At 40.4% G+C, this 72089-nt stretch overlaps 1 protein-coding gene, 1 long non-coding RNA gene and 1 pseudogene across 5 annotated transcripts in view; 1 reads left to right on the top strand and 2 right to left on the bottom strand.

Annotated features, from left to right (window-relative positions):
- The window catches only part of LOC120851418, a 14394-nt gene extending 8983 nt beyond the window's left edge, over nucleotides 1-5411 (top strand). Inside the window, exon 3 of the long non-coding RNA XR_005718321.1 lies at nucleotides 5321-5411. This is a non-coding gene — a long non-coding RNA (uncharacterized LOC120851418). The remainder of the gene's footprint in view (nucleotides 1-5320) is intronic.
- Nucleotides 5412-15548: 10137 nt separating this feature from the next.
- Nucleotides 15549-47830, bottom strand: PAPOLG (poly(A) polymerase gamma). Of its 4 annotated transcripts, XR_005718320.1 has the most exons (24): nucleotides 47571-47807; nucleotides 45454-45615; nucleotides 43943-44009; nucleotides 37712-37793; nucleotides 37370-37479; nucleotides 35230-35283; nucleotides 33272-33383; nucleotides 31040-31129; nucleotides 30299-30437; nucleotides 29687-29759; nucleotides 28859-28979; nucleotides 28433-28517; nucleotides 27972-28025; nucleotides 26092-26211; nucleotides 25402-25511; nucleotides 23602-23723; nucleotides 23188-23363; nucleotides 22690-22778; nucleotides 22392-22609; nucleotides 21763-21828; nucleotides 21533-21589; nucleotides 19785-19879; nucleotides 17303-19615; nucleotides 15549-16747 (listed from the first exon to the last, which is right to left on the bottom strand). XR_005718320.1 is itself a non-coding variant. In XM_040224163.1 (23 exons), the coding sequence occupies exons 1-23, from the start codon at nucleotides 47585-47587 to the stop codon at nucleotides 19381-19383; spliced, it is 2454 nt and encodes an 817-aa protein (XP_040080097.1). In that variant the 5' UTR covers nucleotides 47588-47830; the 3' UTR covers nucleotides 15549-19380. The 4 variants fall into 4 exon arrangements, 3 of the variants coding, with proteins under 3 accessions (XP_040080097.1, XP_040080098.1, XP_040080100.1); XM_040224163.1 differs by having other exon boundaries at nucleotides 15549-19615; nucleotides 47571-47830; XM_040224164.1 differs by having other exon boundaries at nucleotides 15549-19615; nucleotides 43958-44009; nucleotides 47571-47830.
- On the bottom strand, nucleotides 40609-41152 carry LOC120851417 (annotated as a pseudogene).
- Nucleotides 47831-72089: the final 24259 nt, after the last annotated feature.

Genomic DNA, 72089 nt, shown 5'->3' with positions numbered 1-72089 from the left:
TCTCTTTTTAGGTAACTGCATAGGATTGAAATTACTTCAGGCTTAAGGCTTGACTGTGAGAGGCAGATGGGAGTTGATTCATAACTAGGAGCAAGAAGTGCAGCACTGGGGAGGATGTCGGCAATCACCATCGAAAAGGAACAAAGTGCCAGGCTGGGATCTCGGTGGCTGATTCTAGCTCATATATTCTTTTTTCCTTTTTTAAGACTTTTTTTTTTTTTAATGTGGACCATTTTTTAAAGTCTTTATTGAATTTGTTACAATGTATTGCTTCTGTTTTATGTTTTGGTTTCCTGACCATGAGGCATGTGGGATCTTACCTCCCCAACCAGGGCTTGAACCTGCACCCCCTGCATTGGAAGGCGGATTCTTAACCACTGGACTGCCAGGGAAGTCCCCTGCAGCTCATGTATTCTTAACAGGCAATACTGCTCCCAAGGTGTTTCTTAGGTGGAGGGGGGCGAGGGGCAAAGGTATGTGAAAAAAAATCTTATATATTGCAATGGTTCATGCCCTAAGATATGTTGATATACAGTCATATCATGGGAAGAAGAGCAATTAGGAAAAAAATTGCCTGACAGGGTTCTTTAAGAGGAGGTAATGAAAACAGCGTGGGAAACACTAGTCTAGCTGAATGAATACATTCTCCTGGCTCCAACATCTGGATTCTAAGGAGATTATCACTCTTTTTGGTCCAGGAGGGGGATTTGGGAATAAGTAACAGTACCTACAGATGTTCACGGAGTAACACAGCTAAGTTCTTTGTGTGCGTGTCAGGAGGGCCTGGGACTTGTAGGCACAAGGAAGATAACACTCTGAAAGGACAAGTGGAGAACCAGAGTCCATGAAGATCTTGCTGTAATCAACACAGCAGCCAACTGGCCCGTGAGAGGAAAAGTTTATTTTATTAGCTCCTCTGCTGAGGAAGGAAGTGTTGAATGTCTCCACCAGCCTGCTGGGTGTCTTATAAGATCAGATCTTGCCTGGAGGAAGCTCTGGAACCACAATACAGCCACCACAGTTGAGGCTTCCTCAGCAGCCGGCACCCATTGTTCTCCTTTAGCTCATGCGTGATGTTTCCGCCCCAGCAGGCCTTCCCTGGTGAGCAAATGGAAAGAAAATAAAAAATCTGGAAAGAATGAGCGCATCAGAGAGCAAGCAGACACCATGCATCAAGCTGTGATGTTAGCCCCTACAGCAGGCAGGAAGAAGGGGGGTTTGGAGGGAAGGAAGCCCCTGTGCTTCTCCTTAACCCATGTTCTCTTTAGCCGAGGTTTCTCGGGGCGGGGGGTGCCAGTCACCTCAACTTGCTTCTGAGGGGTATGTGGGTAGCTGTGAGGAGTACTCCTGGGGGCACTGTAACTCTTAATCCCAACCCCACTAAACCCCAGCACTGACTTCAGCCCCGAATTACACACAGTGGCTGTGTGATAGGTACAGTGGCTAAACCCACTTGTAACCTGTGCGGCCTTAGTGAGTTTCTTTCCCTAAGTTCTCTGGGCCTCCATCTCCTCGTCTGCAGGATGGAGGTGGCAGTGCTGGCCCCTCCCTCATCGTTATGAGGGCGAGACTAGTGAACATGTGTCAGGAGCTCAGAATAGAGCTCGGCACAGTTTCCTCTATGAGCAGTGGCCTGAGGATAACTCGCAGTCCTATGAATGGCTGCACTGTTACTTATGATAACAGATGCCTGTCCTCAAGCTGCATCCACACTAGGGAGGAGACCACCTTCTAATTTCTTATTCAACTGCAAGACTGACAGGCAAGTGTTATTTTAATAATTTTCCCAACTCCTCTCTAGACTTCAGGCAGGGGTATTGCTGCCCCCTTGGGGCTGTCATTTCTTGATCGACTCCTTTTTCCCTCCCCTCTTTTCTCCCACTCAACAGCCAGGCTCCAGAAGAGGAGGTGAAGATAACCACTGTCCGTGGAGTGGGGACGCTACGTAGCTAAGAGGAAATTATGATGGAGCCTGATGACTCATGACTTGCTGTGGATTTGGCCCACTGGGGTGAGGTCACGGCACAGACAGGGACTCAAGCCGAGGTCTGCTGGTCTAAGAAGTAGAGCTGCTTTCACATGAGAATGAGGTTGCTCCCAGCCGAGGTGGTGGTTGTGGGCCCTGTGCACCACGTCCTCTTCCTTTCCACACTCATCACATGGAATGATGAGCCTGGCTGGTGTAAATGCAGTTGAATGGGTTCATCTGGTTGTTGGCATAGCTTTCAGAGGCCCAGCTTCTTTGTTCTGTGTCCGGTTTCCAAAAGATCCTCTGACTTTTCTGGAACATTGTTCAATGATTTGTTCTGCATATCACAGGCTGAGCTCCCCAGGGAGTAGGCTGTGCAACAGAGGTTTGCTTGCACAAAGTTTCCTGGGGAGTGAACCAACACCTGTAGCGAGAGGCGAAGCCGCAGGATGGATGGAAGGAAAAGCTGAACTTTGATGCTGTCCCAACAGAGGCTTCAGCTGATGTCATGAGGAGCTCTGGAGCTAGGATGGCCCTTTACAGTTGGAACCCAGGCCAGGCTTTATACCCCCACTGACCACTGGATATAGGCTTCTCTAGGAAGGTATGGAGAGGCCTTGGGGGAGGCGGCCCGCTGTAGACCAGGGCCAGCTCTAAGGATCCTACCAACACTTCCCGAAGCTGGGTTAAAGAACCCCTCAACCCAGGGCGAGACCTGGGCAGTGCACCTCAGTGTCCAGCACACTAAGCATGGGTGGTAGACCTTTCTGTCTCTTGTGTGTATGTTAGTTGCTCAGTTGTGTCCAGCTCTTTGCGATCCCATGGAATTCTATGCAGTCCATGGAATTCTCCAGGCCAGAAAACCAGAGTGGGTTGACATTTCTTTCTCCAGGTGATCTTCCTTACCCATTGCAGGCAGATTCTTTACCATCTGAACCACCAGCGAAGCCTACCTCTTGCCACTGTCCAAATGCTTCTCATTTTCTAAGAGCTACAGAGTACAATGACTGAAGGTATAGACTTTAGTGGACTCAAGTTCAAGTCCTGTTTCTACTACTCATTTGGCTGGCAATATTTATAGCGTATATTTCAGGTGCTGTTCAATGCAATATGGGTACAAAAGTAGTAACCCCTTCTCTCTGGAGCTTATTATATTCCATGTGCTGCAGGGAGACACAGGCAATTTTAAAAAGGAATACACATACACACATGTACACTTAATATCAAATATATGTTTGATATACATTGTATAAACTCTATGCATTATATCTAATAATCAGTGACATGGAGAATGTGAGGAGGGTGTGGGGGTGAGGGAATGGGGAGGCTTGGTTTGTGCAGAGGTCAGGAAGGCTTCCTTCCCTGAGGAGGTGACATTTGAGCTGAGACAAGAGGTGTGGCTGTACAGAGATCAGGGAGTGAGGAGTTCAGGTGAAAGGAACAGCTGTGCAAAGGCCCTTTGAAGGGAGTGATCAGGGAGCACCAGGAGGCCAAGGTGTTGGGTGGAGTAGGAGGAGGAAAATGGAAGAGGGGGAGGGAGGAGTTTCAGGAGGAGAGAAATTCAGAAAGGTTTCTAGGCAATATCCACAGAAGGGAAATGTAGAGACAGAAAGCAGGTTGCCTGGGGCTGGAAGAGGGAGGAAGATTAGGGAGTGATGCCTAGGGGCATGCAGTTTCTGTATGAAACGATGGAAATGGTCTAATATCCATTGAGATGGTAACTGCACAACTCTGAGAACGTGCTAAAAGCCACACCGTTGTGCACTGTAAGTAGGCAAACTGTATGGTATGTGAATTATATCTGAAAGAGCTATTTTAAAAATAGAAGCAGCGGATCAGGTATGACCTGACGTGCCATCTGAGGGTCTGAGATGGGGCGCCCCTGGAAGGCTTTAAGCGGGAGGGCAGAATAATAGGATTTACATTTGAAGAGAACCTCTCTGCTCTGCTGCTGCGCTGAGAACAGGCTGAAGGGGGCAGGGAGGGAAGCTGAGAGGTGGCTAGGAAAGGCAATAATCCAGGTGGCAGGTACTAGAAGTGGCATGGGAGGGGAGTGGGTGGTCGAATTTAGACACCTACGGATGGTGTCCATAGAACTGCTGGGAGAAGTTTGTGAAAGAGCAGAGTCGAGTGGCCATTTACTAGAATGAAGGCGGCTGTGGGAAAAACACATTTGGGGTGGAATCATGAGTCTGTGACTATGTGAGTTTCAGAGACCCGTGAGAGATGCTAGAGGTGGTGTGAGTCATGTCTAGAGTCCAGCACGGGTGCCTCTGGGCTGGAGAGGGATTCTGGGAGTTACCAGCATACCGATGGATTTTAGTCTTGATACTGGTTGAGACCTTAGGGAGGAGTAAAAACACAAGTGATGGCCAAGACTGAACCTTTGAGCTTTAGTTTTCCAAACTTGGACGATCTCCCTGGCACAGCTGTTGTGAGTGTTGGCAGGAGCACAATGAGTACAGTGCTCTCTCCTGCGACCTCTTTGATCTCAGAGGTCCTCAGATACACTTCCGTCTGCTTAGTGTCTTCAGCCTTATTTTATTACTTTATCCAGTTCAGTCCTGAGCACTGACTCAGCCTCCCTGCTTGGAACACCAGCTACCTAAATATCCTTGCACTGCCTACCCTCCAAGGATGCACCTTCCAGTGGAGAAAACAGAAAACCCCATCAACATGATAATGTATGGCAAACTCAAGGCAGGCGGTAACAGATGCACCGCCAGACTGGAGCTTCAGTTCAGTCATTCAGTCGTGTCCTACTTTGGAACCCCTTGGACCGCAGCTCCCCTGTGGTGGATGGATGGCCTCCCTGTCCATCACCAACTCCCAGAGTTTGCTCAAACTCATGTCCATCGAGTCGGTGATGCCATCCAACCATCTCATCCTCTGTTATCCCCTTCTCCTCCTGCCTTCAATCTTTCCCAGTATGAGGGTCTTTTCCAATCAGTCAGTTCTTCGCATCAGGTAGCCAAAGTATTGAGGTTTCAGCTTCATTATCAGTCTTTCCAATGAATATTCAGGACTGTTTTCCTTTAGGCTGGAGGTGGGAGGCATTAATTCAGATGGGAGACATTTGTGAGGGTCTCACTAAGGACGCAGAACATGAGCTGGAGCTTAAAAGTTAAAAAGGAAACTATGGGGGAGAGATGGGGGTAGAAAGGAGGGCAACCCAGGTTGACGTGTCAAGAACCGAACCACAGGGGTCTTTTAAACAAAACAAAGCAAAACAATGTCTTTGTTCGGCTGCATCAGTCCTAATTGTGGCACACCGGATCTTTGTGTGTCATGCGGATTCTTTCTTTGCGGTGCGTGGGTTCTCTAGTTGTGGCCTAGGGGTTCAGCGTGCAGTCTCAGTAGTTGCTGTGCACGTGCTTAGTTGTTCCACGGCATGTGGGATCTTAGTTCCCAGACCAGGGATGGAACCCGTGTCCTCTGCATTGCAAGGCAGATTCTCAACCACTGGACCACCAGGGAAGTCCCCACAGGGAGTCTTTCGTGGCCAAAGCACTGCGTTCATGGTGATGGGATGGAGGAGGCTCAGTCTGGCTTGAGCCAAACTGGAGGTGTTGGCAGAAGGCACTCTTTTAATAAACCTGCACCCAAGGGCACACCTTGAATCATTTGGTTACCCAGAACTGCTCCCCTCTGAGCATAGACCTAGGGCGTTGGACTCTTCTCAGTCTTAAACCCATTAACCAGCTCATCAGCTTCATTGAGGCTACCTTCCATTTTCTACCCAGCCAGTTGTGACCTTCTGACCACCACCTGTTTTCCTCCTCTGCTCCATTACTGTAGCCCATCTCTTGCTGGCATTTTCAACTGACTGGCTTCTTTGGTTTTCTACTCCATCATCTTATAAACTCCCTGCTGCTGCTGCTGCTGCTAAGTCACTTCAGTTGTGTCCGATTCTGTGCGACCCCATAGACGGCAGCCCACCAGGCTCCCCCGTCCCTGGGATTCTCCAGGCAAGAACACTGGGGTGGGTTGCCATTTCCTTCTCCAATGCATGAAAGTGAAAATTGAAAGTGAAGTCACTCGGTTGCATCTGACTCCTTGCGACCCCATGGACTGCAGCTTACCAGGCCCCTCTATCCATGTGATTTTCTAGGCAAGTGTACTGGAGTGGGTTGCCATTGCCTTCTCCTATAAACTCCCAATCCTGGTCATTTCAATAACCTCTTTCTCTTCTATTTCAGGGTGTCAGGGACATAGTAAATATATGTCCTATTACAGGTCAAATGTAAATCCTATTATTCTGGACAATAATTCCTTAACTGCATTTTGCAGTAGCTTTAACTTTTTTTTTTTAATCACTCATCTCCATTGGGCTCTTAAGAATAGGGGTCCACTCTTTCATGCATGCTTAGGCAGCTAAATTTCCCATCTTCCACTGTACCCACACCAAAATTTTGTTCTTTTTTTCAACTTGCTCTCAGCACAGAAGATGGGAGGGTTTCAGGCACGTGCTCCTTCAAACGTTTGCCTTCACTGCATGCAAACATATCTACTTCTTGATATTCACTGCCACATTCAAAACTTAGTGGCTTAAATAATAACAAACATTTATTATCATACAGTTTGTGCACTCTGGCTGTGGTTTAGTTGGGTGCCTCTCCTTCAAGGTCTCTCATAAGAGGGCAATCACACTATTGGCTGGTGCTGAAGGACCCTCTTCTGGGGTCCCTAATGTGGGCCTTTACATAGGGCTACCTACACATGGCAGCTGATACCCACTAAGGGGGAGCAATCCAAGAGACAGCAGTTTAAGAGTGCCTAAGATAGAAGCCACAGTCTGTTTATAAAACTGAACATCCTAAGTGGCTTACCATCACTTCTACTGTATTCTGTTAGAACTGAGCCAGTGAGTCTGGCCTGCACTTAAAGGGAGGGGATTACACAAGGGCGTGAGTACCAGGAGGCAGAGATCCCCAGGCACCATCTTAGAAGCCGCCTACTCCCTTCTGCCCTCCTTTCCATATTCCTGCTCCCTACCTGGGCTAGTTCCTCAACACGTGCAGATGTTCCTGACCTCTGGATCCAGCTGTATCAAGTTTCCACAGTTGTCCCATTGCCTCCGTCTCCTCTAACTTGAGGCACTTTCAGGAATCCCTCTTCTTTTCATTCATATTTATTTTTGGCCGCATGTGGGCTTCCTCCAGGTGCGGTGAGTGGGGGCTACTCTTTGTTGCGGGGCGAGGCTTCTCGTCACAGCGGCTTCTGCTGCAGAGCATAGACTGTAGGCTCACAGGTTCAGTAGCGTGGCGCATGTGCCTGGTTGTTCCAAGGCCTGTGGGATTTTGCTGGACCACTGAACCCGTGTCTCCTGAATTGACAGGTGGATTCCTCACCTCTGGGCCACCAGGGAAGTTCCAGAAGTCTCTTAAATTAAAAAGAAACCTCCCCTCCACTTCCATCTATGTGTGACCCCTGATTTCTCCCTCCTTCCTCTGTTGCTATTCTTGAGAATGTGACATTTATTCCTTGCATTCAGGTCCACCTCCACAGCACTGCTCTACTAAGGTCATCCTAAATGCCAGATCATGTGGCTACATTTCAATCCCTGTCTTGGTGGACTTGTGTAGGATTCAATGCTATTAGCTCTGCACTTTAGCATATCTTGCCCTGCTGATTTCACTTTTTCAGCTCCCTCTCTCATGGTGGGTGCTCAGTCATGACTCTTTGCGACCCCATGGACTGCAGCCCTCCAGCCTCCTCCGTCCATGTGATTTTCCGGACAGGAATACTGGAACGGGTTGCCATTTCCTTCTCCAGGGGGTGTTCCCGACCCAGGGATTGAGCCCACATCTCTTGTCTCTCCTCCCTTGGCAGGCAGATTCTTTACCACCATGCCACCTGGGAAGCCCTTCTTTCTCCCCTTACTCCGAGCTCTGAGATTGCCCAGGCTTTTGCCCACACTCCTTGGTTTTACTCCCTCTGGATCCTGTGTTCAGTACCCCCAGCATCTCTGTGTTCTGATAACTGTGGTCAGACCTGTGAATCTTAGTCTTCCAACTCTGAGGTGAAGTAATTAACACGCTTCTTGACTTTGTTTAAATCAACTTCAGTCTCACAGAGAGTCCCCATTCTACTGTGTTGGCAGGAAATTAAGTCTCTGTAAATGTCCCCCCTTCCATCCAGGAGTATGTCAATGTTGGCTCCTCCTGGAAGGGCCCCTCTAGGCAAAGCCATTCATTGGTCTTTGGTTCTGGCTGATAATCTTTGAGATGTTCCCTGGTCTGGGCCTGTGGTTCCTCAAAGCCAGTGACCTGGCTGCTTGGAGCAAGGGAGTGCTGCTGGGCCTGGGGTCCAGCCTTTTCAACTACACTGATTAACTGCCTTCACTGAGGACTTGTCACCTCTCTGGCAAGTTGACTCAGAGCAGCATCCAGACCCCAGTGCTGCGGACCTGCTGACATTTCCCTCTCTTCCCAGTCAGTCAGTTCAGTTGCTCAGTCATGTCCGACTCTTTGTGAGCCCATGGACTGCAGCACGTCAGGCTTCCCTGTCCATCGCCAACTCCAAGAGCTTGTTCAAACTCATGTGCATCAAGTCAATGATGCCAGTCCAGTGTCCAATCTCTTCTCTCTTCCCTTATAGCTCTTCAAGTCCAGGCCACAGTTTGAGGGGTCCTTCTGTGCATTGGTATGCACAGGCTACCAATGATTGCTCTCTCACCCTGCAAAAACATCTCAGGAAAGGAAACCCTAACAGGTCTGACCACCTGCTTGAAATGTAGAGGAGAGAAAAGTACAACAAATAGAACATACACTAGTTGTGTTGAAAGTTTGGAAGTGGTTTCAAAAAATAATACCCTTTCCCTCACGAGTTTGTAGGAGAGAGATGGAGATCAAAGACATTCACTTATTACTGATAACGCTAATGGAAACCATTGCTCTGGGTCTGCCCCAAGGGGCCTGCTGTACAAACCACCCCACTATAGTCTCCAGAGAACCAGTCAGCACGCATGGGGTAGATCTAGAGTGTGGAGCCCCCCCCCCAGGGCTGCCCTGGCTTTGTTCCTTTCCCAACTGACCAATCAGAGAAGTTGTCCTCTCCCCGCATCCCTGCTAGAATCCCTGAGGCTAGTTCCCCACTAACAAAATGTCTGTAGAGTTAACCCTACCAGCTGTGCAGTCTGAACCTGCAGGTAAGGCCTCTCTCCTGGGCTCCAGACTAGGATGGGAACACCTGGGAGATTTGGGGGATTCTATTCCAGACCACTGCAATAAAGTAAGTCCAAACAAGTTCTGTTTTTTTTTTTTAATTTCCCCATGCATATAAAAGGCACGTTTATACTCTAGCCTGTTAAGTGTGCAACAGTATTATGTCTTAAAAAAAGGACATACTTCGATTAAAAAATACTTTATTGCTAAAAACTGCTGACCATCATCTGCACCTTCAATGAGTTGTAATTTTCATGCCGGTGGAGGGTTTGAAATATTGTGAAAATGACCAAAATATAACAGAGACAGGATGTGAGCAAATGCTGTTGGAAAAACGGTGCGGATGAACTTGCTCAAAGCAGCGTTGCCACAAACCTTCAATTTGTTTTTTTCATTTTTTAAAAATAATATCTGCAAAGTATGATAAAATGAGCTATGTCTGTATTTCCCACTGTCTACTGCACATCTCCATGGGGACGGGCTTGAGGCAGAGCAGATTCGACACTGCCAGGTCTGAATTCATGACCCTCTCACCCTTCTCAGAACTGATTAATGACAGAACAATATTTTCCAACCCAAGGGGAAGTAGAAACTATCCTCTACTCTGTCCCTGATCTGGTTTGTCAGCAGAGCCCATCCATTCTACCCCAAAACCCTCTTGAAACCTGTCCCCTCTCTGTGGCTGTGGGTTCCTGCTCTCCCCATTTCTTAGCTAGACCAACAGCAAGAACCTCGCCATCTGCCTGCCCACCCCGCCACCCGACTCTCATCCACAGGTAGTAGGACTGCCAACCTTTCTGACCTCTTCCCACACCTTCCCCCAATTCCTCTAGCACTCCATCCCCACAGCCCTAGTCCACCATCTAATGTCCAGAGCCTCCATCCTTCACACATGTGGTTTCTTCCTCTGCCTTGCTTTTCACCCTCCCAACTCCCCCAGCTGTTTGTCTGCCTGGAAAGCTTCAACTTGTCCTACAACTTTAACCCTAAGGTTATTCTTCCCAGCACCATCCCTGACCAAGGCAGAAGGAAAAGGTCCCTCTGTTGTGTTCCCACACGGCAGTGGAACCAAGATATCAGACAACCTCCTGCCAGTCTGAGGGGTCCTTCTGTGCAGACATGTTTCATCTTTGTTTGTGACCCGGGTGCCTAAGTTAGTGCTGGGGGGAATGTTGGGGGCTCCATAAACTTTCGTGGAATGAATGTCTTTGTGGCTCTTGTCTCCCACTGAGACCATCAACTTAGCCTGACAAGCTGACCTCATCCTTTCTTTCCTCCTTCCCCACCCCTTCACCTGGTGACCTTGGTGCAGCTAATGGGCTCCAGCACACAGGGAATTTAATGGTGCTTTCCCTCTGGGGTTCTCAGCTGGAGGCAGGAAAAGCAGGCGTGCCTGCAGGCGGTGAGTGGGCCCTGCTAGAGGAGTGGCTGCTTTGTACATCCTCAGGGCCTCCTGCGGATCAGGCTCAATCGCCTTCACTTCCTGTGCTCAGGGAGATTAGATACTGCCTAATCAACGCCGATGTTTTCTTTTCTTAATATTTGAAACTAACGAACACCAGTTGCCATCCTAGTGGGTGGCTTTCAGAAATCCCCTCCTTTCTGGTGTTTGACTTCTTATGAGTTTCAAGAAACCAATCTATTTGGAAAGAACCTGCACTTAGCAGTTCTTTGAATTGCCCTGAAGCCCAGGCAGGAAGTGACTTGGGATCTGGGTTAGAAAGTCTTGTCTCAGTCCTGGGAGAGGCAGGTGTAAAGGAGTATGTCTGGGGGTGGCTGTGGCCTTGGATTGTTCCCGTGGCCACCTCTCCATGCGTGGCAGGTTTCCTAGCTGTAGTCTTACCTGAAATCAGAGGATGCTTGTTTAAGCTGGAGTCTGTCTACTGCACATTGGTGGTGTAGCTGCCCTGCTAGGTGCTCCATGAGTCCTTGAGGGCAGAGACCTCTGTCTCCCCAGCAAGACCGAAGGAGTAGGTTGCTACCTCCCCTGCAGTGATGGAGAGATAAGTGGTCCTTGCCCTGCCACCAAGCCCCTCGAAACATACTTTCTGGGAGAGTTATTTGGAGAAGGTAACTGGGGCTTCCCTGGTGGCTCAGACAGTATAAAGAATCTGCCTGCAACGTGAAAGACCCAGGTTGGATCCCTGGGTCGGGAGGATCCCAATAGGGATCAATAGACATTGTCCTCTTAGCCTAACCTTTTGTAACCTTTAAGCAGAAGGAAGAACAAGCCAGTGAAATGCTTTAAGAATTAGTCTCATATGAAAGTGTTAGTCACTCAGTTGTGTCCAACTCTTTGCAGCCCCATGAACTCTAGCCCGCCAGGCTCCTTCGTTCATAGGGATTCTTCAGGCAAGAATACTGGAGTGGGCTGCCATTCCCTTCTCCAGGGGATCCTCCCGACCCAGGGATCCAAGCTGGGTCTTTCACATTGCAGGCAGATTCTTTATACTGTCTGAGATAAGTGGCAAGGACCACTTCTCTCTCCATCACTGCAGGGGAGGTAGCAACCTACTCCTTCGGTCTTGCTGGGGAGACAGAGGTGGCTTCTTCCCTGATTCTTCGGATGTGGTTTAGGAGAAGCAGATGCCCATTCGGGGGGAAGCGCCATGCACGGTGCATGATGCGCTGTTGTGTGTAACCTTTTCACGCCACAGTTACTTCTTGGACCTCGCTATGTCCCAGGAGCTTCTGAATCTTTTAATCCTCTGAGCAGCTCCTTGAGGTAGGTTTTGTTATCATAACCATCATTTTCAGAAGAGAAAACTGAGGCACAGGGAAATAATGTCCACAACTTCTACTGGTTAAGTGGAGCTGCAGTCTGAGTCTAGGTAGTCCGACTGCAGAGTCCCTACACCAGTGGCCCCAACCCCTGGGTCTGCTGCCTGTTAGGACCTGGGCGCACAGCAAGAGGTGAGTGGTGGGTGAATGAAGTTTCACCTGAGGCTCCCCATCGTTCCCCATCACTCGCATTACCACCTGGACCACCACCCCTCACCTGTGCTGTGGAAAAATGGTCTTCCACGAAACTGGTCCCTGATGCATAAAAGGTTGGGGATTGCTGCTCTAAGTCATTTTTTGATGCTGCTCTGGTGACATAGGTATTGACAGTCTCACTTTACACATTAGGACCTGGAACCCAAGGTCCCCCAGGTAGTAGAGGTGGAACCCACGGCTCTCTGTCCCAAAGTAGCACATTCTCTGACTGCATACTCTTCAGGTAGAGGATACACTAGTTTAAAAGGCAACACATTCTACAAGTCTTCTTAAAAAACAAAACATCACTTCCTTTCCTATTCTTCAGGCTTGATTTCTGCTCCCTAGAGCCATTTATTTTCGTCTTTAAGACTTTTCTATTATTTATTCCTAGTTACTATGTATGTTTCTATTATTTCTAAATAACATGCTTACCTTATTCTGGACTTTTTTGTTTTAGATATTTTCTACTTACTACCACTGAGGATTTCACTCTCTTACACCCTTATCCTTCCCCCTCCCTCCTCCACCTCTTCTCAGTATAGTTACAACTTGGGGCTTGTTCAATGTTCTCTACTTATTACGACTGTGAATATTTATAGCTCATCCATGTCATAGACTGTAGATACATTTCCTGTTTGATTGCCCTGAAATTATGTATTAAAAAAATTATTTGTTCTCAAACCCTGAGAGAAGTGTTAATATCCTCTATGATAAAACGTATCAAGCAAAACTTCATTTTCACTTTTCTTTGCTATATTCCTCCTGGATCCCTTTTCTTCCTGCTCTTAGATTGATGGCTAAGGAATCCTAGCGCTCTTATTCTGGGAGATTAATGGTCTGTGTGTCCATCCTATTTGTAGAACCTGCCAATCTTTGGTTATAGTTTCATATCACAGTTTCCCAATGAGGTTTGAAAGGCAAGTGTTTCAAGTGGGAGAAAACAAAGCACAAGAGGGCCAAGTGTCTGTGGAAGGTACACAGATATAAATGGCTGAGCCTGGGCAGAGATGGGTTTTCCTGAGTCTTAGCCCCAGGCTCCCTTGAGGAGGCCACAGTGTCCCCTGCAGCCTGGCACAAATGACTGCTGCTGACCAGGCATCCCTCAAAAGTTCCAGACTCCACAGGAGAATGCTGTGTGGCAGGAATTTGATCCACACCTTCATCTACGTTCTCTCATAAATGGGAGATACAACTGAGAGCTAGTCTGCCGGGTAATAGTTACGAAATTTGGAGCTGATCACATAAACCCTCTAAGCCTCAATTTCCTCATTTCTAAAATAAGGACAACAGAGCTACCTCATTAGGAACATTGTAAAGATTAAGCGCCATAATGTTTTACAAGGCACATCCCAAGTGCTTAGGAAATGTTAAACATCTAAAATTATGCTCTAGAATTTCGCAGGAGATGGGAATGTTGATACTTTCACTGTTGGAAGCCAACTATGTCGGGATGTTATATGAAAGCTCTGTGTATACAACAGAATTTTCTCAATGAGTAACTGATACATCTCACCAGAGTGACTTTTGGTTTACAAGACATACCTGTCATTCCTTAGTTTATCCCCTAGTCCACCATCCAGGGGTTGATGACACCCCTTGGCCAGCTAAAGTCAACTGACCAATACTAAAATAAAGATCATTTGAATGTTCCAATTTTTGCCCTTTGCTGATTTTTCAGCTTTCATCTTTTCCCCCCTTTTGCTATCAGTTGATGCAAATATGTTTTTGGTTAACCTTTTTCCTTAGGAGAAAGGCATAGCTATATTTCACCTACTTCTCTTTCACGGTTTATACTATTGGTCTTTCTGGTACTATTTGCTTTAATAGTTTGCATTCTAGAACAGACTGTATAAAGATGATCCAAATTTGACATGAACTTTGGGAAAGAAAACTTCCAATGTAGTGTATTCCAAATTGTATTAACAGGTCACAACTCAGGAGAGGTAGTGAAAGCACCTTAGTCAAATCATAGCTAGTGCTTAAAATAGCCACCTGCATCTTGTCACAGTAAGGAAAGCATTTTGTGAAACTTGCTTCAATTATGTATGTGTGTATATACATATATAAATTACACATATTCATATACGTATACATGTGCTGGCTTCATATACGTATACATGTGCTGGCTTCCAATATAAAATGTTTAAAACCAAGCATTACAGTTGAAAGAGCTTGAAAAATGTATCTTAACGACCTTCACAGTAAAAAAAAGTTGAGAAACATACTTTAATGATTTTCACTAAGTTTTGTTTCTTAGTTTCTTCATCAGGCCTCTCTATTCTAGATAAGCCTCTTCAATTTAAAAAGAAAATTATCAAAAACCAACCAACTAAACAGGACTAACTCAGTTTCTTCTTCAGGAATTTTCTGGGCACCCACTACACAAAGATTCTTGGATAGAGGCCCCTACTCCCAACTTGCAACCTCTCAGGGGAAAGCAAGTAGGTAAACAGAAAAATTATTTAAGTTAAATAACTGAAATGTTGAAAAGTAACACGATACAGAGGTAGATGAGAGACTGTGGTCAGGTTATCATGGAAGGTTTTATGTGGCCATTAGGCTCAAAATGTTAGTAACCAGAGATTGGCAAGGAAGGGTTTTTAAGGACTAATAAGTAATAAAGTTTGGCTGGCTCATATGGTTTGAAAGATAGTTTTTAGGACGTGTGCTTTTAAAAGCATCAGACTCTATCTTGCTCATAATAGCTTAATGCATGCAGTCAGATCCCCAAAGAACCTGTTATGATGTTAATGTAACACATGAAGCATAGTATGATAACTGTGTTAGATCCTAGGAGCAATGAGTTGCCCTCATCAGACACTCCCGCTCTGGGTATGGTTAGCTGGCGCTCCAATTAGTGCACTTTACAAGTGACTATTAGAAGTCCTTCTGTTATCCATGGCTCAATCCATACAAAAGGCTTTGCTATAATTAGCTTAATAAATGTCAAGTGTGTTTCCACTGGTGCTGTGGCTTGCTAATATCTTGATGCAGACACAGGTTCTTATTCGTTCAGTTCTAGATTCAAGATAGGTGTGCTGACTACAAACAAGTCACAGTTCATTAACAAGAAGGTGACAAGATCTGTAGCTTGTACTTCTGTGGACAGTACCCAAGATCTGACTGCTAAATGCACTGCTGTTCAGCCATTAGCAGAGAAGTCTGCTTGCCTGATGCTGACCAAAAGGGTGATAGAATTTTGCCCCCAATGGTTGAGGCAGACGCTACTGCTTGCTAATGTTTAATCAGATATTCCGTGTAAGGCAAACTGAGTATGAGCTTTGTTTTTGTATTAAGCAAGTAGTGGATCCCATTATCTGCCAAAGAGTCTGAGAGGTAAATGACCAACTAACTGGCTGTCAGTCTGAGATATAAGTAAAGACGTCTGGTACTTTTAACTTACTTCCAAATAATATCAGTCAATCACCAATACCTATTTATCAAAGCAAGTTTATTATATTACTTATTCCAGACAGATAATGAGGCTTGTGTGTACAACTAAGAAATTAAGACAATCCAAATAAAAGGCAGGAGAATTAATATGAATTACACAAACAGCTAACTAGAAAGGAGCAGCAGCTGCATTCATTTTACATTAATACTGTGAAGTGATGTAGCACCATTTACCTCAAATATATCCTAAGTACTTTTTAAGGTAATTACTTGGGTCCTTGCTAAAAATGCAGCAATACATTAAAAAATTAGAGCAAGCCTGATGATAATCTTATGTTCAACTAACTTCAAATATAAAACTCCAGAAAAAAATAGGAAATCTGGGAAGGCTCTGACCTTGTACAATTCTTTTAAAAAATCCTAAGGAAATAGTTACCATTTTTGAGACTGGCTTTTTTCTATTGCTTGCACTATATTCATCACTATTATCATGACTTAAATTCCAAGCTTTGGAAGGTTTAATAGGTACTTATTTATGCATTCATATAATTTATTAAAAAATTTTTTTACACTAAAGTTCTATTTATTGGTCTGTTCAGTCTGAACCAATGGAGGAATAAGAAATTTAAGGCTACCAAATCAAAGGATTAGCATCTTTAATTATTATTTTAGGATCTTTAATTATTAATTCTGCTTTTTACCATTTCTAATGATTATTCTAAGCTATTCTACTCTGATCATTCCTACATTGAAATTTGTTGGTTTGACCCTGTTAATGAATTGAAGTTAACATGAAGACATTTATAAATCCAATCATAAGGCTTTTTCTAAATACTGATAAAGTTTCATCTGAGATATATAAAGAAAACCTGAAAAGAGAAATTCGGTATTCCAGAGTCTTTCATTAGCCCACTTTACTAGTTAAGAGCCACAGTACATTTTCAGAAATATACCACAGAAAAATCTTAAGAAAATTCCAAAGCTTGGGATTATTCAATCCTGTAAAGCTGTGGTCCCTAACTTTTTTTTCCTTAAGTGTCATGAACCATTTTGAGAACTGATGAAAGTATGAACTTCCCCTCAAAAATATGCATATGAACAAAAACTTCTTATATATATTTGCAAGGGATTCCCTACAGTCCATGATCTTGCAAGTTGGGAGTTCCTATTTTGAAGTGGTGGACACCGTGGAAAATAAGTTTAGCCCATTTTGACACTGTTCATCTTCACTTCTCTGTGCCTATACAGGACAGTAAGCATTTTAATGTTACCAAATTGCTGTCTTAAGACAAAAACTCTTATTGTAAACACAGTCTTGTAAAATCCGCTTCCCCTAATTTTACGAGGTTTTAAGCCATGTATCCTGTCTCTCAAATTAGTTAAATCCCTAAGGTTTAAACTAGCAGATAATCGTTTCTTTGATATATATTATTCTTTAGAGCCAGTCACTGAAAAGTAAGATTAAAATTTAATACCGTCATGAAAATGAATGTGTTGTCCACATACAGAACAGGTTATTTGACTTTATAAAACATATTTCTAGTTATACTTGAAATAAAACACATCTTAGAATCAAACACATTCACCTAGTGCCTCTGAACACAGCACATAATCACAGACCATTCCTTCCCCACCTCTTAACTTACTTGGAATCCCATCTCCTACCATGATAACAAAATGTACAGCTGACCCTTGCACAATGCAGGAGGTAGGGGTGCTGAACCCCTCATACCAGTTGAAAACACCTGTACTGCTAACTCTGTCTCAAAAACATACGAACTGATACATGACTCACCCAAGGGCAGGAAGCTGAAAAGAGTTTGGATAGAATCAGGACTCAAACCCTAGTTCATTTGATTCTACATATTGCAATCTCCCCTACTTAAAGATCTGTAAGATAAAAATACAAGTACTATATTTATTGAAAAAATATGTATAGGTAACATATAGGACCTGTGTAGTTCATACATATAGGACCTGTGTAGTTCAGATCTGTGTTGTTCAAGGGTCAACTGTACTGATTGTTCTACCTACTGTTTGGGATAGAAAACACGTCATTTCTGACCAAACCCACCATCTCAAAAGCATCTCATCAATTCCCCGAACCAGTCAGCAAACAGGTTGAAGAATGCTGTCTCTGAGGAGTTAAACACTCGGCTATGTCTTTAACCCCACGTTGAATGGACACTTAAAACAAGAGATATGACTATACTACAGTACAAAGGTTAGGCCTGTTGCTTTCTTATTAAAGAGAAACTCCACTAGTTACTCCAAAGAATTGGTTACATAGTAGGTGAAACTTGGATGTATGTATGAAGAATTCTTAAAGCCCTTAAAGAAGTTTTTAATGTTTTGAGTCACATGACAATTATTCAGTCCTTTCCTAATCATGTACTTTTGCTCAAATAGAATATTTATAAAACAAAGCTCAAAATACCTGAATAAAGGAAAAGGGTCAGCTAAAAAAAGTTTTGCCAAGGAAGCTACTATTTGGTCATGGGATTTCATTCTTGTCTTTTCCTTTGTAAAAAATAAATAAAGGAACAACCATTGTTTTCTCCTTGCTATTCTTTAACTTTCACAAAGGAAAACTAAGAAGTAAACACTAGAATTTCCATTTCAGAGATGTAGGCAGGGGTCAGGAACAGGAGGGGAGAAGAAGGATACTGCTTTCTGACAATCAGAATTCAAGTTATTTCAGCTCAATGGTAAAGGGCTTGCAAGAAAAACTGGACTATGACTCCAATGGCTGAATGGCATCCTGTGTGTTCTGTAAACTATACAACTACGGGCTTCTCCCTGCACTATTCAAATGTACCATTTTGTTTTTCCTACTAGACCTGCTAAATGGTGAGTGCAAGCTGAGGAAGGTAATATATACCAGCATTCCTGCCTGTGTAATCTATACACTTTCATTTTAATTCAAGCATAATCCATATTTAAAAAATTAGACTAAAGAGAGACAGTAAAGGTTTTAAAGTTTTCTCTTTGAAAAGATGGTATCTTACAGTACATACAAAAATACTCTGAAAATACATACGACTTCATTTACAAAACACTGAATCAACATATTACAAGAATTACATGGTTATGGACTTCAATAAATGGAGCATGCATTCATGAAACTTAAAAAATATTAAGAAAAGGACTGAAAAAAGCAGTGTAAAAAAAGACAACTCATATTTAAATAAAAATTACAAAGGTCCTGAGCCAATTAATGGTTGGTAACAATGTCATCAAAAATGCCTTTAGGTCTCAATAAAATCCACTGCTTATTTCTGCATGCCTAGTCTGTGAAGAAACTGAAGTTGTGGGGGTACGTAATGGTCAGGAATTATCATGCCAAGTTAAATTGTACACGTCAAAAATACAAATTTTGCCATACTTAAAGTATCTTTATTGTTGATGCCGGATTGAGTTGCTCCTCAGTAAAAAATACCAGTCAACTAACAAGAATGGCATGAGATAGGTTATGTAACAATTTCACCGTTCATATACTGACTTTCAGTATTCTGGTTATATTTTGATTCTTAATAAAGATGCATTTCAAAGGCCTCCACAGGAGGCAAAATATAGAGAATTTATGGTGCCCAACTCTTATGTAATCACTGGACTAATCCTCCCTGGTAACTATGCAACGTTTGGACAGAAAGGCACAAAAAAATAAAATTTAAGTATTTCATGTGCCAATCTGAGAAAAAATAATTTAAATCAACAGAACAGACAAAAAGTACATCTACACAAATGAGGAAAGCAGAAAAGATACCTCACATTCATTTCTCTCAGGTTTCACAAAGTGGCTTCAATGCTAAAGTAAATGTGTTAACATTTGGAAAATTACAAGACTTTTTTTTTTCTTCAATTTTTTCAGTTCTATACAATGATTACAACATAAGACTTAAAAAAAGGGGGGGGCGGTGGATATTTCAGGACTTGTTTTATGAGTGTCCAAAGAGCCAAGAACTGGTTCCCATAACAGAGAAACAAGCATCGAAAGTTAAGGCAGTAAAACCTCCAACGCAAAGCCATAAGACTGCAGATGACAATTTGATAGCAGGTGATCCTCAGAGAAGTGTATGTAGCAATCAATGAGAGAATGCTACAGCATCTGCAGGTCAAAGTGTGAGAGTTCAAAAAAACACTTCAAGGTCGTTAGGCGGATGACTGTAACTTTCACCTTATCTTATGTGTGACAGCTCACTCTGTTTTTAAGAGTGGCTGCATCTATGCCACTAAATGATTGCATATTCACTTTAGTAAGGAGGCACTGCTTTTACCGATTTAGGGTCAGCCGAATGGAATTTTTGATGACACGGATGTTATTTGCTGGAACTGGAGATGATGAATCTGGTAGTTCTTTGCTGGGCAGTCTCTGTTAGAAAGAAATAGAAACAAAGAAGGAAAAACAAATACATATTATAAATACATATTATAAAGGTCCAGTGAGTAAAACTAACAAAAGTCTGAATTTTTTGCCAAGAGCTCTAAGTTCCTATACACTCAAGTATGCGTTGAATACTTTTTCCCAATGTTCATAGGTACTTCTTGTTTGGGGGACTTAAAAACAGGTGAAAAGCAAAGGGACAGGGAAAGGGCAGAAGTGGGAGGGCTGTATGAATAAAAAAGAGGGCTGTGTAAAATCAATCGACACTTCTACATTGAGAAACGCACAGAGAACAAAATCCTCCTCAGAGTCAATGGTAAAGAAAAACAGGAAGACTACGGTCACTAAACACGAAATTCTCAGGGTGCAAGGTGAGAAATGAGTGTGTGATACAGAGGGAAACTTGCTATCGAGTTATATCCCTCAATTAGTTTCTGTACAACATTCATGGAGAATAACCCAACTTGTGAGATAATTAAGTTTTTAGGAAAACTGACTTTGCAGTCAGGGTAGGTAACTTTAGTGACGGTACAATTCAGCAACATCTCTATGAAGGCTTTTGAAGACACTGAAGATGATTACATAATGAAGGCAAGTCTATGAAACTGAGAAACAAAGATAGAAACCTAAAATACAGATAGTTGTGTGATGGAAACAGTATGTTAGCTTCAAGTCATTAAGAGAAGACTGCAAGAAGTAATTCTCCTTTCATGTTACCTCGGCTAAACCCTTACATCATACGGGCAACCATTAAAAAACACGAAAAATTTCAGACATGCATAAAAGAACAGAAAGGATGATGAAGATGCCACAATGAAGACTCAGACATTATTAAAATTTTGCCATAGTTGTTTGGGTTATACCCCTTGCCCTTTGTGCTTGAAATCTTTTAAAGTAAAACTCAGACATTTCATTTCACACTTTAATACCCACCTCAAATTTTTTCTTCCATTACCATACATTATATAATTATACACCTCTATTTTTTGTAACTCGCTCTTATGTTAAACTGTACAAATTCTACAACTAATAGAAAGTATGAGGACATTTTCTATTTTGCTTTAGAACTGTCAATACATCCTGAAGAATCTGGCAGGGTGACAGTTGACTACGATGAGAAACACGAGTACCTACATTATTAGCTAAAATGTTAATCCCTTGAAAATATTTAAATTAAGATTTAGGGGCTCTTTAGGTCATGTTTCAAAGATACTCACTCTATATACCAGTATATTTGGTTCCTCCAAAATATTACTAACTATGGTCTCCAACTATCAAGCCTGATTTTCATCAGTAAGCAATGGGGTTCAACAAAAGACTATCAAGTGTTGGTAGGAATTACTGTGCTGAGCACTAAACTGCTTCTTTAAAAATAAAAATAGAAGTTGAACACACCTTGAATAAATCATGAAATTTTGAACAACTCCCTCTTTCCTAGACTTTTGAGATACATACATTTAGGCTCATATACTCTATTTCCATCCCCAACTTCCAACTACAGTGCTGATGTGGAGGACACAGAAAAAATCTTATTAACGCTTTCCTTCACCTAGTGCTAGGCTCTTCTTAATGAGCTTTTTATACCTGTAGATTACCTATGAACTCGTACTTGTTTATTTTACTTACAAATTAGACTGTTACCTTTTTGCGTGACGTATCAATAGTTGGAATAGGCATACATTCTCCTCCAATGGCATCCTAAAAACAGAATTACATACAAGTGAAAATGTTCCTATATGCAAATATTTACTTCTACATGATATAAGCCATAACTAAAAGTTAAGAGATAAATCTGATCTACTTTTGAATATAGTACTTTTCCTGATACATGGCTCTTTAAATATTTTTAAGCACACTATTAATATACTTACCACTGATTTTCTTTTTCTGTCTTCAGCAGCACGTGATTCCTTAAACGTTGATTCAAGTTGAATAAACTAAAATATAAACATTAAAATGAGGTGCTATTATTACCTATTAAATAGGTACTATTTATTTATAGGTGCTATTTATTACCTATAAAACCATATAAGCCTATATAAAATGAGAAACTAATTAGTGACCAGGCTAATGTCAAAACTTTTACAAACAGGTTTGGTGAGCAAAGATAATTTAAATCAGATTGAATTTAATTGACACCCTTAATTTCTACAGTTTGATCTACTGAGATGATAATAAAATACTTATACCACCACCTACTGGAGGCAGAGGAGATCACCATTATAACTCAAAAACTATTTAGTTACCAATAATGACTTTTACGTAAGCCAAGGAGAAACTCAGACTAACCATTCAAATTTTTAGACACATTATTAATTTGAATTCAGAATGAACAATTAGTATTATCCTATTAGGGTTAGGTAAATATTCTTTTTAAACGGTCAAATCCTAATGGAATACTAAGGTAACTATGAAGAACTGTGAGCTTCTTTAGCACTATTTTAAGTTTACTTTGAAAAAAAAATTGACTATGGAATCACCACTGACTCTGTAATCATACCTTTTCTATGTCTTTCAACCTCTTAGAGGACCCATCTACGGAAGGGGAGTGGGGTCTTTTAGGCGTAACATTCTTAGTTACATTTGAGATCCCATTTAGATGTGGCTGCCCCTGGACAGGGTTGTGAGGTGTGACCCTAGGAATGACATTTCGTCCTACTACCGTAGGAATGGTACACACAGCTGGGGGTGATACAGCTTTTAATGCAGAGTCGACTTCTGAAAAGGAAAAAAGAAAGGTTTTAGTAATTAAATACAGATGTAATAGAATCGTAACTAAGAAAAGTGTAGATACCTACTTGCACCAATGACAGGAATAGATAGCCCTTGAGCTGGTGGGACACTCAGTGGCTTTTCCACGATTACAGCAGCAGGCTCAACATGATTCCTATAAAAAGTGTTAAATTATCATTATTAAATTATTTAAATAGTATGTATTTAAAACCTTAACTAAATGTTTAAATTACTTCTTTCAAGTACTCCTACTTTCACATTTCACCAAAGGAAGAAAAAACAGTGGGGAAAGGAAGAGGACCCAGTGAGAATTAACAGCAAAAATTAAAGAGAAAATCTGGACATTTCTGTTTACTTACCTATTAATATTCCCATATATTCATAAATCTAGACCACTTCCCACAGGATTACCACAAACTGTCAAGTAATTCTAAATAAGAAACTGACTAGTAACTCACAAAATAATTTTTTTTTTTATAGTTAAAGATATTTAGCAAAAGTACACAAGTTTACATTATCCTCAAATAAACTGAAGACTGAAAGGAAAATTTTGAAATGCAGACCTCTCTGTCTCCCCTGAAGGAGGAATATCAGGCTTGGAAGGCTTGTTTGCAGACACTGGGGAATTAAAAGGTGTTTCATTATCAGTGTCTCTGGAGCTGTCCAAACAATTGCTATCCAGAGATGATCTTTTGGATTGAGGTCCACTTGAACTTCGGGTGACATCAGATAGACTTTGCTGAAACAGGAAAAAGCTTTTAGGATTTCAAAATGTAAATGAGAAAAATGGTTTCAATTCTGAAGTACAGATAAAACAAAAGATATTTTGTGATTAATGAAGGTTAAGATTTTAGTCCTAGATTGAATTGCCTGTACTTTCCCAAAGCTTCTCAATAGGTTTGGATGCTGTAAAAATGCAGATTTGGGCCCAGGATCATGTGTCTGGGTTCAGACTGGAGAGGTGAGTACAAACTCACCTTTTTCTTCTTCTGAAGAATTTCTGCGGGAAGGTAGTGATGAAGTTGTTTTTTTTTAACATGAGTTGCTTCAATTTTCATTCCCTCCTTTAGCATGTTTATATTGTTTGCCTGTCTGTACACTGTAACAAAAGTCAGTATGTTAAAATGGGAAACTCCTTTCTAAAGAAAGCGTGCTATTTTCTTTTTCTAAAATACAAACCTTCAGTAACTCCACATTACTACACAAAAACACATTCCTCTTACAGAACAAATACTTCCAAAACATTTTCACAACATCACAATCCTTTTCAAGTACTGACTAGTTTCCTCACATCCAACTTCTAAGACTTTCCCATAATCAAATCTCACTAACAAAATTAATGTATGGAAAAAAGTTTTCCTAAATCTTGTTTTCTGCTATTTTCCCTAAGGGCAATCTCTTCTCATTACTACCTGCCCAAATCTGAGCTAACCCTAATGCCATATATACAAGATGCAATTTAAGCTCTCCTCCTCCAGGAAGCTTCTTTTACTGTACGAGCCACAGACTGTCAGACATGGGAAACCATCTACAAGTACATCTTTATCATCGAGGTAGGTAAACAAGACTCAATAGCCTTGAATGCCCTGCCAATACTGAAATACACATAGCCCCAGATTCCCACTCTAGTGCTTCTCACCCCTTGTAAAAAAGTCAGTTTTATTAACTATTATATCAATTATTTGGCGTATGTTAACTGTGAATACTCATATGATAAGCTAACTGAAGAGAGGGGTTTCTTCTGCACAGTATCTACTGTGAAATGCAAATTATATAATCTCTTAGGGCCTCAATATCTCTATCTGGAGAACATTTTATAAATCTGTAATAAACAGAGATTCCTAACCCCTTCCTTTTGGAAAAAAATGAGTCCAAATTAGAATGGAATAATTTATATCTATGTTTTCATTCCAGATTGCTTATAAAACCCTCAGGAGTGCATGTTCAATGTGCAGACTTCTGGCTCCACTCCCAGAGCCTATGATTCAGTAGTTGTAAGGTGATGCAGAGAAACCTGCATTTTCATGACAAATATGAGTGCTAGTTCAAAAAAACTCAGATGGGCTAACCAAGAATATTAATAGTAGAAATGTAGTTTCCACATTATTAAGACAACCTCACATTTATAACAAATATATTAAGATATTCCACAGAGATAATCTTAGAAGATGTGAAAGATTCTTTTCACTGATTTTGAAACATATTCAGCAAGCCTGTATTGACTGATACTTATTTCATGTAAAATAAAAGTCAAAAAACAAGTAATCTTTATGACTTTGGTTATAAACACTGGCTGTACACACTAAAAATCACCTATAGAGTTTCTTTAGTCTTTTTGTTTTAAAAGTTAATATATTCATATGGTACAAAACTCAAAGGGTTCATGAGTATACAGTGAAGTTGCCTCCGTCAGATACACCCAGTTAGTTCCTTGACCTAAAAGCAATTCTACCGGTTTCTTTTATTAAAAACTATATATCCTTTCAGAGATAGTCTATGATTTTTAAGCAAAAATGCATGCATTTCTTTACTGATTTATATAAATGATACTATACCGTACCTACTGGTCTGCACCTCCCACCTCCCACAGAGGTCTTGTAAATTGTCTCATCATGCCTTTACTTTTTTAAGGGCAGTGCATAGTTTCATAATATAGATGTTTCATGTTCATTTAACCAATTGTGGAACTTTATAAAAATATAGTTAGCCAGATCCTAGACAGAGGATACTGCATTACAGCCAAGGTTGAGTGCCACAGCTCTATGATAAAGTCTTACCTGTATCAGTAAATGACTGTATATCGTATGTCAAGTCTATATTAACACTTTCTGCATTTTCTACTCTCCGAAAAATTATTCCAAGGAACCACATTGATACATAATTGTTGCTATAAAATAAAATTTAAGAATTTCCATTAATTTTTAATAATTTTACAGATGCTTTTTGATAATTAAAACTTGGTCTCTATGAAAGCAGAAATACAAATTTCAATGGTTTGGCCAAATTCTTTAAAAAAAATGTTAAGTTATCCTGTGTTATTATAAAGCAGATTAAATGCTTTGAAAATGACTAACTAAATATGTATTTAAGGATGCTCCAAATACTGACTGTGATGGAGATTTTGTTGAGGTCTGTGGGCTACCAACATAGCATATACTTGGTTGGGGTTTTTTTTGGCCTCATCATGTGGCTTGTGAGATTTTAGTTCCCTGACCAGGGATTGAACCTGGGCCCTGGGCAGTGAGAGTCAGAGTCCTAACCACTGAGCCACCATGGAATTCCCAACATGTACTTAGTTTTAATGCATGATCACTTATGCTCAAGTATACAATTTATCATCCTCCATCAGTGCCTGTTACATAGCAATAACTGCTATGTAACATGGGAATCTTACAAGTGATCTTAAATATACATATGTCAGGTAACATTATTTAAGAAATAAAATATTAAAAAAATAATTAACTTACTCTTTATGATGTTCCTTATTTCCTGGGAATGACTGGGGATTTACATGGGCAAGAGTAATAAATTCATTCCGTTCCAAATTTCCCACAAGTACACGTATTTTAGATTCTACTAAGCCAACCCTAAAATAAAAACACAGACAAGAATTTTCAATGTTAAATGTGGAAGCTCTATCCAAGTAAACCAAATAGCATATTAGCTATGATGATTTTGTTGTTCAGTTGCTAAGTCGTGTCTGACTCTGTGACTCCATGGACTGCAGCACACTAGGCTTCCCTGTCCTTTACTATCTACCAGAGTTTGAGCAAACTCATGTCCATTGAGTCGGTATGCCATCTAACCATCTTATCCTCTGCTGTCCCCTTCTCCTCCTGCCTTCAATCTTTCCCATCATCTGGGTCTTTTCCAATGAGTTGGCTCTTCGCATCAGGTGGCCTAAGTATTGGAGTTTCAGCTTCAGTCCTTCCAGTAAATATTCAGGACTGATTTCCTTTAGGACTGACTGCTTGGATCTCCCTGCTATCCAAGGGATTCTCAAGAGTCATCTCCAGCACCACGGTTTGAAACCATCATTTGGTGCTCAGCCTTCTTTACGGTCCAACTCTCACATCCGTACAGGACCACTGGAAAAACCACAGCCTTGACTATACAGGCCTTTTCAGCAAAGTGACGTTTCTACTTTTTAATATGCTGTCTAGCTTTTCTTCCAAGGAGCAAGCGTCTTTTGATTTCATGGCTGCAGTCAGCATCTGCAGTGATTCTGGAGCCCAAGAAAATACAGTCTATCACTGTTTCCATTGTTTCCCCATCTATTTGCCATGAAGTGATGGGACCAGATGCCATGATCTTCATTTTTTGAATGATGAGTTTTCAGCCAGCTTTTTCACTCTCCTCTTTCACTTTCATCAAAAGGCTCTTTAGTTTCTCTTTGCTTTCTGCCATTAGGGTGGTATCATCTGCATATCTGAGGTGGTTGATATTTCTCACAGCAATCTTGATTCCAGCTTGTGATTCATCCAGGCAAGTACTTATGGTATTCTGCATATAAATTAAATAAGCAGGGTGACAATATACAGCCTTGACATACTCTCTTTCCCAATTTTGAACCAGTCTGTTGTTCCATGTCCAGTACTAACTGTTGCTTCTTGACCTGTATACAGGCTTCTCAGGAGGCAGGTAAAGTGGTCTGGTATTCCCATCTCTTTCAGAATTTTCCACGGTTTGTTGTGATCCACACAACAGTCAAAGGCTTTAGCGTGGTCAATGAGGCAGAAGTAGATGTTCTTGTGGAATTCCCTTGCTTTTTCTATGATCCAAATGATTTTTGGCAATTGGATCACTGGTTCCTCTGCATTTTCTAAATCTAGCTTTACATGTTCATTAAAAAAATTCAGTCCAATGTATTAAGAGACCCTGTTTAGAATACCATTCAAGTAAATGAAAAGTTACTTAGTGAATTCTGTTTCCTCCCCTTTCTTTTTCAAGAAGGACAGATCATTTAATGCATTCTTGATCTAAAATACTGCCTTTTAGGGCCATAAAACAGTCATGACTGGAGCATGTGTGTATATATATGTGTCTGTATAGACATTATGGTTATATACTAGGTATCAGAATCATTCAAATGCCTCACATTTTGCTTAAATCTGACTCTGAGAAGTGACAAAAAGCAGAAGTCTGTGCATATATCCTTATCTCATGTCACTTTCAATTCTCAAACATTAATTTGATAGCATTTCTTAAACAGTGATACTCCATGGTCAAGTACAACAGTCACTATAATATTTAATAATTGAAAAGTAAGAAAGTGTTTTAGAAATGATAAAGCATCATATAAATATGTTATCATTACATAGTAGGCAGAGAACTTGAAATGCCTTACCACTCTAGATGATTTTCTTCTGTTGATGCACTGGCAGTCAATACTATGTAATGTCTGTGAAGAATTTTCAGCAACAATCAGGGGGGGAAAAGCCAGAAATTATTGTTAGAGTCTGACTTTCCATCATTAATTTTTCTTTCTCCCTCCCAATGAACAAAAAAGCTAACACAGGCAGACATTTATGAAAATTAAAACACGCTCTGATTTTCAAAAAATTAATTCTAGACCCTCTAATTAAAAACAATTCACTAAAACCAAAACCCCACAAATACTGGGTTAATACTACTAGAGTATAGACTTTCTTATCACCCAGAGTTTCTGCTAACCTATTCTCTACCTCACTTGAACAATTCAAGTGACAACTGTCACCTATTATGTATTAACTTTGTAAGTTTAATATTCTTCCTTACACACACACACACACACACACACACACACACACAATGCAAAATTTCAAATACCTATACTTTTGGAAAAAATTTGGTGGCTCAAGTAGTTTGGACCAATCTGATTTCCCCTGAAGAATTTCATCTGTGACTGCAAGACCTAAACAGAGAAAGAAACACAGATTCTGAAAACTCAGCATCATAGATCCTGTATTAATTACCCTTCCCTCAAAGCTCTAACCCCAACAAATCACTAGGTTAAAAAAAAAAGTATAAATTTATTATATTTTTTCTTAGAACACAGAAGTCAATTTCAACCAGACTGGAGTGGCTCCATTTTTGGCCTTTTAATATTATCACATACTCTGCAAAACCAATTACTGAAAAAATACACATTTGAAAGAATTTTTAGAAATAAAAGGCATAACTGCAATAGAATAAAATTGTTGTCAACCAAAACTTGTGGGAATATGTATAGGGCAACAGGGCTAACAGGTTTACCTTGTTTAAATTCTTCTACCATTACTGTTCGAGTTGATGTGGACACATTATACGTAGAATTCTGTTGTGGGTAGGCAGGGGTGATTATGGGCATGAGATGATACCTATCTGATGGATTTACCTGTGAAATTAGAAGCAGAATAATTGATCTATTCTCCTATTTCAGTTGTCCTCACTTCATTTCCCCACAAGTCTGAAGAATATGAAATATATTTTAATACTACATTTCCTCAATTCTAAGAAGAACATTTCCCCTCCCCAACTACATTTATTTCTGAAGTCAGATGTGTATGATAGTCAAACTTAAACTGATGGTACACTTTATAAACAACGGTCTTTTAGAACCAAGGAAATATAATAGTAAGTGCAAAGAGGATTATCTGGTCCAATGGTCCTCTATCCTCTTTCCACACCTTCCCCTTGGTTACCCAGGAATGAGTACTCTAAAAGCAAATTAAAATGCAAGGGGAGAGTTCTGCTATCGTGAGACCATGAATCTGCTTTAAACTGTACTGCAAAGTACATGTTTTATATATGTCAGTATTTTATTATTAGTAACTAATTACTTGTAAGACAGCTTTAAACAACAGATGATGACATCCTGGTTGATACAACCACTCATCAAGTCTTATACGGGTGATTTTTAATGCCATTAACATTTGGATCAGCATTGGCGACACAAATTATCTGCACCAAAAAACACAGCAGAGGGAGGGAAAGGACTATAGTTACATAGAAGGAAGATGAACAGGAACAAGGGGAATTATCCTTAACTAAATTTCACTTTACAGAAGTGTCCTTTTCCTAGAAAACTAATAAGTTACATACCCGAGGATCCCAAACTGGCAAATTCAAATTGCTTTCTTCTGGTTGCTTCAGCAACACAGGATTTGGCCATTCCCTAACATGAAATAGGAAAATAAACTCATGTAAGACCTCATTTCAGGAACTATATGAAATGTTAAAAGCTGCTTATTTTAAAGCAGTGATCTCTGAAAGGGCAAATACTGCTTTGCCCATTAACTTTAACTAATTTAAACCTGAATTTTTTTCTTTCCTTCTCATTTGCTTTCATGGACTTAACTCTGATAATTTAGTAACAGCAACAGCTAACATTTATTGAGAATACTCCTAATAAATACATGGAGCAGCTATGGTTATCATCTCTATTTTACAGAGGAGGAGATTTTAACCTATACAGAGCTAGTAACTGGCAGAGCAAAGACCACTCTCACTAGCTACAGGCCCACATTTACAGACCCCCAAGAAGAAAGCACCATGTGGTATCCCATCATTTCCTCAAATTTGATGTTTAAAATTTAACTTTTAAAAAGAAATGTAAGACAACAGAAAAAGTATATGCATAACTCTTAATTTCCAAATAAGTATACACACAGGCAGAAGTTAGTAAGCAGAGAAAATATGTACATGACTACTTACCATTTGGAAAAAACTAAGAAGAACTTATGAACTAAAGTAGAAGCTGCTGCATTTGGATATAATTGGCAAGTTCTTGCAACCAGCATTGCCCAGGAGACACCACCAAGGAATCCCAGCATGTTGGAATAAATACCACGTCCTAGAAAATTAAGATAGTTGTTAATTATTGTCAGGACCTACTATCCATGACATTTACATCTAAGGAACAGCTTAAAGTTTAACTGCTCTCCTAAGATTTGCTTGGAACTCTTTTCCATCACAGAAACATTAAAATCAACAAGCAGACCTTCATGACAGGCTCATTCTTGTAAGTAACCCTAAGTCACTCATCTTATCTCCTACTTTGCCCTCCAATACAGAGTGCTGTAAGGTAAAAACAAAATGTTAAAACTATCACTGTAGGTTCTTCCTTTAAAAAACTTACTGCACACCTATTATATACTAGACTGCTGATGATGGTGATAAAGATGATTAAGATGGTTCTGCCTACAGAGAACTTGAAGATAATTGATTTTACTCTTCAAGTTCTAACTCATTCTAACTCCCTAGTTGATGTAGAGTCAGGAGCTTTTAGTTTTCATCTATGGAAGAAAAGAAGAGTCACATCTGAAAAAGAAACAGCCCCTCCAAAACTTGCTGTACCTCAATCCCCCACAGTCGTTTCCTATGTCTGTCTACCATGAACAACTGAAAATTATAATTTTATAACTCAAGGTAAAATTAAAGACTTTGGATACTTACGTTTTGCCCACAGTTTAACTGCTCTTAGGGTGAGTCTGAAAGTTTCTTTATTTGGCACTAAATGCAAAATTTCATCAGTAACTCTACATCCTGCAAAACATAAAGCATTCATTTTTCATTATGCAACAAATTCCAGTTAATTCAAACAGCCTTTTAACTTCAACTCTCAAATGCTAAAAATATCAAAGATAATAAAATATGAAGTTTAATTTCTCCATGTAAATTTAGCCCTTATATAACAGAAATCACTTTGCTTATAAAGAATTACACAGCACATGGGTAATGCAATCTAATATTAAAATAGATGAATCTGAAATATATTTTTATTTTTTTCCACATCTGGCTTTACTGTTAGTCAAATGCCTTAGAAAACTATTACTGCTTTAATGCAAACCTTATCCACAAATACTGTAATCTACTGCTGCTCTCTGGAAATACAGCAAAACACAATGATTAAGTTAAAGAAAATACTATAAACCAGTAGTTCTCAAGGTGTGGTCAGTGGACTCTGGGGACTATTAGGTCAAATCTATTTTTGTAATATTAATGCATCCTTTGACTGTTTTACCATGTTAAATTTGCACTCATGGTGTGAAACCAGTGTTGGGTAAAACTTCTGGGATCTAAGCAGTGCATCAAAGCTGTGCCAACAAAGTGTACTAGTAGACAATATTATCTTCACCATAAGTTTGCAGTTAGAAAACAGGAGAGGAACTTGTGTGGTGATGTCTGAACGTGTTCAAGGTAAGCTAACTATGTTCTTTTATTCAGGGAACATCAGTTTTAGTAGGAAGAATGATTGACAGACAACTGTGGTTATTCATTTTTGGGTATGTAGCAGACATTTCATAAAAAAATGAACAAAATGAGCCCCTCACTTTTAGAAAACCAAATGATGAAATTTATTGAAATAAAACTTGAGCTTTCAAGTAAAAATCAAAATTTTGGACAACTAGTATTTGCTACTATGAGCATGACAGCCTTCCAAGCCCTAGGCTTTTCTGATGAGATTGGTGGTGATAGTGATGAATGTGATTTTTAAAAAATTATTTTATAGTAAAATGTGTGTTAATATTTAGAAGACCCAAATTAACTTTGTGAGCCAGTATTTTCCACATTCCTAAGGCATGATAAGACAGAATCATGCACGGGTAAAAGATTCATTCAAAGAATCAGACACACCAATATATTTTAATGTAACAAGCAGACCTTTTGTAAGAGTGTACAAAAGTTAACTGATAACAGTTTCAGGTTCTATATTCTAATCAACACGTAAAAAAGATCACTTTTAATTCATCAGAAAAGGGAACAAATTACTGATGTATGCTACAAACATGGATAAACCTCAAAAACATTACGCAAAGTGAAAGAAGCCAGACACAAAAGACCACGTATTACATGATCCCATTCATATGAAATATTCAGAAAAGGCAAATCTACAGAGATAGAAGTGGTTGCCAGCAACTGGAGGTTGAAAAGGGGAATAACTGCAAATGGGTATGAGGGATCATTTGAGAATGATAAAAAATGTTCTAAAATTCTACTGTAGTGTACAACTGGGAATATACTAAGACTACTAAATTATACACCTAAAAAAGATGGATTTTATAGTATATAATTATACATGAATAAAGCTGTTAAAAAAATGTCACTGGTCAAGTTTTGGTGTAGTATTAAATATCCACAATTATGTGAAAGGCTATTAAAATACTCCCTTTTCCAATTACATATCTTTAAGAAGTCAGAATTTCTTCCTATGCTTCAAAGTAAAATTTTATGATACTGACAGTAAAAGCAGATATTAGAAAATATTAGTCACAAAAATGCCAAAAGCCTGCCATTCTCACACAAAAATATATCTATATTCACTTATAAATAGATTTATTACAGCTATTTTTAAATGGACTAAGTAAATACCTTAAAAATTTCTCAGTTTTTATTTCTAACATGATATATTGATAAATATAATTCACGTAAATGGAAGATCTTGGGGTGGGTCCTCAAAAAAATGTTTAGAGCGTAAAGGGGTCCTGACATGAATAAGCCTGAGAACCACTGCTATAAACATTTCAAATCTGTGTTTTATGATGGTTAAATGTGATCAGATTACTTGTATAAAGAAAAGTACATCATTTTAAACTAAGGCTAATTCTTGTAATAGTTTTGCAAAAAGATCTCTATTTGTCCAACTGTTTTCAAGCAGGTTTCTGAAATTTCTTTTTAGAAGCTTACCATTTAGGCTGCGAATACACCTTATATCAAGGCTTCTCAGTCGAGAGTCATCTCTTAGATCTAAATTTTCTGATATGGTCTGTATTGCCAGTCTTGCAAAGACTAAATCAATCTTTGGAAAAATGAAAAAGAGAAATATTACTTTTTCTCCTAGTCCATTCTTCCTGTCTTTCCCATCTCAAAAATGTAAAAAGTTCTAATTACTAGTTTGGTAAGTTCTACCAAAATTTCCAAAGGCCTATGCAGGCAACACGACATTGGAAAATCACTGCAACGTTTTGGGAGAACAGTTTTCAAATTAAGGGAAAGCATTTTAATTTTGCCAAGCATTAAAAAAAAAAAATCAAAACCATATGAGTGAAATTTCTAGATAAAGACGGCAGATTCAACACATTTACATTCATTCCCTCTTGAAAGCCCACTAAAATACTGGCAAAATTTTGTTTTGTTGTGTTAGAGTGTTATTGTTTTTAAAGGCATAACCTATTAGGTCAAAGAACACAGTAGGAGACAACAGCAAAAACTATGAAAGCTGGAAAAGAAATATTTTTGGACAAAGGTAACAGACTGAGCAGATCTAAGAAAGCAGAAAAAATGTATCTAGGAAATAAGGACAAGAAGCCGTAAATAAACTCATAAATAAAAAGGAACACTAAAAGAATAAAAAAGTATTCTTAGAAAATAAAGTATGATGGCAGAAATGAAAAACAAGAGAGAAGTTTAAAAGATGAGACAAGCCCAAAAAGGAGAACAAAATACGAAGACACAGTTATAAGTAGGAAGGGAGAAGTTTGTTTGTTTGTTTGTTTTTTAAAAAAAAAAGGCAATCCTGGGGGAGCAAAAATGTTAGGAGTTCCAGGAAGAAAGAAAACAAAGGCAGGAAACACAACAGAATTCAATACAATTTCCAAGAGCTGAAGGACAGGTATTTCCAAATCAAAGGAATTGAGTGCCTTAGCACATTTGTTTGTAAAGACACATGGCAAAACAAAGTGTATTACCATGAATTTTACAATGATGAAGACCAGATGGAAAAAAGAAAACCACACAGTGGCCAAAAAGACAGAACAGGTAATATACAAAGGATGAGGAATCAAATTGGTTTCACATTCCTCAACAGAGTATGGGAACTAGATGACAAGGAAGCAAACAATGCCTTCAAAATCCTAAGAAAAATTATTTCCCACCTAGAACTCTATACTTAGCCAACATATCAATTTGGTGTGAGAACAGAATAAAGACATTTTTAAACATGCAAGATCTCAAAAATATGTGCTCTTTTTAGGGAAGCTGGTGGATGAGTGCCTCTAAAATGAGAGCAAGTCAAGAGAAAAGAAAACTAGAGAAGCAAAAGGAAATCCCAGGATCAGTGAAGAGAGAAGTCAGAATGACAGCTGTGTATCACTAATGGAGACCAATCAGAGTAGATCTGAATAGATGAGAAGAATCAGTGAGATATTTTTCCAAGATATTAATGACAGAACACCTGAGAAATCCAAATCTATGTAATGGAGATTTAGACAACCAGGAGCGACCAAGTTTGAATTAGTACAAGTATAAAAATCAAGGAAACAAAACACAAAACATTAACTTCCAAGAAAACAAAAGTCACATAGCAAAGAATGGTAACCTAGTACATTTTGTGCTTAGTTTTGAACAGTATTATAAGATGATAATAACAAAAACAATGAATACTGCTCTAACTAAAACTATAATAATATAATTATTTTAGGAGATTATGGGAATGAGACGGATGTGTATAAAAATAACAGGGGCAGGGATGGAGGTTGGTTCATCTTCCATGGTGAGGAGGGATTCACCATGACTAGACTATTTGATTCCTTAAAATATGGGCCTATGTAAATCTGATTTTTAAAAAATATAAAACAGTACCAAAAAAACACCCCATACAGGTTAAATAGTTCAACTGTAAAGCCAGAAAAATAGATAACACTTACTTCAATTCCATCAAATTCAAATTTTATAACAGGCACAAAGGCATCTTCTACAGCCTGCAAAAGAAGGAAACAATTACAACAAATAAGGTATAATCTTTTCTGTTCTTTCTAAATGCCAATAATGTGAATACTTTTTCTCCCAATTTCTAACTCAGTAGAAAATATGAAAATTTTCTTGGTTTCTCATTCTAGGTAAGCAAGTACTTCTACATTGTGACTGTGTTATCTAAGATATGCAAGATATCCATCAGAGTAGTTATCCAAGTTATTATCCTTCCAAAAATACTCATCAGAAACTGGAAGGGAAAAATGCTATTATTTGGGTATTTACTATTTGTTGGAACTTAAATTGAAAACTGATTATTTACCAAGAGCACTAGTGTAAAAAATTAAAGTATCAGATCTCATCACTAATTTAGCAAAAAAATCTATACAGTTTGGATTTAGTAGGAATGTTTCTCTAAGCCCTCCTAATTCCTCCACCTAATAAATTCTTAACTTCCTCCTCCATTCCCAGAAACCCAAATAACAAGATCCTCTGAGCTTCACCTTATCCAAGCACTTGAAATTACATTAAAACCGTTTTTTGGACTTGCCTGGTGGTCCAGTGGTTAAGAATCTGCCCTTCAATGCAGGGGACACACATTCAAACCCTGGTTGGAGAAGATTCCACATGCTTTGGAGCAACAAAGCCTGTGCCTCACAACTACTGGGCCCAGGTGCCTAGAGCCTGTGCTCTGCAACAAGATAAGCCACTGCAGTGAGAAGCCGAGGGCTGCAATGAGGAGTAGCCCCTCAACTCGCCACAACTGAGAAAGCCCATGAGCAGCAATGAAAACCCAGCACGGCAAAAATAAAAAATAAATAACTAAATAAAATGTTTAGTTCCCCCAATCCCTCCATCCCATAAACTATGTTTTGTTTACTCTTGTATTTGTGGGACTAAGGCCATACTGGATGATTCACTGCTGAAATTTTATTTGCTGAATGAATAGCTAGATATACATACTAAAGAGTTACTAATAGAACCTTACACATAATAGGAGCCACAATTTTATAGGTAACAACCATTAACCAGATATTACAGTAACTGATTTATGTAAATTATCTCATCAATCCTCCAAAAAACTTTATAAGAAAGTTATCACTAGATTGTCATTTTATAGCTAAGGAAACAGAGAGAATAGGTAACTTGACCAAAATCCACTATTTAATATGTGGTACATTTTAGATCGGAGAAGGCAATGGCACCCTACTCCAGTACTCTTGCCTGGAGAATCCCATGGACGGAGGAGCCTGGTAGGCTGCAGTCTATAGGGTCGCGAAGAGTTGGACACGACTGAGCGACTACACTTTCACTTTTCACTTTCATGCATTGGAGCAGGAAATGGCAACCCACTCCAGTGTTCTTGCCTGGAGAATCCCAGGGACGGGGGAGCCTGGTGGGCTGCCGTCTATGGGGTCGCACAGTGTCGGACACGACTGAAGCGACTTACCAGCAGCAGATTTTAGACTCAATCAAGATCTGTATAACTAAAAAGCTCATGTTTTTATATATAATGGAATATTAATCTTAAAAAGGAACAAATCTGAGTCAGCTGAACTAAGGTGGATGAACCTAGAGCCCGTTAAGTGAGTGAAGAGTGAAGTCAAGTCAGAAAAACAGAAACAAATATCCTATGTTAACTCAAACATGGAACCTAAAAAAACGGTACTGGTGAACCTATCTGCAGGGAAGACACAGAGAACGGACTTGTGGTGGACAGAGAGTTGGGAAGAGGTGGGGGAGAAACCGAGACAGGAACCCTGGCATATATACACTACATACAGCTAGTGGGAAGCTGCTGTGTAACACAGGGACTTCACTCTGGTGTTCTATGACAACCCAGAGGAATGGGGTGGGGATGGGGAGGGAGGGAGGTTGAAGAAGGAGAGGATACATATCTATACCTATGGCCGATTCACGTTGTTGTATGACAGAGATCAATACAACATTTTAAGCAATTATCTTCCAATTAAAAAAAACAAAGCCCATGTTTTAAGATATAGCAACTTCTTAAATCTATCAGTCATCACAAGCCCCAGCTTTTGCTGTTATTTGTTAATAAATTCAAAATGTTAAATAACAGAGGATACTTACTCTTAAGTTTCTAATGCCATCTTGATGTTTCAACTTTTCAAAAAAAGACTGAAAAAAATCAGATCTCTCCACATGTCTTGGGGCTACACAAAGTGCATCAATGTCAGCTCCTGCAAATCAAAGTATTATTAAAAACAGTATATTGAGTATGTGTTACATTTTTATAAACAAAAACCTAATATACAGAAGAAACTATGTAAGATGAGTATAGGAAAATGTTAACACTGATGAACTCTGAGTGATGAGATAATGGGAATTTCCCCCCCTGTATTTTCTAGTTATAAACAATAAATAAATTTGTTATTCAAAGTTCTTACCAGTAAAACACAGAAAAGGAATTACCTTTGGTGTGTACTCCAAGTCTATAGGAGCCAAAAGTAAAAATCTTTCCACCAACAGTAGCCACAACAGAAGGTGGAAGATTCTAAAATAAAATAAAAAATATAAAAGGCATTCAATTATTCAAATTATTTAGCATTAAAACTGCCTAAGTGCTCTAATAAACACTGGTGAGGATGTGAAGAAAAAGTAATCCTTATAAACTATTTATGGGAATCTATCAATATATTGGTGCAACCACTGTAGAAAACAATCACACTCCTGGGAATATATCGGAAGAAAATAAAAACATTAATTCAAAAAGACAGGTACCCTTATGTTGGGTCCATATCTAAATTGTAACATATAAAAATTGGGAAAGGAGTATGTCAAGGCTATATATTGTCACCTGCTTATTTAGCTCCTATGCAGAATAGGGGCTGGATGAATCACAAGCTGGAATCAAGACTGCTGTGAGAAATATCAACAATCTCAGATATGCAGATGATAACACTCTAATGGCAGAAAGCGAAGAGGAACTAAGAGCCTTTTGATGAAAGTGAAAGAGGAGAGTGAAAATGCTGGCCTAAAACTCAACATTCAAAAAATGAAGATCATGGCATCTGGTCCCATCATTTCATGGCAAATTGATGGGGAAACAATGGAAACAGTGATAGACCGTATTTTCCTGGGCTCCAGAATCACTGCAAATGGTGACTGCAGCTGTGAAATCAAAAGACGCTTGCTCCTTGGAAGAAAAGCTATGACCAACCTAGACAGCATATTAAAAAGTAGAGCTGTCACTTTGCTGACAAAGGTCTGTACAGTCAAGACTGTGGTTTTTCCAGTGGTCATGTATGGATGTGAGAGTGGGACTATAAAGAAAGCTGAACACCAAAGAATTGATGCTTTTAAACTGTGGTGATGGAGAAGACTCTTGAGACTCCCTTGGACAGCACGGAGATCCAACCTGTCCATAGTAAAGGAAATCAGTCCTGAATATTCACTGGAAAGACTGATGCTGAAACTCCAATACTTCAGCCACCTAATGCAAAGAACAACTCATCTGAAAAGACCCTGATGCTGGGAAAGACTGAAGGCGGGAGAAGGGGACAGCAGAGGATGAGACGGTTGGATGGCATAACTGACTTGATGGACTTGAGTTTGAGCAAGCTGTGGGAGCTGGTGATGAACAGGGCAGCCTGCCCATAGGGGTGCAGAGGCAAACAAGACCGAGCGACTGAACTACTACCCTCATGATCAGAGCAGCATTATTTACAGTAGCCAAGACACGGAAGCAACCTAAATATCCATCAACAGAAGAATGGATAAAGATGTAATGTGTGTATAATGGAATACTATTCAGCCATAAAAAAATAAAATTTTGCCATTTGCAACAACATGGATGGATTTCAAGGGTACTATGCTTATGTAAGTCAGATAGAGAAAGACAAATATTGTATGTTATTCCTTACATGTGAATGTAAAAAACAAGTGAATATAACAGCAAGAAACAGACTTGTAGATACAGAGAACTAATAGTGGTTACCAGTGGGGAGAGGGGCACAACAGGGGTACAGGACTAAGAGGTACAAACTACTATGTATAAAATAAAGTACAGGGACATACTATACAGCACAGGGAACACAGCCATATTTTAAAATAATTTTAAGTGGAGTATACCTTTAAAAACTGCAAACCACTATGTTGTACACCTAACATTTATATATTGTAAATAAACTATACCTCAGTTTTTTAAAAAAACTGCCTAAATGCTACTGATACATACTACATTTGTCAAATTTAGTGAGCTGAGATTTATAGTTTTTTGATTGTAGTTTGAAGTAGTGAAGGTGTGCTCAGAGGACAGACAAAACAGATTTGTCTCCAGTATACATGCACACATGGGCTTCTTTGGTGGCAGAGTGGTAAAGAATCTGCCTGCCAATGCAGGAGACACAAGATCCCTGGGTCAAGAAGATCCCCTGGAGGAGGAAGTGGTAACCCATTGCAGTATTCTTGCTGGGTAAATCCCATGTACAGAGGAGTCTGACACACTACAGTCCATGGAGTCACAGAGTCAGACACGACTGAGGGGACACACGCAGATGCATATATCACACACACACACACAGATGCGTATATCCCTATCTTAAGAAAAATGTTTTCTATCATTTGACCTTAGTTGTCCCCTTCAACTGCCTGTCTTTGACCCCTTGGTGACTCTCAATAGTAGAACCCTCAACTACTAACTTAACACACTTTCAGCTCTCTAGTTACCATAGTTGACTAATTCCATCTCCCCTTTAGTTTTTGTGACAGATATGCTTAATTTCTTGATTCTAGCTCCATAATATTTCTGCAAGAAAGTGGGGTCATTCTTAAAATGATCTCCTCATGAGAGGTAATCTAACAACTTTACATATTTGGGGCTGTATCAGAATTACAATGCTACTTTTCATCTCTCTGTAGAGCCAATTCTAACTGCCCATCAGATATTTTCACTCACACTTTCTGATTCACTTCATTAACCATGACTGATACCTAACAAAAAACATCCTATGGTAAACCAGGTATCCCTCCTTCTGAGTTCACTTTTGCTGTTCCTCATTTTCTTTACTGACCATACCTATAAGCCATTATTGTTTTTCCCGGATTACTAAGTCTTAAATTATATCCCTTACATGTCACTTCCTCCCCACCCACCTCCATTCTGTGCTATTTAATAGTATCATAAGTTACTCTCTTGCCATTAGTCTTTATTTCTAAATCTCATTTTGCAAAAAATTCATTGGCTGATATTTTTAACTCTATCACATAACTCTTTGGCTCAAAACTTGCCAATGCATTCTTTTCTGGATACTGATCCTTGGATTCTAAGGACTTCGATGGTATGCTCTTAAGGATCTTTCATTTTTTCCCAATATTTCATATTTATTACTGAGTCTCAGACTGATAGTGAGGAAATAAGAAACATCAGGAGCCAAGCATTACAGTAGTGATGTTCTCACTGTGATTTGGCTGCTTAAAAAAGTGGTCTTAACATAAGACCACTTCTTATAGACCCAGCTTGCTTCTTACAGACCCAGCTTGGTTCTTCTCCAATGTCTTCTTCTTGGAGTTGTACCTGATTTTATTGCCAGTTTTCATTCGAATCCACTGAGGAATGAGACGATTCTGCTTTTGTTTCTTAGCCAGGAATTGCTTGATCCTGAAAGTCTTGTGAGAAGACACGGTGAGGAGAGAACTCAACCGCACATAGGATGGCGGAGAAGAGAAAGTAGGATGTTTCTTGCCTTGTTTCTTGATCTTCCCTTCTGAAGCTCCAACTGCCAACATGTTACATAACCTAGTCTCCTTCCCACTGCATTTGCCATTTTCCTTGCCTCAAATGGGCCAACCATTTGGTGGCTCAGCTGGTAAAGAATTTGCCTGTAATGCAGGAGACCTGGGTTTGATCCCTGGGTTGGGAAGATGCCCTGGAGAAGGGAATGGCAACCCACTCCAGTATTCTTGCCTGGAAAATCCTATGGACAGAGGAACCTAGCGGGCTACATACAGTCCACGAGGTTGCAAAGAGTCAGACATGATTGAGTGACTAACACTTTCACTTTTGCCTCAAATGATTGCTGTCCTTTCTGCTATCTCAATTCCATCTATTTTTCAAAGTTCACTTCAAGTCCCACCTTCCTCATGAAGCATTCTTTATCAACCTCTTTATAAGCTCTTTTCCCATGTGCTCTTTCATACTACATTTACATTTTTTTCTTCCCTGTATGTTAGTTCCATCACTTCAACTATATTTACATTCCTTGAAGGTGAGAACTATATCTATTTCTAGGCATTTCCCCAAAATGCCTAGTCCAAGTTCCAAAGAGTAGTTAGTATATGCTAATTAGTTTGATTAAAAATATCTGTTTAACAGGATATTATGTTTGTTACTTTCTCTGTTTAACAGGTATGTTTCAAGAGTACCACAAATTTTATAGCTAGAAAGGAGTTAATAAAATTATTAATGACTAACATGAAACAAAAGGATAGAGAAGCCCTGTTGAGTTTACCTTCCCACTTTGAAAATCACTTTCATGATTTATGAGAAAGTGATAAACACAGCAAAACATTTTCACCACAAACCACAGTATTTAACTAAAATGATTTGGAGTTCTAGATTGTTTAAAGTTTAAATATTCCAACTATGCACAGAATATTAAAATATTTGATCTAACTCAAATCCTTTGGATATTTCCCATATAAAATAGGTATAAACGACAGAGAATTATGATATTTAAAATAACTGATCACTGTGTCTATGCAAAGGAAGATGCTAAAACCAATTAAATTAAAAAAAAAACAACTGTGTTTTATTTACTTAAAAAAAATCAAATAGTGGTAATGCCTCAAATTTTTAACAATGGTTTTATGCCTAGGAATTAAATGGAAACCAGCTAGTGAAATTTGTAAATTAAAGTACTGATGTAAAATGAGGGGAAAGCAATTTAAAAAAATTTTAAAAAACCTTTGACCTTGGAACAGATTCTACTAATTTTTCTTTTAGGTGCAAAAAATCCACCCAGTAAGAAAATTAGTTAGGTGCATCTCTCAATAAAGTAGCCCTTTTTTGTGAATAGTTAACACTTGACTTCCCTTGATGTATCCTGGAATATGTATGAGAGCAAAGACCTCAGTATAACCACATTACGTGACATAAAGACAACAAAAGAAGTCAAAAAGCTTGTTACTCTGATTTTAAATCAGTTCTAGCAAGTTGTGTATCTGGTTTGCATACCCACAGCAATTATGGGCTGATTACAGACAGAGACAACAGGTTCCCCAATATTCATTCAATGCCTGAGCTCTGTCCTGAGGTTGTGCAAGTGAATAAGACAAGTTTATTAAAGAGTTGATCAGCTAGTAGCATAGAAACAAGCATGATTTTTTTTTTTTTAATTACTCATGACTAGCATTTCACCTGCTCAGAATTCAACCTAACAGAAAACTTCAACTATTGATAACCTTGCTGTGAGCTAAAAAATGAGCCAGATAGTCATTTGGCAGAAAAAGTCAATAGTGTAAAGACCATTTATTTAAACTCAATGACTATAGACTTAGCACAGCCCCTCATAACCTTATTCAGAGCCCACTGCTTGAAAGAACCAATTTTATACACATATCAAAGGTTATAAAAGGAAATAAAAGTTGTAAAAGAATTCTAACAGGTGTGTAATTTCTAAACTGATGAAAATTAATGGGCAGAAAGGGATTTTACAGAGACACTACTGCTGTGAGCCATTAACTTTCAGCTGATAGCTGTTAAGAGATGCGGAAACTATTAAAAAAAACACACAACTAAAACTAAAAATTTAAAATACAACAGTTTGAGCCACTTAGTAAAGGAACAAACAGTATTATCCAGTTGAACATGCCCTATCTCATTTTACTACAGCCAATGAAGATTCCCAAACAAATGAATTCAAAAGATTCTAAGAAAGCAAAGAGATATGTAATTGATTTTAGAAGGAAAAAAAGTTAAGCTACTGGAGGGGAAAAAAGCAGTATAATTATAAATTAGGGTTTGCAAACTCCAACGTCTCAAAGGCCAGGCAGATAGGCAAATGAGGAAAGTATACACATAAGAAACACAAAAACTAGTAATTGACAGTTGCTATGTCTGAGGGAGCAGGGAGTAATGGGGACCATGAGGCACCAGAGGGGAGTAGCCCAATTCCATTCAAGCCTCTTCTGGCCTTGCCCAAAGAAAGGCCCAGTGCTGCCACACCTGTTATTTCATCAGATTTCTGAAATGTGGCTTTTAAAATTTCAGTATTTAAAGTTTGGTTTACTACATGTGAGTCAAGGAAGACATTTATGTGGAAATGTAGTCAGACTGGCTACCTCTGGGGTAAATCCTCATTTATTTAGGACTCAACTGTCTAGAGGGCTTCCCTGATGGCTCAGCCGGTGAAGAATCCACGGGCAATGCAGGAGACCTGGGTTCGATCCCTGGGTTGGGAAGATCCCCTGGAGAAGGTAACGGCTACCCACTCCACTATTCTGGCCTGGAGAATTCCATGGACTATATAGTACACGGGGTGAAAAAGAGCTGGACACGACTGAGTGACTTTTTCTTCACTTCAACTATCTAGAACAATTCATCTCTAAGTATACTAAAAACGTTTAATCTATTTTTGATTATTCTCAACTCTGCATTTTGTTACCAGGACACAATGAGACTATGAATTCAATTTAGAGTCTTACCTTACTCTCACTGACCTCAGAAATCCATTCTTTTACTAGATTGTTCAGTTTACCAAGAACAACCAGCCTATAATAAAAAATAAAATGCTTTAGATGAAAACAAACAAAAAACCCCCACCAAAAACAAACAGTATTTTTAAAAGTAATTAAACATATAGGCAGTACCTTTATGTTGGTGCTAGAGTAAAAGCATATTATACACGTGCTAATGCTATCACATCTGTTGACACAAGGCACATCTCTTTGGCATTCTTAGGTTCCTAAGAGTTCCAAAGAGACGATAAATGTGATGATAGTATTTTGGTTTTTGAGCTATTTTTTCAAAATTCAAAAAGCCTAGTTAAAAAAAAAATCAAAATTACCTTCAATAAGGCTGCAGAGGCCAACTGAACTGTCAACTTTCTTGGCCTTACTATGGAATAAAATCAATTCAGTGTGGTAACAGTAGAAGTCAGCACTCTCATTGACAGTTACAAGTTTTTGGATAATAAAAACAGGCAAATTATTTATTGGCTAATTTTTTATAAAATTTAACTTAATAAAAGCAATTTGATATTAAAACAAACTTGCAACCAATGTAATATCCAAATCCAAATTAAAAAAAAAAAAGTTTAGGCATCTCAAAGATAACACATGAGAAACTAAATTCCTGATCTGTCCAAACTTGCTTCTCCCTCAGCCTTTCTCAAGTAATGGAACCCCATCCTTCCAGATGCTGAGACCAAAAATCTTGGCATCATCCTTGATGCCCCCCACCAACCCCCATTCCAGTTATTAAACAAGACATCCAGAATTCTACTATCTCTTATCACCTCCACTGCCATCCCCCTAGTTCCGGTCACCATTTCTTCCTTGGGTTATTAGAACAGTCTCCTAACTAGTTTCCCTGTTTCTGACTTTGACCCCTCTGCAGACTACTCTCAGTAAAGCAGCCAGAGTGACTGTGTTAAACATGAATCAATCATGTCAATCTGCTGCTCAAAACCCTAACAGCTTTCCATCTCAGAGTAAAAGCCAAAACCTTTATAATGGTTTTCAAGGTCCTAAATGACCTTTCCCTCCAAGCTCCTTCCAATCTCATTTTCTTTAAGCCCACATTCCCTTTCTTATTCACTCTGTGTCATATACCTAGGTTATCTTCCTATCTTTTTTAAATATACCAGGTACGGTCCTGACGCAGGCCTCTGCCTAGACTGCTCTTCCATCACTTTCATAGCTCTTTCCTCACTTTCAAAATTTCCCTAAAATGTCAATGAAGACTTCCTTGACAACCTCCACTCCCAGCTTCATTTTTCTCAGCCGGCAATTGTCATATGTAACACTGTGTTTATTTTACTTACTTGGCTAATTGTTAAGTTTCCTCCTCTAAGCTCTAGGAAGGCCAAGTTTTCTCTTCATTTTGTCATTTTTATATCCCTACACAGGGACATCACTGGTACATGAATATATGTTTATAGAAGTAATGATTAAAGAATGTACTGTAAAATACTTTGCATTTTTAAATGACATACCTATGGTTCAATTCTTCCTCATCTTCAAACACTCCAAATGGTTTCATGGCATCAATTAATTTCTGTGTGTAAATATGATCAATTTCTTTAGGACATGCCAAGCTAATTGGAGAGGTGATTCCATAATGCTTTTGTTGACGCTGGCTGTCCAGCACAGTGTTTCTGTTCAAAAAAAATGAAAGAGCAGAAAAAATTTAAAGTTTCATTTACTGACACATTAAATCTCTCAATCCACTCTTTAATTTAGCTACTTTAAAAGTTTACTCAGTACTATTGGTTGCCCCCCCGCCTTTTTTTAAGGAAAAAAAGGATATTTTGTGCTTATGGAGATGGACTATTCATTCTACTTCAAGCTTTCATGGTTAGGATGCGTTTTCAAGTCAAAAGCAGCCTGTGTTGGCATCAGGACAATTGTGCCAACACCACTCAGCTCAAATGCAAAGAGCCTGAATGGGAGCTGGGCCAGAGCCACCTTGACTACACCCTGCAGACTTAAGTCAAGTACCACCTTTGAAAAGCAGTCAGCCACTTGAAAGAAAGCTCTAAGTAAAAAACAATGCCCCCAACCTCATTTAAAAAAAAAATTATTTCATTAGAAGGTCCTTATGAAATACTCTAGCTTTTAAAAAGAAATCACTAGATGTGTCCCAGAGAAACCTATTAACATCCGTTGTTTCCAACAGAGTTTATAGTCCTAACATTCTGTGACTCTAGTTAATTGTTCTCTTCACTGTCTAAGTGAAGTCTATGATACCAACTATGATCTTGAGTCCCACTTTCTTATCTCTGTGCTGAAAATGCTGGCTATCAAGGTCCCTACTAGCATTAAAATTCCAAATCCATGGTTCTGAACCTCTCTCATCTAGACAGGAAAACAAAAGCAAGTGACACAATCCCTGGAGAAGTAAACACTCTGGAAAAATTCTAGGATAAGTGCACAAGGAGACATGTACAAAAATGTTCACTACCACACTGTGACATTAAAAAAAAAAAAAAGAAAACCTAGAAAAAACCTAAAACACTCACTAACAGGAAATGGGCTAAATCAGAATGTATCTCTACAAAAGAAAACAATACAGTATTAGTGTGAATTAATTAGAGCTGAAAAATACTATCATGGACAAATCTCAAAGACATATGTTGCGCTAAAGAAGTTGTTGAATAGCAAGTGTGGTACTAGTCATATAAAGTTTAAAAACAAGTAAAACAATGCAGATTATGGACATATACATATGCAGTAATAGCATTTAAAAAAAATATGCCGCATAAGCATCAAATTCAGAACTGTGGGGAACTCCAGGGAGGGAGGTGAATGGGCCTAGAGGAGGAGATAACAGAATTCCTTCAGATGTATTCAGTATGTTCGGTTTCTTTTAACTAAAGATATGTGTGTACACACACACACACACACGGAACGTTATGCTTTGGGAGATGGATGATGGCTACGTAAATGATGCTGTTATGTTATTTTCGGCATTTTTCTGTATGTTTAAATTATTTCCTAATAAACCAAAACGTAAGAAGTTACAACAAAATCTTGCCAAGCACCGACACTGTTTCTGACTTATCAAAGTATGACCAGGAGGTAAAGACTGGCAGATGTACTGTGGATAGGTGGGGAGATGAGGGAAGGGTGGAAAAACCAAAGCTTGACTAAAAAGAGAAACCCATGGGCTGGGATGGGGTGAATGCACTCCAGAAGACCTGGAGACAGCCGGTCAGGAAGGGAGGCGGGGGAGGTAGGGGGATGGTATTTGCGCCAATGCAGACAGGAGCAGAGACCGGCTCAGACAGCGCTGGGGGCAGGAGAGTGACCGACAATTTTTCCCCACAGACACACGGGCCTTTCTCCTGCCGCAACCTAGTCTGGGGGCGTCCTCGGAGACAGGGCAGCCAGGGAACAGATGGGGGCTCCTAGAGTCCCCGAGTCTGGCCAGGTGAGCCGCCGGGTGTAGGGGAGGTGGGGTGCCCTTGCCGACCGGTCGGGAGGGAGAAAGGAGACTACACGGGAGCTCTGGGCAGGACGCGAGAGGCAGGGAACGGAAACGGGGTCCGTGCTGGCCACCCCAGCCCACCCAGTTCTGCCTCACCCCCAACCGCCGCCCCCCACCACTTACGCAGACATCTCTTTCATCGCTTCCTGCGTCTCCCTCACCGGCGAGTTGTCTTTCGCTCTGGAGTCCTGTTCTTGCTCTTCCCTTCTCCTCCTGTCCAGTTTCCTCCGCTTGCTTGTAACTCGCTTGCACGCTCACTCTCTCACTTACTACAGCCGAGGCATCCAACCGAGTAGTGAAAACACCACAAAACCGGCTCTATTTATGACAATACAGCGCGGCCGACGCCAATATGGCGCCGCTTCCCAGCCTGCCCCTCGGCCGCTGCGGCCCCGCCCATGGGGGGGCCTGGGCCCGCCCTCGACCCCGCCCCCTCCTGCTTTAGGTCCGGGTAAGAGGCAATGGCATCCCACTCCAGTACTCTTGCCTAGAGAATCCCGTGGACGGAGGAGCCTGGTAGGCTGCAGTCCATGGGGTCGCTAAGAGTCGGACACGACTGAACGACTTCACTTTCACGCATTGGAGAAGGAAATGGCAACCCACTCCAGTATTCTTGCCTGGAGAATCCCAGGGATGGAGGAGCCTGTTGGGCTGCCGTCTATGGGGTCGCACAGAGTCGGACACGACTGACGCGACTTAGCAGCTGCAGCAGGCTCAGTGCCCCCCCCCCCCACCCCGAGGCGCAGGCTTGGGCTGCAAACGCCCGTCTGGAGGAGTGCTTGGTTCCCTTCATTGTCCGTGGGACTGTCTATCCAGGCTAACTGCTATCCAGGCTAACTGCTTGGAAGGTAACTTGGAACATGTATTTCTTGTTTATCTTGTGAAAGCCTATGTCATATATTTTAAAAAAACTACACAACCTTGCCTAGCAAATATTATTTTAACTCTTCCATTATACCACACCTTTATTTTAATCACTTATATGTAATCAGTCTATTCCTTGAGGCGATTATGCTGTGAGAACGTCACACCTAGGAACGTGTGACTTTATAATTACCTGGGAGTGAAGCAAGCTTGTAAATTGGAGGCTAACTGTTCACCTTGAAGTATCTCCCCCTGATTTATGACCTTCTAGCAATCAGGTAGGGCTTCCTTGGTGGCACAGATGGTAAAGAATCCTTCTGCAACGAGGGAGACCTGGGTTCAATCTTTGGGTTGGGAAGATTCTGTAGAGGAGAGCATGGCAACCTGCTCCAGTATTCTTGTCTGGAGAATCCCATGAACAGAGGGGCCTGGTGGGCTGCAGTCTGTGGGGTCATAAAGAGGTACGACTGAGCGACTAAACACAGCCCAGCACAGCAGTCAGGTATGGGAAATTGGTAGGCTGGTAGCCTGCAATATAGGGATAAATTCACGGCTGAATCAAAATCACATGTGTCAAATAGTGGAGATCATGTTTCATGCGAATGATGAAAATGGGAAAATGATGACAAATTTTAAAAAGTTGATTTAAAACACTAAATTGGTTACAAGGAAAAGAATGTTAAGAAGCTGCTTTTTCTTGGAATGTAACAATAGATAGAGAAGATAGACTCATTTATTAAAAAATATTTATTGAAAACCTAATCCATGCCACCCCAAGTTAGATAGGTCATGGTGGAGAGTTCTGACAAAACATGGTCCACTGGAGAAGGGAATGGCAAACCACTTCAGTATTCTTGCCTTGAACAGTATGAAAAGGCAAAAAGATAGGACACTGAAAGATGAACTCCCCAGGTTGGTAGGTGCCTAATATGCTGCTGGAGATTGGTGGAGAAATCACTCCAGAAAGAATGAAGAGACAGAGCCAAAATGAAAACAACACCAGTTGTGGATGTGACTGGTGATAGAAGTAAAGTCCGATGCTGTAAAGAACAATATTACATAGGAAGCTAGAACGTTAGGTCCATGAATCAAGCCAAATTGGAAGTGATCAGACAGGGGATGGCAAGAGTGAACATCAACATTGTAGGAATCAGTGAACTAAATGGACTGGAATGGGTGAATTTAACTCACATGACTATTATCTCTACTACTGTGGGCAAGAATCCCTCAGAAGAAATGGAGTAGCCCTCATGGTCAACAAAAGAGTCCAAAATGCACTACTTGGATGCAATCTCAAAAATGACAGAATGATCTCAGTCAAACCATTCGATATCAGAGTAATCCAAGTGTGTCGCCCAACCAGTAATGCTGGAGAAGCTGAAGTTGAATGGTTCTATGCAGACCCATAAGACCTTCTAGAACTAACACCCCCAAAAGATGTCCTTTTCATTATAGGGGACTGGAATGCAAAAGTAGGAGTCAAGAAATACCTGGAGTAACAGGCACATTTGGCCTTGGAGTACAAAATGAGGAAGGGCAAAAACTAATAGAGTTTCACCAAGAGAATGCACTAGTCATAGCAAACATCCTCTTCCAACAACACAAGAGAAGACTCTACACATGGACATCACCAGATGGTCAACACCGAAATCAGATTGATTATATTCTTTGCACCCAAAGATGGAGAAGCTCTACACAGTCAGCAAAAACAAGTCCAGGAGCTGACTGTGGCTCAGATCATGAACTCCTTATTGCCAAATTCAGACTGAAATTGAGGAAAGTAGGGAAAACCACTAGACCATTCAGATATGACCTAAATCAAATCCCTTACAATTATACAGTGAAAGTGACAAATAGATTCAAAGGATCTGATAGAGTGCCTGAAGAACTATAGATGGAGGTTTCTGACATTGTACAGGAGGCAGTGATCAAGACCATCCCCAAGAGAAAGAAATGCAAAAAGGCAAAACGGTTGTCTTACAAATAGCTGTGAAAAGAAGAGAAGTGAAAGGCAAAGGAGAAAAGGAAAGATATACCCATTTGAATGCAGAGTTCCAAAGAATAGCAAGGAGAGAGAAGAAAGCCTTCCTCCATGATCAATGCAAAGAAATAAAGGAAAACAATAGAATGGAAATGACTAGAGATCTCTTCAAGAAAATTAGAGATACCAAGGGAATATTTCATGCAAAGATGGGCACAAAAAAGGACAGAAATGGTATGGACCTAACAGAAGCAGAAGATATTAAGAAGAGGTGGCAAGAATACACAGAAGAACTATACAAAAAAGATTTTCGTGACCCAGATAACCACGATGGTGTGATCACTTACCTAGAGCTAGACATCCTGGAATGCAGAATCAAGTGGGCCTTAGGAAGCATCACTGTGAACAAAGCCAGTAGTGGTGATGGAATTCCAGTTGAGCTATTTCAAATCCTGAAAGATGATGCTGTGAAAGTGCTGCACTCAATTTGCCAGCAAATTTGGAAAACTCAGCAGTGGCCACAGGACTGGAGAAGGTCAGTTTTCATTCCAATCCCAAAGAAAGGCAATGCCAAAGAATGCTCAAACTACTGCACAATTGCACTCATCTCACACACTAGTAAAGTAATGCTCAAAATTCTCTAAGCCAGGCTTCAACAGTATGTGAACCTCCAGATGTTCAAGCTGGATTTAGAAAAGGCAGAGGAACCAGAGATCAAATTGCCAACATTTGCTGGATCATCAAAAAAGCAAGAGAGTTCGAGAAAAATATCTACATCTGGTTTATTGACTACAGCAAAGCCTTTGACTGTGTGGATCACCACAAATTGTTGAAAATTCTTCAAGAGATGGGAATAGCAGACCACCTGACCTGTCTCCTGGGAAATCTGTATGCAGGTCAGGAAGCAACAGTTAGAACTGGACATGGAACAACAGACTGGTTCCAAAGAGGTAAAGGAGTATGTCAAGGCTGTATATTGTCACCCTTCTTATTTAACTTATATGCAGAGTACATCATGAGAAATGCTGGACTGACAGACTGGTCATCGCCCCTTTTTCTTTGAGACTGGGTTCTCAAAAGTCTGAGAAGGTAAATAGGTAGATAGTTAGACATGAGCAGGATATCAACAGGGGCCAAAGAGTTGGCCCTAAAAATAAAGAGAGGACAGAATGTGGTGACCCAAGGACAAAAGAGCAGATGAAACCAAGGAGGGTCTTGGAATGCAGGAACAGATAAACCAGACTCTCACTGTCCTTCTCTCCCCCATGTTCTAACTACTAACGGATTTCAGGTCTTCCGGAGCAGTATAACCTGTCTCCCCTCCTACCTCATAGGGAGAAGGTGCTTTACTCTTCCCTCTACCCAGTATACATGCCTCATCCAATCAGCAAATGACCCACAAGACCCCTATCCCACTCCTTGTACCCTGAGTGTAAAAGTGAACTAAGGACCCCTATTCGAGGTTGGTTCTCCCTTGAGCTGGCCCAATGTTCTAACAGCATCTCCCACTCTAATATACTTTATTTCGCTCTTAAAAAAAAAATGGAAATGCTGGACTGGATGAAGCACAAGCTAGAATCAAGATTGCCAGGGGAAATATCAATAACCTCAGATATGCAGATGACACCACACTTATGGAAGAAAGTGAAGAAGAACTAAAGAGCCTCTTGATGAAAATGAAAGAGGAGAGTGAAAATGCTGGCTTAAAGCTCAACATTCAGAAAACTAAGATCATTGCATCTAGTCTCATCACTTCATGGCAAATAGATGGGGAAACAATGGAAACAGTGACAGACTTTATTTTGGGGGCTCCAAAATCACTGCAGATGGTGACTGCAGCCATGAGATTAAAAGACGCTTACTCCTTGGAAGAAAAGTTATGGCCAGCCCAGACAGTATATTAAAAAACAGAGACATTACTTTGCCAACAAAGGTCTGTCTAGTCAAAGCTATTGTTTTTCCAGTAGTGACGTATGGATGTGAGAGTTGGACTATAAAGAAAGCTGAGCACTGAAGAATCGATGTTTTTGAACTGTGGTATTGGAGAGGACTCTTGAGAGTCCCTTGGACAGTGAGGAGATCCAACCTGTCCATTGTAAAGGAAATCAGTCCTGAATATTCATTGGAATGACTGATGCTGAAACTCCAATACTTCAGCCACCTAATGCAAAGAACTGACACATTTGAGAAGACCCTGATGCTGAGAAAGATTGAAGGTGGGAGGAGAAGGGGACAACAGAGGATGAGATGGTTGGATGGCATCACCAACTCAATGGACATGAGTCTGAGCAGGCTCCAGGAGTTGGTGATGAACAGGGAAGCCTGGCATACTGCAGTCCATGGGGTCGCAAAGAGTTGGACACAGCTGGTAAACTGAACTGAACTGACTCTGTGCCAAACTCTGTGTCAGACTCCAGTGATTTAATCATGCATAAAACCAGATGTATTCTTTAATTTTATGAATTTCAAAGTTTAGTGAGGAAACAATCAAAAAGAAGTGATATTCTAGTGTTATAGAACTAAAGAGGCTACCAGGTGTCAGGCACAGGAACTATTTCATTCCTCTCTGGAAAGTTCACAGTCTCCTGAAGGAGAACACACTTAACACAAGATCATTCAAATGTGGTATGGTCTGTAATAAGATGGGGTCAGGGGATTTAGGGAGGCCTACAGCAGGCTGCCTAAACTTGAGGGCAGGAATGCTCAAAAGTGACTTCTTGGAAGAGAGTATGCCCTTAATTAAATGAGCAAGATTTGGAAGTAGGCATTGGGTGCAGGTGGGAGAGAGAAGGCAAAACCTATCTAAAGCAGCATTCAGTAATAGCGAGGATTGGTTTCAGTGTGAGGGAAACCCAAATTTGAATTCTAGTTTTGCTACTTACTAGTTTTGTGACCAGAGAGAAATTAACCTTAAAAAGTCCTTTCAACCTCTGTAAAATGAAGTTAATAGAATTGTAAGAGAATTAAATGAGAAGAGCATGTATAGCCAGTATGAATCTCTGTCCAAAAGTTCAGATATGCAAGAAATGTCACTTTATTTTCAAAGACAGAATTTTTGACCCTGAGCCCCTCATTCCTCTGAGCTGGCAGGTAAAGTCAATCTTGGGCATCCTGAGTCTCTCTCTTCCCACTTCTTGAGACTTAAGGATTCAGGGAGTTATGGCAGACTGTATACATCTGGCCCTGGGCTGTGGTGAATGCACCTTCCTGTCCTTTTGGCACCTGTGCCTCAAGGGTTTCTCCTACCTCCAGTTCTCATCTCAGACTCATTGGATGGGCTGGTGGTCTCATCCCACAAGCACCACAGAGCTCATTCTTCCTACCTCTTCCTACATCTTCCCAACAGTTTAGGGAATCTTGCCAGGCTGGGATACAGAAAATCTCCTTTCCTCAAGTTTTCTAACCAAGATATTTGTTGCTGGCTGCATAGAATTCTCTTCAAGGCTCAGCTTTGTTTCAAATAAAAAAGCCAGAAAAGAATTGCAGGCAGATTCTGTCATCTTCACAGGGCAGAGTCTTTTGCTCAGAGCCAGGCGCATAGGAGTCAATAAATTTAACTCTTATTCACATCGATTACCAAAACTCTTATCTCTTACTTTTCCTCTTTGTTTATGTATTTAATTTTCAAGGACTTATTTTACTTCTTTCCTTTTTTTTTTTCTCTTATAGAATGCTTTGTTTGCTCTTATCTACTGCAGTACTTTGGAAGAAAGGAAAACTCTGCTTTTAATTCTACTAGTTCAATGAAATCCTACAGTGTTTCAAACACAGCTTTAAACGTTTATGTAATTATCAAAGTCAATATCAGAACAATACTTTTCAATTCTCTTTTATGTTGTTATTTTAAATTTGCCTCAGTTTTAGTTGTTTTTCTTCCCATTTTCCTGTCTTTGTCAATCTACCTTGGATTGAATGCCAGTCCCCAACCCTCATTTCAATAAGGACACTTTTGGATATGTTTTCCTCTGATCAGGGGTCTACCCTGTGTCTCTATTTTTTAAACTCAAATTTTCCAATTACAAATGTAACCCATGTTTGTAAAAAGAAAAAAAAAAGAGAGAGAGAGAGAGTGAAAATCTGTCCCTCCCACCCATTCCTAACTCAAGTTTTATTCCCCAGGGGCCATTTTTAACAGCTGGGTATCCGTCCTTCCAGAATGTTTGCAATGTACCCCAAACTGCATATAAGCATGTACCAGAGGTTTGTTTTTAGTGTTTAAGTTTGAAAAAAGGGGGATTGTACTGCATGTGCTGTTCTGCTCAAATTTTTTTTTAACCTAAAAAATCATGAACATCTTTCTATGTTACTAATGTTATGGACTGAATTGTGTCCCCCAGATTTTATATGTTGAAGTTCTAGTTTCCAGCACCTAAGAATGTGACTGTGTTGGGAGATAGGCTGTTTTTATTTGTTTGTTTGTTTTTATTTTTGGTTACACTGAGTCTTTGTTGTTGTGCACGGCTTTTCTCTTGTTGTGGCGAGTGGGGGCTTCTCTTCCTGTGGTGCACGGGCTTCTCATTGCAATGGCTTTTTTTGGCTGTGGGGCACAGGCTCTAGTTGCATGGGCAGCATATGGACTCAGCAGCTGCAGCTCGCAGGTCCTAAAGAGCAGTCTCAGTAGTTGTGGCACATGGACTTAGTTGCCCCATAGCGTGTGGAATCTTCCTAGACCGGGATTGAACCCTTGTTTCTTGCATTGGCAGGCAAATTCTTATCCACTGTACAACCGGGAAAGTCCAGGAAATAGAGTTTAAAGACAAAGTTAAGTGTAAATAAGGTTGTTAGTGTGGTCCCTACTCCAATATGACTGATGTCCTTATAAGAAGAGAAAATTTGGACACAGATGATACGGAGGAAAGACCACATGAAGGCACATGAAAAGACAGCCATTTACAAGCCAAAGAGAGAGGCCTTGTTGACATGCTGTTTCAGGTTTCTAGCCTCCAGAACTGCAAGAAAATAAACCTCTATTCTTTAAGCCTCCCACCTAATCTGTTACTTTTTTAAGGCAGCCCTAGCAAACCAATATAGTAAATATGCACCTACTTTGTTCTTTTTAACAGTAATATGGCATTCTTTGTCATAAATAGTATGTAATATTTGTCAGAATATATTTAACCACTTCACTGTTGTCACAAATATGTTTATATTATAAATAATGCTTATAATAAATATCCTTCTACCTATATCCTCTATACTTGTATCACTAGTTATTAATAAATTCTTAAAGATAGGATTACTATGTCAAAAGTTATGTATATTTAAAATTAAAATTTATCAGATAGAGACAAATATGATATCACTTATATGTGGAATCTTAAAAAAATTATACAAATGAACTTGTTTATAAAACAGAAGTAGACTCACAGACATTGAAAACACACTTATGGTTACCAAAGGGGGAAGAGATAAATTAGGAGTTTGGGATTAGCAGATACAAACTACTATAGATGAAATAGATAGCCAACAATGACCTATTGTATAATACAGGGAACTATACTCAATATCTTGTAATAACCTATAATGGAAAAAATCTAGAAAAATAATCTAATCTATACATATATGTATAACTGAATCACTTTGTTGTACACATGTAATTAATACAACACAGTTAGAACTAACACCCAAAAAGATGTCCTTTTCATTATAGGGGACTGGAATGCAAATGTAGGAGGTCAAGAAACACCTGGAGTAACAGGCACATTTGGCCTTGGAATATGGAAGGAAGCAGGGTAAAGGCTAATAGAGTTTTGCCAAGAGAACGCACTGGTCATAGCAAACACCCTCTTCCAACAACACAAGAGAAGACTCTACACATGGACATCACCAGATGGTCAAAACCGAAATCAGATTGATTATATTCTTTGCACCCAAAGATGGAAAAGCTCTACACAGTCAGCAAAAACAAGACCAGGAGCTGACTGTGGCTCAGATCATGAACTCCTTATTGCCAAATTCAGACTGAAATTGAAGAAAGTAGGGAAAACCACTAGACCATTCAGATATGACCTAAATCAAATCCCTTATGAGTATACAGTGGAAGTGAGAAATAGATTTAAGGGACTAGATCTGATAGACTGAGTGCCTGAAGAACTCTGGACGGAGGTTCATGACATTGTACAGGACACAGGGATCAAGACCATCCCCATGGAAAAGAAATGCAAAAAAGCAAAATGGCTGTCTGAGGAGGCCTTACAAAGAGCTGTGAAAAGAAGAGAAGCGAAAAGCAAAGGAGAAAAGGAAAGATATAAGCATCTGAATGCATCTAACTTCCAAAGAAGAGCAAGGAGAGATAAGAAAGTCTTCCTCAGTGATCAATGCAAAGCAATAGAGGAAAAGAACAGAATGGGAAAGACTAGAGATCACTTCAAGAAAATTAGAGATACCAAGGGAACATTTCATGCAAAGATGGGCTCGATAAAGGATAGAAATGGTATGGACCTAAGCAGAAGCCAAAGATATTAAGAAGAGGTGGCAAGAATACACATAAGAACTATACAAAAAAGATCTTCACGACCCAGATAATCACGATGGTGTGATCACTCACCTAGAGCCAGACATCCTGGAATGTGAAGTTAAGTGGGCCTTAGGATGCATCACTATGAACAAAGCTAGTGGAGGTGATGGAATTCCAGTTGAGCTATTTCAAATCCTGAAAGATGATGCTGTGAAAGTGCTGCACTCAATTTGCCAGCAAATTTGGAAAACTCAGCAGTGGCCACAGGACTGGAAAAGGTCAGTGTTCATCCCAATCCCAAAGAAAGGCAATGCCAAAGAATGCTCAAACTACCGCACAATTGCACTCATCTCACATGCTAGTAAAGTAATGCTCAAAATTCTCCAGGCCAGGCTTCAGCAATACGTGAACCATGAACTCCCTGATGTTCAAGCTGGTTTTAGAAAAGGCAGAGGAACCAGAGATCAAATTGCGAACATCCGCTGGATGATGGAAAAAGCAAGAGAGTTCCAGAAAAACATCTATTTCTGCTTTATTGACTATGCCAAAGCCTTTGACTATGTGGATCACAATAAACTGTGGAAAATTCTGAAAGAGATGGGAATACCAGACCACCTGACTGGCCTCTTGAGAAATCTGTATGCAGGTCAGGAAGCAACAGTTAGAACTGGACATGGAACAACAGACTGGTTGCAAATAGGAAAAGGAGTACGTCAAGGCTGTATATTGTCACCCTGCTTATTTAACTTCTATGCAGAGTACGTCATGAGAAACGCTAGACTGGAAGAAGCACAAGCTGGAATCAAGATTGCCAGGAGAAATATCAGTCACCTCAGATATATAGACGACACTACCCTTATGGCAGAAAGTGAAGAGGAACTAAAAAGCCTCTTGATGAAAGTGAGAGTGGAGAGTGAAAAAGTTGGCTTAAAGCTCAACATTCAGAAAATGAAGATCATGGCATCCGGTCCCATCACTTCATGGGAAATAGATGGGGAAACCATGGAAATAGTGTCAGACGTTATTGTTTTGGGCTCCAAAATCACTGCAGATGGTGATTGCAGCCATGAAATTAAAAGACGCTTACTCCTTGGAAGAAAAGTTATGACCAACCTAGATAGCATATTCAAAAGCAGAGACATTACTTTGCCAACAAAGGTCTGTCTAGTCAAGGCTATGATTTTTCTAGTAGTCATGTATGGATGTGAGAGTTGGACCGTGAAGAGAGCTGAGCACCAAAGAATTAATGCTTTTGAACTGTGGTCTTGGAGAAGACTCTTGAGAGTCCCTTGGACTGCAAGGAGATCCAACCAGTCCATTCTAAAGGAGATCAGTCCTGGGTGTTCTTTGGAAGGAATGATGCTAAAGCTGAAACTCCAATACTTTGGCCACCTGATGCGAAGAGTTGACTCATTGCAAAAGACTCTGATGCTGGGAGGGATTGGGGGCAGGAGGAGAAGGGGACGACAGAGGATGAGATGGCTGGATGGCATCACCGACTTGATGGACGTGAGTTTGAGTGAACTCCGGGAGTTGGTGATGGACAGGGAGGCCTGGTGTGCTGCAATTCATGGGGTCGCAGTCGGACATGACTGAGCGACTGAACTGAAAACATCTATACTTCAGTAACAAATAAATAAATTTATGTGTTCCAGGTTGTCTCCTAAGAATGTTATACCAGTTTACACTCTAACAAATAATGTGTATGCTGCTGCTGCTGCTAAGTCATTTCAGCCGTGTCCAACTCTGTGCAACCCCATAGATGGCAGCCCACCAGGCTCCCCCGTCCCTGGGATTCTCCAGGCAAGAACACTGGGGTGGGTTGCCATTGCCTTCTCCAAATAATGTGTATGGGTTGGTCTATTTCGTTAAACTCTCACAAATGCTAGATATTAAAAATACATTTCATTCTTATTATGAAAACTATAAATGTGAAGGAAAGCAGAGAGGATAGTGTAACAGATACCATAAACTTATCACTTAGATTTAATAATTATTTTAACATTTGTCATGTTTCACTTTTTTTAAGTAGAAGTTTTTTAAAATAAATATAGACTCCTAAATATCTCACTCCTATTATTTTTTCTTCCAGTTTTGTTGAAATACAATTGATAAATAGCACTGTAAGTTTAAGATGTACAGCATGATTTGATTTACATACATTATGAAGTGATTATTAGAATAAGTTTATTAACCATCTATTATCTCAGATTTAAACAAATTTTAAAAAATAGAAGATAAATTTTCTTTTGGTGAGAACTCAGGATTTACTTTCTTAACAACTTTCATATATAACATGTAGCAGTGTTACTTGTAGTTACCATGTTGTACATTACTTCTCTAGTACTTTGTTATCTTGTAACTGGAAGTTTGTAACTTTTGACTGCCTTCCTCCAATTCCCTCCCCCCCATCCCCACCTCACTCCTAAATGTTTCGATATCAGTTCAGTTCAGTTGCTCAGTGTCCGACTCTTTGCGACCCCATGAATCACAGCACACCAGGCCTCCCTGTTCATCACCAACTCCCGGAGTTCACTCAGACTCACGTCCATCAAGTCTCTGATGCCATCCAGCGATCTCATCCTCGGTCGTCCCCTTCTCCTCCTGCCCCCAATCCCTCCCAGCATCAGAGTCTTTTCCAATGAGTCAACTCTTCGCATCAGGTGGCCAAAGTACTGGAGCTTCAGCTTTAGCATCATTCCTTCCAAAGAAATCCCAGGGTTGATCTCCTTCAGAACGGACTGGTTGGATCTCCTTGCAGTCCAAGGGACTCTCAAGAGTCTTCTCCAAGACCACAGTTCAAAAGCATCAATTCTTCGGTGCTCAGCCTTCTTCACAGTCCAACTCTCACATCCATACATGACCACAGGAAAAACCATAGCCTTGACTAGACAGACCTTAGTCGGCAAAGTAATGTCTCTGCTTTTGAATATGCTATCTAGGTTGGTCATAACTTTTCTTCCAAGGAGTAAGCGTCTTTTAATTTCATGGCTGCAATCACCATCTGCAGTGATTTTGGAGCCCAAAAAAATAAAGTCTGACACTGTTTCCACTGTTTCCCCATCTATTTCCCATGAAGTGATGGGACCCGATGACATGATCTTCATTTTCTGAATGTTGAGCTTTAAGCCAACATTTTCGCTCTCCACTCTCACTTTCATCCAGAGGCTTTTTAGTTCCTCTTCACTTTCTGCCATAAGGGTAGTGTCATCTACATATCTGAGGTGACTGATATTTCTCCTGGCAATCTTGATTCCAGCTTGTGTTTCCTCCAGTCCAGCATTTCTCATGATGTACTCTGCATAGAAGTTAAATAAGCAGGGTGACAATATACAGCCTTGACGTACTCCTTTTCCTATTTGCAACCAGTCTGTTGTTCCATGTCCAGTTCTAACTGTTGCTTCCTGACCTGCATACAGATTTCTCAAGAGGCCAGTCAGGTGGTCTGGTATTCCCATCTCTTTCAGAATTTTCCACAGTTTATTGTGATCCACACAGTTAAAGGCTTTGGCATAGTCAATAAAGCAGAAATAGATGTTTTTCTGGAACTCTCTTGCTTTTTCCATCATCCAGCGGATGTTCGCAATTTGATCTCTGGTTCCTCTGCCTTTTCTAAAACCAGCTTGAACATCAGGGAGTTCATGGTTCACGTATTCTGAAGCCTGGCCTGGAGAATTTTGAGCATTACTTTACTAGCATGTGAGATGAGTGCAATTGTGAGGTAGTTTGAGTATTCTTTGGCATTGCCTTTCTTTGGAATTGGAATGAACACTGACCTTTTCCAGTCCTGTGGCCACTGCTGAGTTTTCCAAATTTGCTGGCATATTGAGTGCAGCACTTTCACAGCATCATCTTTCAGGATGTGAAACAGCTCAACTGGAATTCTATCACCTCCACTAGCTTTATTTGTAGTGATGCTTTCTAAGGCCCACTTGACTTCACTTTCCAAGATGTCTGGCTCTAGATTAGTGATCACATCATCATGATTATCTGGGTCGTGAAGATCTTTTTTTTCGATATGCATATCTAAATAAGAATTCTTCTCTACAGAACCACAGTTAATATCAACACACCTAAGTTTCCCAGACTTGGCCCCAAAATGTCTTTGCAGCAACTTTGTTCTGATTGCATTTGGTTGTTGGACTTCTGAAGTGTACTTTAATCTAGAACAGACACTCCTTTTCCTGTCCCTCTTTATCTTTCTCATACCCCCCAATTACAAAACACACACACACACATTCATTTGACTGTGTCAGGCATGTGGGATCTTGGTTCCCTGTCCAGGGATTGAACCCACTTCCTCTGCATTAGCACATGAACTCTTAACCACTAGACCACTGTGAAGTCTTCCCTCCAGCTTTTTATTTTCCTATGACACCACTTGGAAAGAACAGGTCAGTTGCTCCCTGCTGCCACTGCTGCTAAGTCACTTCAGTTGTGTCCGATTCTGTGTGACTCCAATAGACGGCAGCCCACCAGGCTCCCCTGTTCCTGGGATCCTCCAGGCAAGAATACTGGAGTGGGTTGCCATTTCCTTCTCCAATGCATGAAAGTGAAAAGTGAAAGTGAAGTCACTCAGTCGTGTCTGGCTCTTAGCAACCCCATGGATGGCTGGAGTAGGTTGTCTTTGCCTTCTCTGCAGTTGTTCCCTCAGTTCAGTTCTGTCTCTCAGTCGTGTCCAACTCTTTGTGACCCCATGAAGTGCAGCACACCAGGCCTCCCTGTCCATCACCAACTCCCGGAGTTCACTCAAACTCATGTCTATCGAGTCGGTGATGCCATCCAGCCATCTCATCCTCTGTCGTCCCCTTCTCCTGCCCCCAGTCCCTGCCAGCATCAGAGTCTTTTCCAATGAGTCAACTCTTCACATGAGGTGGCCAAAGTATTGGAGTTTCAGCTTTAGCATCATTCCTTCCAAAGAAATCCCAGGGCTGATCTCCTTCAGAATGGACTGATTGGATCTCCTTGCAGTCCAAGGGACTCTCAAGAGTCTTCTCCAACACCACAGTGCAAAAGCATCAATTCTTCGGTGCTCAGCCTTCTTCACAGTCCAACTCTCACATCCATACATGACTACTGGAAAAATCATAGCCTTGACTAGACAGACCTTAGTTGGCAAAGTAATGTCTCTGCTTTTGAATATGCTATCTAGGTTGGTCATAACTTTTCTTCCAAGGAGTAAGCGTTTTTTAATTTCATGGCTGCAATCACCATCTGCAGTGATTTTGGAGCCCCCCAAAATAAAGTCTGACACTGTTTCCACTATTTCCCCATCTATTTCCCATGAAGTGATGGGACCAGATGCCATGATCTTTGTTTTTTGAATGTTGAGTTTCTCAGCCTTTTCACTCTCCTCTTTCACTTTTGTCAAGAGGCTCTTTAGTTCCTCTTCACTTTCTGCCATAAGGGTGTTGTCATCTGCATATCTGAGGTGATTGATATTTCTCCCGGCAATCTTGATTCCAGTTTGTGCTTCTTCCCTAGAATGTCCCAATTTCTGGATTTTTATCATTTAAAAATAACCCCGATAATTTTCTGTTATTGGAAGTTGAATCTAAAGGCTTAACTTCAGGTTAAACACTGTATCACATAATGACGTAACTAGGAGTCCCATAAGGAAGCTCTGGGGTTATTCCATTGTTCGTGATGTTGAGATTGATCACAGGGTGTTTGTAGTGACTATCACCTTGGAACCAGCTAATGATCTGTGAGGTGATAATTTTGCCACCAGGTGACTATCCAACCTTTTACCTGGTGTTTTTAACATCTGTTGGTAATTCTTGGGCTTAATTGTGTCCTTGAAATGAAATGAAGTCGCTCAGTCATGTCCGACTCTTGCCATCTCCCTCTCCAGAGGATCTTCCCAACCCAGGGATCGAATCCGGGTCTCCCGTATTGCAGGCAGACTCTTTACCATCTGAGCCACCAAGGGATTGTAAATTGTGATTTTCCAATTCTGTCTACTTTTATAACTGACATTTTTCTTGAAAAAGTGCTTTTCCTCATCAACTAGGAATATTAGGTACACTGAAATGTAATTACTATTGCAAAGGAAAAATGTTCTTGTCCCTTTCAGAGAAAGAACTTGGTGTAATGGTTCCCTGCAAAATTTATTTGCTTTGCTTGCTTGCTTGTTTCATTCCTCTTACTTTATTTTTCTCGAATATCATATGAATTCAAGGTTTCTTGTATAGTCAGTGTTTTTCAATTAATTACAGTCATTGTTCTTTTGATACTAAAACTGTTCCAACTTTGGCCAGTAGTTTCCTCTGTCAAGCTGGTTCTTCTGTCAGTATTTAAAAAGTGTCCTTTTAAGTTAATATAATAAGTTGGATAGTGGTATTTCTTTTTATTAAATTAGAAAAATTTAAAGTATAATTGATTTACAATGTTGTACCAATCTCTGCTGTACAGCAAAGTGACTTGGTTATATACATATATACATTGTTTTTATATTTTTTTCCATTATGGTTTATATATGGTTAATATAATTTTCTGTGCTATACATTAGGACCTTGTTGTTTATCTATGGAAAGTGGTATTTCTTTGTGGTTTTAACTTTCATCTCTCTGATCAGTAGTGAAGGTGATCATCTTTCATATTTTACCAGCCATTTGTATTTCTTTGGGGCTTGTTTATTCATATTTTTGTCTATTTTTTTCTTGATATAAATGTATTTACACCAATTACCAAGTCTCATCTCTACAAATGAAATGTTTTCAGTACTTATTGCCAGTCTCTTCCAACTGCAACTTCCCTATGTTTGAATTTTTTCTTTTGATCATCTCTTGCTCTAGAATGTGTCTTGAAATAGCTTATTCATAGAGTAGCTACATTTCATTAGTTCTGGCATATTTGAAAAATGCCCTTCTATTAAATAATAACATGTCCTTAAAAGCTTGGTGAATGTTGCTTTATTGTTACCTGAAGAGTCTTGGATACTTATAAGATTCTTATTTTCAAATCTTAAAAATTTTCCCCCAATAGGCTTTTCTATGAAAATCTAAAACTCAACATTCAAAAAACTAGGAACATGGCGTCCAGTCCCATTACTTCATGGCAAACAGATGGGGGAAAAGTGGCAGATTTTATTTTCTTGGACTCCACTGTAACTGCAGACAATGACTGCAGCCATGAAATTTAAAAGATGCTTACTCCTTGGAAGAAAAGCTATGACCAACCTAGAGAGCATATTAGAAAGCAGAGATGTCACTTTGCTGACAGAAGTCTGTATAGTCAAAGCTATGGATTTTCCAGTAGTCATGTATGGATGTGAGAATTGGACTATCAAGAAGGCTGAGCCTCCCAAGAGCTGATGCTTTTGAACTATGGTAATGGAGAAGATTCTTGAGAGTCACTTGGACTGCAAGGAGATCAAACCAGTCCATCCTAAAGGAAATCAACCCTGGTTATTCATTGGAAGGACTGATGCTGAAGCTGAAGCTCCAACACATTGGCCACCTGATGTGAAGAAATGACTCACTGGAAAAGACCCTGATATTGGGAAAGATTTAGGGCAGGAGGAGATGACGGTGACAGAGGATAAGATGGTTGAATGGCATCACTGACTCAATGGACATGAATTTGAGCAAATTCTAGAAGATAGCGAAGGAAAGCCTGGTGTGCTGCTGTCCATGGAGTTGCAAAGAATTAGACACAACTTAGTGACTGAACAACAACAAGGCAGTCTTTTCCTAAAATAAGTTTAGCACAAAATAAACATTCAAAAAATTTCTGAATCATTTTTAAAGATTACATAAAATTTATTTTTACTTTAAAATTTTTTATCGCTTCTGTTCATCAATTTTTTTTTTCAGTTCATTCACGTAAATAGGATTTCACCTTGAGAGAGTTTTAAGTGTTAGTACCAGTATTTCAGGAAAAAAACTTTAAAAATTAATATTTTAGCTTTTTAAGATTGTACTGGGCTGTTTACTCGTCTATGGGATTCCCTGATGGCTCAGATGGTAAAAGAGTCTGCCTGTAATGCAGGAGACCCGGTTCGATCCCTGGGTCAGAAAGATCCTCTGGGGAAGGAAATGGCAGCCCACTCCAATATTCTTGCCTGGAAAATCCCATGGATGGAGGAACCTGGCAGGCTACAGTCCATGGGGTCATAAAGAGTCAGACATGACTGGGCGACTTCATTTCATTTCACTTCACTTTACTTGTCTGTAGGACAAGTAGGGACTATATCTGCCTTATTCATCAGCTTATCCTCAGAACTTAGCACAGGTGTTCAATAAATATTTGTTGAATTAATTTATTTCAAGTATTATTTAGCATATCTTCCTTTTTCTTATTATATCTTCATCTTTTTGCCCTGATAGACTATCTCCATTTTGCCTTCTTTCTTTTTTTTTTTCAAACTTAAAACTTTTTATTTTGTATTAGGGTATAGCTGGTTAGTGCTTCCCTGGTGGCTGAGATGGTCAAGAATCTGCTTGGGGTCGCAAAGAGTTATACACGACTGAGCAGAATGCCTGCAATGAAGGAGACCCAGTTTGATCCCTGGATCAGGATGATCCCCTGGAGAAGGGAATGGCTACCCACTCCAGTATTCTTGCCTGGAGAATTCCATACGTAGAGGACCTGTCAGGGTACAGTCCATGGGGGCACAAAGAGTCAGACACAACTGAGAGACTGACATTTTCACTGTTCACTGAGCTACTGACCTTTTCCCTGTTCACTGAGCGACCAACACTAACACTTAGCCGATTAACAATGTTGTGTTTGTTTCAGGTGAACATTGAAGAGACTCGGCCATAAATACGCATGTATCCACTCTCCCCGCAAAACCCTTCCCATCCAGGCTGGTACATCACATTGAATAGACATGTGCTATACAATAGGTCCTTGTTGGTTATTCATTTTCAAAATTGCCTTCTTTCTGTAACTTAATATTCTGAGGTGTCTGAATGTAATACAGGTACGCCACTGAAACTTTTCCACGTCTGAGCAGTCTTCCATTAACTCTAAACATTTTCTTTACCTAGCAGATTGTTGTAGCACAGTATTGTTCACACTGGCCATTAGCAGGTTATGACTAGCACCTCTTGAAAAATGAATAGATGAGTATGATGCCTCAAGTAGGAGCATCCTAAAATGTCTGTGAGAGTTAGCCCTGATGCCTTGTGTGTCATGCCAGGAGGGATGAGAGTCTCCCCTTCTGCCAGCAGGATGGGCTGTGCCCAAACAGCTTCCCAGGATAACTTTCTACCCCTAACAAAAGGGGTTGCAACTTCCCCTGAAATCCCCAGGTATTGGGCAGCTGGCACCTAAACATAGTCACACTGGCTCCAGTCTCTGTTTCCACATTTGGACAAGGCTAATTTCTCACAATTTTACTCCAAGAAAGTATCATCTCAGGGTACATGTCCCTCTGAAATGCAACAGCACCTAGCCACAGCATCTCTCTCTCTAGGATAATGGGAAGACCTGAGGCCATGCCATCTTCTCTTCCTGACCCTCAGCTTGTGTGTTCCCTCATTAAAGTGAAAGTGAAGTCGCTCAGTCGTGTCCAACTCTTTGTGACCCCATGGACTGTAGCCTACCAGGCTCCTCCCTCCATGGGATTCTCCAGGCAACAGTACTGGAGTGGGTTGCCATTTCCTTCTCCAGGGGAGCTTCCCAACCCAGGGATCGAACCCTGGTCTCCTGCATTCCAGGCAGACACTTTAACCTCTGAGCCACCAGAGTGGTCCTTAACTCAAGGTGAATGACCATGTGGAATTCACCTCGAGGCCTGTAGCATGACAGGTGAATCATGCACAGACTCCCTCCCTACTTTGAACAATAACAACAAAATATATGGTTAAATTTGTTCTCCATGCATTCATGTCGTCTCACTCAGCTAATTTTGAAAAAATAGGTGTTGGATGCTGTTGGAAATTGATGTGAGTTCTGATTGTTTGTGCCTCTTACTCCTTGTGGAGTAAGAAATGACAACCACTCCAGGATTCTTCCCTGGAAAATTCCATGGGCAGAGAAGCCTGGCAAGCTAGAGTCCATTGGTTGCAGAGTTGGACACACTCCTCAATTCATATGTTAAAACTGTAATCCCCATTGTAATGCTATCTGGAAATGGAACTTTTAGGAGGTAACTGGATCATATGGGTGGAACCCTCATGATGGGATTAGTATCCTTAGAAGAAACAGGAAAAAGCTTGCTTCTCTCTTTGCTCTCTGCTTTATGAGGATACAATGAGAAGATTGACATCTGCAAACTAGTAAGAGGGCTCTCACTGTTGTAGGAAAGGGGATCCCTTCTAGGGCTCAAGAGTGGGCTAACACTCAGAAATGAGTTGTTAGAGGAGACACATGCCCTGACACAGAGACTTTATTGGGGAAAGAACTCTCCCCACCCCCAGGGAGGGGTGGAGCAGAAAGCAGGAGGGTAAGGGAACCCAGGGGTCTCTGGGTCCTGGTGCACACAAGGTTTTGTTTGAGCCCTCCTAGCCTCTCTGGTGGGTGTGGGGTTTAATTCTAAACATGATTCTGTCCCTTCTACCATCTTGCTGGGGCTTTTCCTTTGCCCTTGGACATGGGGTATCTTTTTGTTTTGGTGGGATCCAACATTCTCCTGTTGATGGTTGTTTAGCAGTGAGTTGCAGTTTTGGAGTTCTTATGGAAGAAGATGAATGCATGTCCTTCTACTCCACCATCTTAGAGCTTTGTTATGTTATGCATGGAGAGTCATGTACGGATGTGAGAGTTGGACCTTAAAGAAAGCTGGACACTGAAGAATTGATGCTTTTGAACTGTGGTGTTGGAGAAGACTTTTGAGAGTCCCTTTGACTGCAAGGAGATCAAACCAGTCCATCCTAGGGGAAATCAGTCCTGAATATTCACTGGAAGGACTGATGCTGAAGCTGAAACTCCAATACTTTGGCCACCTCATGCAAAGAACTGACTCATTGTAAAAGACCTTGATGCTGGGAAAGATTGAAGTCAGGAGAAGGGGACAACAGAGGATGAGATGGTTGGATGGCATCACTGACTTGATGGACATGAGTTTGAGTAAGGTCTGGGAGATGGTGATGGGACAGGGAAGCTTGGTGTGCTACAGTCCATGGGGTCGCAAAGAGTTGGACACGACTGAGTGACTGAACCAAACTGAACTGAAGGGAACCCAGGAGGGCTACTCTGCCAGGTGGCTTGCAGATTTTAGGTAATAGGATTAGTTTCTGAGTTGTCATTGGCCAATCATTCTGATTCAGGGTCCTTCCTGGTGGCACACGCATCACTCAGCCAAGATGGATTCCAGCAAGCAGGATTCTGGCATGTTAGTAGGACATATAGGTTAGTGTTTCCTTTTGACCTTTCTGGAATTCTGGTTGGTGATGGCTTGTTAGTTCCATGTTCCTTACCAGGACCTCCTGTCATAAAATAACTCTTGCTAATGGGACCGGTCAGGGTGGACGATTTCAGTGTTTCTCCTAACATCGGTTCAGTTCAGTTCAGTCGCTCAGTTGTGTCCGACTCTGCGACCCCATGAATTGCAGCACACCAGGCCTCCCTGTCCATCACCTACTCCCAGAGTTCACTCAGACTCACATCCATCGAGTCAGTGATGCCATCCAGCCATCTCATCCTCTGTCGTCCCCTTCTCCTCCTGCCCCCAGTCCCTACTAGCATCAGAGTCTTTTCCAATGAGTGAACTCTTCGCATGAGGTGGCCAAAGTACTGGAGTTTCAGCTTCAGCATCATTCCCTGCAAAGAAGACACCAAATCTGCTGGCACCCTGAACTTCTCAGCTTTCAGGACTATGATAAAAATTTCTGTGGTTTAAGACAGCAAGTCTATGGTGTCTTGTTGTAACAGCCTGAATCAAGAAGATCCCCAGACAAAATTTTAATAGTAGGGCATCAGATCCAAATGAAATTAAAAGGAAAAAAAGCTGGCAACAATGACATTTCAGAACTGTAGTAATATTTTATTATTGAATTGTGGGGGAAGAGAGAGTGGAATGGGGGAGGCAGTCACAGTGAAGCTACGTTTCTATCCATATGTGTAGTGTCTCTGGGAAAAGGACCCTACTCTTCAAGTTTTTCTGCTTGGCTGACTAGTTTGTGTCTCACTGGGACCTCAGCCTATTGCCACAGAGGCCATGTTGAAGGAGGGGCATCCATGTATTACAGTTTCTAGCAGGCCTCTCAACCGGCTTTTCTCCAGTTCTCTGTGACAGAGCGGTCTCTACTGCCCCATGTTAGGGGAGTCAGAGGGCACCGTTCAGTATCTTTTGCTTACATCCTAATTTGTTGTCTCAAAGAAGAAGGATTGCTTCTGTGCACTGGTTTTATTTTGCTACCCAGTTCATTCTGCAATGAATTTTACTGTGAAATTTCTGTGTTTTTACTGTGAAATTTCTATTGTTGATGCAGATATTTTGTTTGCACAATTTATTGCATTAAAAAAAGAGAATTTGGTGCAAAGGAGGGGCAAGGCAGGTGCCTATTCATTTTTCTCTATCTAGAATAATATATAAAGTCCTGGACAGGCTTTAGGCAATTCAAGAACCCATTGGTTTGATGTTTTCCCTGAGAGCAACTCCAATTCCAAGTACCTGAATTTCCTGGTTTCTGTTTGTGGGGTGAGGCCCCCTGCATCTTCAAGTATTTTCGTGCATTAAAATCCTGAGAGCTTCATTGGAAAAGCCTTGGCTCTGTGTGCTTAGATGCATCAAACCAAGGATGGTAGCAATCAACAGCTTTCCTGGAAAATGTCTTAACTGTTTGAAGTTAGGGATCTCAGCAACCCACCCCAACTGTTTCTTCTCTCTACACCTTCGGAAGGGCAGAACAAGTCTTTACACCAATTTAAAAACTTTTTCCCCAGAGCTGGGGGGATTAACATATAAACTCAGTGGACAGGGCAGGTAGGTTCCCTGCTTCCCTCCAAATTGAAGCCAAGATTAATTACGGTATTCACCTGTTCCTGCAACAGGCCCGGTAATGGATCCCAGCTGTGTGCTCCCCCAAGCAGCATTCATCCTGCAGTTCTCTGTGGACGCACTGGCTTTGATCAGCTCATTCCCTCTCAGCAGGCCAACACGGTAGCCACAGGACGCAAGTGCTTAGTTTACAATCATGTTAATTTTGCTTTTTGTTTGTCTTTAGCAGTTGGAGATTAATGAGTGAAAGGGTGTTTCAATTTTCAACCCGCCTTCTTCTAATCACTTGGCTGCATTGTTGCTGGCAGTTTTATTACTTTGATTTCCTGAACCATTCAGATATACAGTTTCCTTGTCCAATATGGGTTATGGTGCAGGAAAAGACAGTCCTACCAGGAATTGCTGCTGCCACTCTGGATTCCACAAAAGGCGATGGGGAAAACAGAACCTTTGTAATGACTTTTCATAGGATTTTCTTGCTGAATGTATCCCTGGCATTTTTAACAGACCCAAGTATTTTTAAAAGGATGTTGCTATGCCTATTTTTCATAGCTAGTGAATCAAATTAGCCTTTATCTGTTGGGATGGTGAAAACTCTGGATTGGGAGTAAATTCTTGAGCAGATTGGGAGTTCCCTGGTGATCTAGTGGTTAGGATTCCAGGCTTTCACTGCTGTGGCCAAGGTTCAATCCTTGGTTGGGGAACTGAGATCCTGCAAGCCACATGGCAAGGCAAAAAAAGGAAAAGTAGTTGCTATTATAATTCTGAATTCTGTCTTCTGAACTGAGGAAAACAAACTCCATTCCACTAGGTTTTCTTCAATGTGTGCTTCTGGGTGGGTGTAAAAACAAGCAAGGCCTGGAAGATGCTCTCTTAAAAGAGGCTTCATATCAAAGAAATCTCCCTCCAGCCCAATACAGTGTAATGGAGATTTGTAAGCATGGTGCCACTGAGTATGCATTGTTCTTGACAGTGAGGAAAATAGATAGATTTACTTTAATATAGAGATAGTGCCGGAGAAGGCAATGGCAACCCACTCCAGTACTCTTGCCTGGAAAATCCCATGGACGGAGGAGCCAGGTAGGCTGCAGTCCATGGGGTCGCGAAGAGTCGGACACTGAGCGACTTCACTTGCACTTTTCACTTTCATGCATTGGAGAAGGAAATGGCAACCCACTCCACTATTCTTGCCTGGAGAATCCCAGGGATGGCAGAGCATGGTGGGCTGCCGTCTATGGGGTTGCACAGAGTCGGACATGACTGAAGCAATTTAGCAGCAGCAGCAGCAACGGCAGAGATAGTGCCCATCTTTGCATGAAAAGTTCCCTTGGTATCTCTAATTTTCTTGAAGAGATCTCTAGTCTTTCCCGTTCTATTGTTTCCCTCTATTTCTTTGCACTGATCACTGAGGAAGACTTTCTTATCTCTCCTTGTTAATGCTGTGGAACTCTGCATTCAAGTAGGTATATCTTTCCTTTTCTCCTTTGACTTTTGCTTCTCTTCTTTTCATAGCTATTTGTAAGGCCTCCTCAGACAACCATTTTGCCTTTTTGCATTTCTTTTTCTTGGGGATGGTCTTGATCACTGCCTCCTATACAATGTCAGGAAGTTCCTTCCATAGTTTTTCAGGTACTCAGTCTATCAGGTCTAATCCCTTGAATCTATTTCTCACTTCCACTGTATAATTGTAAGGGATTTGATTTAGGTCATACTTGAATGGTCTAGTGGTTTTCCCTACTTTCTTCAATTTCAGTCTGAATTTGGCAATAAGGAGTTCATGATCTGAGCCACAGTCAGCTCCTGGTCTTGTTTTTGCTGACTGTGTAGAGCTTCTCCATCTTTGGGTGCAAAGAATATAATCAATCTGATTTTGGTGTTGACCATCTGGTGATGTCCTTGTGTAAAATCTTCTCTTGTGTTGTTGGAAGAGGGTGTTTGCTATGACCAGTGCGTTCTCTTGGCAAAACTCTATTAGCCTTTGCCTTGCTTCATTCTGTACTCCAAGGCCAAATGTGCCTGTTACTCCAGGTATTTCTTGAGTTCCTACTTTTGTAATCCAGTCCCCTATAATGAAAAGGACATCTTTTTTGGGTGTTAGTTCTAGAAGATCTGGTAGGTCTTCACAGAACCGTTCAACTTCAGCTTCTTCAGCGTTACTGGTCAGGGCATAGACTTGGATTACTGTGATATTGAATGGTTTGACATGGAAACAAACAGAGATCATTCTGTCATTTTTGAGATTGCATCCAAGTAGTGCATTTTGGACTCTTTTGTTGACTATGAGGGCTACTCCATTTCTTCTAAGGGATTCTTGCCCACAGTAGTAGAGATAATGGTCATGTGAGTTAAATTCACCCATTCCAGTCCATTTTAGTTAGCTGATTCCTAAAATGTCAATGTTCATGCTTGCCATCTCCTGTTTCACCACATTCAATAAAGGACAGAAAT

This window comes from Oryx dammah, unplaced genomic scaffold, assembly GCF_014754425.2.
Source record: "Oryx dammah isolate SB20612 unplaced genomic scaffold, SCBI_Odam_1.1 HiC_scaffold_25, whole genome shotgun sequence".
NCBI classification, from domain to species: domain Eukaryota; kingdom Metazoa; phylum Chordata; class Mammalia; order Artiodactyla; family Bovidae; genus Oryx; species Oryx dammah.
Note: the sequence above shows the minus strand (reverse complement) of the source record. Positions and strands in the feature narration are given on the sequence as shown.

What these genes read in the sequence shown, in the direction of transcription:
- PAPOLG (XM_040224163.1), bottom strand. An exon ending in TTGAATTTGATGGAATTGAA is followed by an intron (nt 33,384 to 35,229) that starts GTAAGTGTTATC and finishes ATTTTTCCAAAG; the next exon opens with ATTGATTTAGTCTTTGCAAG. An exon ending in TTCTTAGTTTTTTCCAAATG is followed by an intron (nt 29,760 to 30,298) that starts GTAAGTAGTCAT and finishes ATTTCATGTTAG; the next exon opens with GGAATGGCCAAATCCTGTGT.